The 72,089-nt window shown below is 45.0% G+C and overlaps 2 long non-coding RNA genes across 4 annotated transcripts; one reads left to right on the forward strand and one right to left on the reverse strand.

The window, feature by feature from the left end:
- Nucleotides 1–24,365: 24,365 nt before the first annotated feature.
- LOC135397864 (uncharacterized) lies at nt 24,366–58,384 on the reverse strand. 3 transcript variants are annotated; one of them, XR_010423817.1, is made up of 3 exons: nt 58,253–58,384; nt 25,807–25,993; nt 24,366–25,733 (listed from the first exon to the last, which is right to left on the reverse strand). It is a non-coding gene; the product is annotated as an uncharacterized LOC135397864 (long non-coding RNA). The 3 variants fall into 3 exon arrangements; XR_010423816.1 differs by having other exon boundaries at nt 24,366–24,538; nt 24,880–25,993; XR_010423815.1 differs by having other exon boundaries at nt 24,366–25,993.
- Nucleotides 53,281–54,930, forward strand: LOC135397863 (uncharacterized). The gene is made up of 3 exons (XR_010423814.1): nt 53,281–53,355; nt 54,220–54,313; nt 54,815–54,930. It is a non-coding gene; the product is annotated as an uncharacterized LOC135397863 (long non-coding RNA).
- Nucleotides 58,385–72,089: the final 13,705 nt, after the last annotated feature.

A 72,089-nucleotide genomic window follows, 5' to 3' on the forward strand; every position in this document is an offset into this window, starting at 1 on the left:
TGCAGCCAGCGATGCTGGAATGATTATTTTATTTGATTTTATTTGGAGTCATTATCGGCTCACCTATTTAGTGAAGACCTATGAACACGGTTTGGTTTAAAAATGATGAGAGCTACAGTGTGTAGCGAATGATGTTCACATTTACGCGTCTGTGTAATGATCGCTGCGTAGAAGCACGGCACCGTTTTCTTCGTAGCGAACATGCATTCCTTTCTTTCTTTATTGGTTCGCGCCGGCCGAGTGGCGATGTCCTATTACATCCGGAACGAGGACCCATTGTCTTGCGTAAGCATACATGTCTGTACACCTTTTTGCTCGCAATGCGCGAAAGGAACTTTGCCCCCCCCCCGGCTTCCGCGCCTTTTTGCTCGCAGGTGTAGCCTCAGACAACGAGTGTATGAGCATAGAAAGGGTCATGTATTACATAAGCCTGGAGGTGATGTTGAGTGGTCTCACTTATTATTTTAAGGAGCAGTGGTAGTTTACTGTAATTCTAATGACCATGATGAGCCTTTGGGGTGAAAATCGTTAATATGCATGGTGCTTTTTTGTTGAATTTTAATGAGAGAATGAATGTCATTAAGAGTAGGACAAAGGAAATAATCTTGCGATTCAATGAATGATAGGAGTCTTTGCCGCTGTCTTCTTCTTCAGACAGGATGTGATGACGTCACGCAGTCTGTAGCAATGCATTGACCGTCACTGGAAAAAAAGTGTAGCAATAGAAAAATGGTGTGTATTGCCCTGGACGGATTTATGATGAGCACTGTTTTTGAATAAGAGGAGTGCGTGTGCTTAGAAATAGTTTGATGCTGGTTTCCTTCTTTGTTTCTTTTCGCTTTTTCCCCCTTGTTGTCTGACAAACATGCACTGACATGCCTGGGCTTGTTCTGACATGCTTTCCTTCTACATGTAGCTTTTTTCTTTTTGTACAAGAAATATTCTTGACGATAGTGCTGCCTTGAATGGGAGTAGAGCTATTCTTAATAATTTTGCGATTCATTTAGTTCAGAGAGTAACCGCGAGGGGGACAGGTGTGTGACTTTATTCAGGAGGAACAAAGCATCATTATTCACTTAGCTGCATGGCTCTCGGCTGGGATGGACATGTCTTGCTGAACCGTTATTTTTTCCCTGTACAGTAAGACTTTGGGAATGAAATGCTACAATCGCCTCTTTTCTATGGTGCTCTTCTGCAATAGTTCCCTATGCAATCATTATAGTAGAATAAAGGAAATAATCTTGGGATAGTGATTCAATAAATAACAGGTCCCATGTCTAGAGCATACGCGTCCTTGAGCCACGCACCTGCATGATGACGTCATACCACGAGACCATTGTTTCAGGTTGACCTTGTCTAGAGGAGCATTAGTGGAAAAAAACAGGGTAGCCCTGAAACAATAGGATGACGTCACGACCAATGAGAACGGCCTGCAGGGGGCGCAAGGATTCACTTCTCTCTTGGACACTGACGGGTCTGGACACGCAAATTCTGCTCCTGGCGTTGACCGTCAGTGGAAGAGAGTAGCTTCGGTGGCGTTCTGTCTGCCTCTGATGGGGTGCGGATGTGTGGTTCGTCACTGGTGAATGGTGTTCGACGATGCAGGTGGATTTTGTGACGAGCGGATTTACAATGAGGGAATGCTGTGAACGGGAAAAATGATGGTGAGTGTCTTTTTCACTCTGTTCAAGTGTTTGTTTGTTTTCCTCTGTTGCCCAGCAGTCGTACAATTTGTCCTGACGTGTTCTGACATGCCCAGATATGCATGCTTTCCTGTGTTGACGTTTGTATTTTTTCTTTCTTTTTTGACAAGGAACATTGTTGTCTTGACGATAGTGCTGCCCTGAGTTTTGCGCTCCTGTTTACCCGTACTCTGTGTTGATTTGTTGAGTACCTAGTCCTCTTATTTGCCGTTGATGGAGTTACGTTTAGGATATTTTGTTCTTTTGCAAGTCTCATTTAGTAAGACTTTGGAATTCCTACGATCAGCTTTCATGCATGGTGCTCTTCTGCAATAGTTTCCTATTCAATCGTTATAGAAGAATAAAGGAAATATTCATGGAATAGTGATTCAATAAATAATAGGTCCCCTGTCTAGAGCGTACGCGTCCTTGAGCCACGCAGGTGCATGATGACGTCATACTGTGGCTTCATTGTAGATTGACCAAAGGAGCATTAGTGGAAAAAAACAGGGTAGCCCTGAGAGAATAGGATGGCGTCACGACCAATGAGAACGGCCAGCAGGGGGCGCAGGAATGCTCTTCTCTCTTAGCCTCATGACCAATGAGAATGGCCAGCAGGGGGTGCAGGAATGCTCTTCACTCTTAGCCTCTCGGAGGTGGTCGCCCCAGAGGGCGCTAGGAGCGCGTATGCGTAGCGGGCGCGGAGCGGCGCCCCAGTCAGTTGTGGTGGGATCATTTGTTGTGTAACTAATTCTATTTTCTTGTTAGCTATTGATGGTTTGCATGCTCTTGCTTTCCCAGCCTCTGTATTACGAGTGTTTTTCTACTTGCATGGCCAGAGCTGTCCTAACTTGCCCAGACATGCCATGATGACGTCACAGCTGACGTCACAGGATGTCCGAAACTGGTGGTCATAGCTGCGATGCTTTGCAACCTGCCTCTGTGCTCCATCGCCCGGCGATGGTCAGTGGCCTTTCCGGGCCACTTTCTTCAAGATGGCGTCGTTGATCTTCAACTAAACTCCTTCTCTCCACTCTCTTTCTATCTATTTTTTTATTTTTTATGACCACGTTTATCCGGAAACGCACAGGGTGGTCTGGACACTAGTTAGACGTACCCCAATTAGTGTGATGACTGATTGGATGATGCTCATTAATGTGGGGGGTCCCAATTAGCTCTAATTGCTAATTAATGGCGTCCAGAAGCCTTGTAGCGTTTCTGGATAAACGTGGTCAGTACTTACTACTGAGAGGCGCTAGGTTTTCACCCTTTCCTCAAAGCCTGGAGACCTTATCTCTCTACCTATACGACCAAAGCGAAGCAACTGCGTATGCTTTATCACTCCAAGGGGTGGGGTACACTCTAAGAAAAAAAAAGGAGTAAAATGGGGAGTAATTGCAGCTTCTAGTCCCCTAGGTTGCAATTACTTCCCATTTTAGTCCCATAACCACGCCATTTACTCCCCAGAACTGCAAGTTGTTACTGAACTTCGCAAATGGTCTTCGGAATGCAACAGTCTATGTAAGTATGTGCTCTTGGTCAATTCGATGGCATAAGCCTGTATAACTCAGCCAACTTAGCAAATTTCCACCCACACAGAGTAAGAAACAGTTAGCGCTCCTTTCTTCGCAAATTGTGCCATATTACGTATGTCGCAAGATTTTATATCACTCGATATATCACGGTTGACGGTTTGATTCAAAGTATTTTTATGCATGCACACGAATTATGTACCTGGGACTCTTAGAACAGAGTGTGAAATGCAGTCTCCAGTCTGTGACATTCATTTACTCCCGTGCATTTACTCCCGAAAGGGACTATTTTTTGTGGCAATGCAATCAGTCCCTAAAAGGAGTAAAACTATTCATTTTTTTCTTAGAGTGTACATCACTATTCCTTCTTTCAGCAAGCAGGATGCTCTCAAGGCCAGACAAGATAGCACAAAGGCGATATATTTTTTGGTATAATTATCGCAAATAGGTGTTAGCATTATTCGTTTCTGAGGAACACAACAAGAATTATATCAAAATAATCAATAGCCAACAAAAAACAAAGAACAGACATCAATATCAGAGCAAATTGATTTTAGGCAAGCATTTTCTAAGCAAACGAGAAATATTATGATAACATCAGCGAAACAATAACCAATCAAAACGAGAAACATTGCAAATTTAATTCAGTGCACTTCAAATTTTCCTAATATCTTGCAACAGAAAGTTCTTCATATAGATGAATCACACAGAAACATCATATCTGAAATGCAACCCAGAAATATGAGGCGTTCCCAATCGAGTGAACAACTGAAACTGATACATGACAATAATTATTTCAGGCAGTCATCTTCTAAGCAAACGAGAAATATTTAAAAGTTTCCTACAGAGGAAATTAACAGACACGACTAATACACCATGCATACATAATTCCCATGAGCATAGATATGCTTTTAATTAAGTGTAGAGACACACTTGAAAACAGAACAGACAATTGTTCCACATTGAAGAGATGGACAGATTTTGTACTTGTTACCATAAGTTATGGGAAGATGTGATAAAAAACCGCTTCAAAAAAAAAAAAAAGAGCAGCGAAACGATTCCATTATCACTGCATTTCAATACGTCCTAGACACGGTCGTATTCGGAGATATGGTACAAACTATAGAATTGAAGGTGCAAGAATTTGTATGCCGAATCTACAATAGTTATAAAACTATTTGCACGTCAACATCCCAAGGGCCACTGGGATTGATGGTGGAGTTTTTGAGTTTTGCTAACGAAGAATAGAAATACACTAGACCATATGTAATTGTAATCATTGCAATGGGCATTGCATTAATCAAGAAAGCAATGAGATCAAATTATCATAAACAAGCAGTCTATATCGCACGATTCATTACGGATTTGTTGAAATTGCACCTAACCATTGACATGGAAAGTACATAAAAAATATTATCACGTGATATGTTTCACTAGCGCGACTACACAATTATTTTCTTCTACCAGTTCTTGCAATGATGTCGAATGAGGAGAAGTTCAATATTGTTGTACAAGGTCTGATGTATCATCACTTATTGAAACTCAACGAACATATCAACAGTGGTGGACCACCGGATGATTTTCATCTGATACTGTCTTGTACGCCATTCAACAATCTTCATACAAAGAAAGGAAACATCAATATAACAGTGAAAGCTTCGCAGTCGGCGACCGAACGGCGCTAGTATCGATCACCAGCAAAGTAACCGCTATTGAACATGAAATCGCTAATGTACGCGCGATTGCCTCCGAGCTTACATCAGTCCGGTCTAGGGTGAATGATCTCTCTGGGTCAGTCAATAACTCGAACGTCCGCCTTAATGACCTTGAAAACCGCTCTCGTCGCAATAATTTGGTATTTTACGGCTTTCCTGACTCGCCTTCGGAGACTTGGGCTGAATCTGAGAATACAGTCGTCTCTGCTTGTAGCACGCACTTGAAAACGACTATTGCTTCATCTGACATTGAACGCGCCCACCGCATTGGTCAGCACAACAGCACTAAAAATCGTCCCATAATTGTTAAGATTACTTCAACTAAGATAAAGGACACAATCTTATCTCAGGGCTCTGCCCCCCAAGCAGCACAATGTACTGAAAGTCGAGTGCAATAGGGGTGGACGGGTAGGTGGAAGGCCTTGGACACGCTCTTGCAACTAAAGAACATTGATAAGACACATACCGTCCACCCCTATTGCACTCGACTTTCGGTACATTGTGCTGCTTGGGCCTGCGTGCGTCCAAGATTAGTGTCTCTCAGGATTTTTCTTCTTCTACCCGGTTGGCTAGGCGGAAACTTGTTGAACATGGTCGCTTACTCTGTGTTTCATTCAAACTGCGCTTCGACAAACTTGTAGCTTGTCTATGACCATGTGACGGACACTGTGCGTGAGGTACCATCGTAACTAGGCAATTTCTGTGGTCAGCCGCGTTCCCAGGTAACAGAGACCTCAATCTTATTCACCAACATTAGAAGCGTGTTACCTAAACGTGATGACTTGTATAGCCTTATCAATGACTGTTGTAGCGATATTTTTGTACTAACTGAAACTTGGCTGAATACTGATATTGATGACTCTGAAATCTTGCCTTCTTGTAACGATTTTGTTATTTATCGTTGTGATCGTACTAACCGTCGGGGTGGTGGTGGCGTACTTATTGGTATTAGAAACACATTCCAGTCAATTCGTGTTGACACAGGTCCCTCCCCACTTGAAATGTGTTGGATATCCACCAAGCTAGGGCTTAGTGATATATTGATAGGAGTGTTGTATCGGCCACCTGGTGTTTCTAGTTTTGTGACTCTTTTTTCTGAGGTGCTCGCATCACTTTCCGTGTGCTTTCCGCAACATAATATGATCATCTTGGGTGATTTTAATTACCCAGGAATAGGTTGGGCTATCCCCTGTGGTGGCACAAGGGAGGAAAGCAACTTTCTAGATATATGTCTAAAGTTTGGCCTCACCCAACTGGTTTCCGAACCGACACGAATAACCTCATCCACATCTAATATTATTGATCTTGTCCTCACAACAGACCCCGCGATTTTTGGTGATCTTCTGTATCCGATATTCCTGATCGATCATAGGGTTGTCATTGCTCCTCTCTGCTTTTCTTCTAAGCGTCCAAAGTGTAAAAGCAAAACCATTAAGCTGTATGACAAGGCCAACTTTGATAAAACCAACGAGGAGCTTGCATTGTTTTTCCCATCTTTCTCAGCATCTTTCAGCTGCTATTCTATTCATCATAACTGGGAAGTTTTCAAAAATAAAATTCTTCAGCTTATAGAGGATTTCGTCCCCTCTTGTACAGTAAGGGGTACTCGTACGCAGCCGCAGCCGTCGGAACTTAAAAAACTGAGTAACAAGAAAAAGCGGCGAAAGGCGAAACAGGCGAAAAGAAGCGGCTCTCTACCGCAACTGCCAACAACAACAACATATATATTGTGATGATGAAGTGGGGAGGTTTTCCACTCTAGGAGTGGAACGCTACCCCATAGCTAGGGGTCTAATATGAGTGGTGACAATCATGAGTGATGGCGATGAGAGATGACGGGAATGATCGAAGTGGCCAAGATACTCAGAGAGACAGCACAGAATGCGAAACGTAGCTTCTATGCAAAAGATATTCCTAACATGCTTACAATTAATCCAAAGAAATTTTTACGTGTTATTAACCCCAAATCAAACCAGGCGATTTCTCTGAAAGATGCTGATGGTTCAGTTGTTCCCGATTTGGTTTCCTGTAACATTTTTAACAATGCATTCGCTAGTGTTTTTGTTGATGATTCACGTTTTCAACCATCATTGTCGCGGCCATACCAATTTCCTCCTATGTGTCCAATTAATATCACACCTAATGGTATTGAGAATGTCATTGAAAATATGAAGCTGTCATCCGCCTGTGGCCTTGATTGCATCAATGTTAAGATGTTAAAGAATACAAAGGCAATCTCATCTCAATACTTATCTCTAATTTTTTCTCAATCTCTTGCCTCCGGTATTGTTCCTAGAGACTGGCGTTTGTCAAAGCTAGTTCCACTCTTTAAAAAAGGCGATACGCTGGATCCTCTGAATTATTGTCCGATAGCTTTAACTAGTGTCCCATGCAAAATCCTTGAACATACATATAATCTTCTCGCGTGTCTCCACTCACCTTGAGTAGAATAATTTTTTTCACCGTAACCAACACGGCTTTCGAAAGGACTACTCATGTGACACAAAATTAGCTTGCTTCATACATGACATTCAGTTTAACTTAGACAATAACATTCGCACGGACGCCATATTTTTAGATTTCTCCAAAGCATTCGATACTGTCATTCACCCAGGTCTTCTTTATAAGTTATCGCTACTTAACATACATCCCCTTGTTTTTAGCTGGTTGAAAAATTACCTCCATGACCGTTACCAAATAACGCTGATAAATGATGCCCTCTCTTCTCCATTACCTGTGTTATCCGGCGTACCCCAGGGGTCAGTACTTGGACCACTTCTCTTCCTAATCTTTATTAACGATCTTCCTAATTCCCTCTCTTCAAATATTCGCTTCTTCGCAGATGATTGTGTTCTCTACCGCAGCACATCTTCCGTTACTGATCAGCTAGCACTTCAACATGACCTTGATCTCATTTCCGCGTGGTGTTCTAACTGGAAGCCATAGGCGCCGACTACGGGGGGGGGGGGGGGGCGGGGGCCCTTGCCCCCCCGGAGCAGGAACTAGGGGGGGCGCCGCCTCCCCCGGGAAGTCCCGCTAAGAGACTGACAACTCCCGCTGCTCCATTTCATTGACCATATTCATTATATTGCGCGCATTTCGGGTCAAACACCGAGGATTCAATGCGTTTTGCTCCTTTTGCACTCAGTTTTCAAAGGCGTAATGCCTTCAGTTGTGCACATCTTCACTGTTTACGTTCTCTCTGTTTTTTCTTTTGTGTTGTTTTTTTCTGTTCTTCCTTCCTCTTATTTCTATACCAGTTCCGCATACACCATAGGATCCCGCCAGAGTGCGTGATTCTTCAGCTTTAGTTTTGTGTTCTTCATTTTTCTTTTCCTTTTCTTTCCTTTTTCTGTTTTCTTATTTTCTTTGCTTTTTTGACTTCTCCTTTTCACTTTTTTTGGAATAACAAGCCATCTGGCTTACCTTTCCTTTCTTTTTTTTTCTTAATAAACATATCCCCCCCCCCCGCCAGAGTACTTACTTCGCGGTGCGCCCTTGCCCCCTCCGGGAAAATGAAAACTCTCCGCCTCTGCTGGAAGCTTTCGTTTAATACGTCTAAATGCTCGCACGTTTCTTTCACGCGTTCTAGACAACCTTCTAACGCTCATTACACCTTAAATAATTTCCTATTTCTAAATCTGACTCATATAAATACCTAGGAATTCATCTAGTTTCGAATCTTAGTTGGACGACTCACGTTAATGCAGTTATCAAAGAAACTAACCGTAAACTTGGATTCCTACGCCGTAATTTAAAGCATGCGCCACCATCTGTTAAAAGACTAGCATACACTACCCTTATTCGTCCTAAATTAGAGTACGCTTCCTCTATTTGGGATCCGCATTTACTTACACTAAATAACTTACTAGAATATTTCCAAAACCGTGCCGCACGGTTCATATTTAATGTCTATTACTATCCTTCTAGAATTTCATCAATCAAGCTATCTCTAGACCTTCCTGATCTTGTACTACGCCGGAAGTTTCTACGACTTTGTCTTTTTCACAACACCTTTTTACGACCGAATTTCATCACAGCTGCTTCCTATACATCGCCGAGACATGACCACATCAGGCCTCCACAGCTCCCCGCATTTGCGGCAGTAGAAAAATAAAATCACGTCACAGTCACGTGGTATTACATCGTCAGGCATCATGACGGATGCCCATTGGCCAAAGGAGGATGCGTGCTCCGGGATTGGTTGATAAAGTTTCGAAATATCTGACAGCTCACTTTTCGCGGGCAGTCTAGGCAGTCGGCCAGGCATGCAGCTCCAAGCAAGGTCGCTGTGTCTCCGCGGCTCGCCTATGTCTGTTGACCACAACGACCAAAGAGGTCCCCCAGGATGGCTAACATTCCCTACCCTTAACAAACAAACAACAACAAGTGTACGCGCTGGTTTGTTCGTGAGCTATAGTGACTCTGGCCATGTAATGATCTCCGATAAAGTGTCAACCTACGGATATTCTTGCCATGTCGGAACTGGAATACTTGGTGAGCTGACGCCTGAGGAACACTTTCGAGCGCTGTCGCATTTTCAAATACAGTGACTAAGAAGAGAGTGTTCGTAACGACAAAAGTATTTCCCGTGACTGTGTGACCTACATTGCATCGCCAGAATGAGAAGATGCTCATCTGTGAAACGCACGCACTCGTGGACTTCGCTCGCCTCCAGAAGTAGACTGTATGTGTGCTTTGCAAGTTCGAACTTGGTTTGGTTGCTGTCTATTCAAGGAACGAAACGTCCTGTACGCACGGTGAATATATGAGTCAAGCATTTGAGTTTATACGTTGCATCAATAAATATGTATTTCGCCTATCAAAAATGTCTTAGTTGTTTTGGAACAACGGGCGCCAGGTATGAAAACCAGTAGAAGTCAATGGCAGCCAGGGCCGGCCGAAAGCCGAGCCAAACTGAGAGGTTGCTGATTGGTTGGCTGCTAGGCATCACGACGCATTTTCATTGGTCGTATGTCCAGTGTTGCCTGAATTATCTCAAACTATGGGCTCTATGGGGAGCTGTGGGCGCATGACCACATTCTTAAAGTTGAACGTTTTCTATGCAACACTGACCAATTTTCTCGTTCATTTTTTCCGTACACATCCAACGAGTGGAACTGTCTTCCTCGGAACATTGTCATAATTAACGATTTCATTGTATTCAAGCGAGAACTAGCCAATTTCCTGTGTATTTAATATTTCCGTGTTATTTATATTCTACTTGTGTTAACTTTTATCTTCGCTTATCCCCTCATGTAATGCCCGAATGGGGCGCCTTGAGGTACTACCATAAATAAATAAATATTGTGCAAGTTCGTCGCAACGAAGTGCAAGTTACTGAAGTTACAAATTACTTACAAAATACTGAAGTTACAAATATGGCGACAACGTATCGATTGCTACGGTCTCACGGTACCCATCTTGAATTTACTTACGGACTTCCTACGGCGGGGCGCCACCATCGCGGTTTCCGTGGATGACCCCGTTAGGGAGAAACGCGCGTGGGGACAGCTGCTGAATGGACCCTTTGACCTTGAGTCTCTTCTCTATGCTATTGTACCCGGTGTTTATACTTGTGTAGAAGGGACGATTGACTCGTAAAAGTCTTCTGAAACTGTCATGCAAGACGGCGAGTTATATTTTCGTGCTTTCGTGTTTTGAGTAGCACGGGGGTAGCTGTCGCGCGCGTAGCGTGTGACGAAGACTGTGCAAAATATAATATATTTGAGATATATAAAAATATATATCTCAAATGCAAAATGGTCAAACAACCGTAGAGATTTCTCAACTGACGTCCTGGACGTGTCCATCTGCTCAAAAGATGTTTCCAGGAGTCTCTCGTGGTCGACTGATGTCGATGGGAAAGGAAGTGACCATTTGCCCATCTACATTTCATGCGACAGGTATACTGGCCAACCCAGGACCAAATTTGTTAGGTTAATTAACTGGAAGGACTTTCGAACGTCTTGTACAGAATTGGCGCAGCCGAACATGTCAGCAGAGCAGCTAACCGAAACGCTGACTACTTCTCTTCGATGCTGTTCGCGAACCGTAAAGGTCGCTACAGGACATATGGGAACAAATCCTCGCGCGGAACAACTACGAGCGCAAAGGCGGAGAGCTGAACGACAGGCTAGACGATCGGGGCTGTTTCAAGACATCATAGAAGTCCGGCATGCTGCCAGGGTAGTACAGAAGGAACTAAAGAATGTTGACAGAGAGCGCTGGCGTCAATTCTGCGCAACGCTGTCGCCTTTTACTCGCGCTGCTAGAGTGTGGAGCGTGGCCCAGAGTCTGAGAGAGACCCTCCCGCCCAAAAATCCTTTGGGTGTGCTAGCGCTGTCTCTCATGCGGTCCGAGAACTCTGTTGCGCTGGACTTCAGCAAGATTGTATCCGCAAATTCGCAAGCTTCAAACACTGACGTATTCCGCGCTTCCACTTCCGAGATACAGGAGGCGATCTCACGAAGAGAACCAGTGGTGAACGAACAGATGGATATGGACTTCACATTGGGTGAATTCAGAGCCGCGGTGTGCCTGTCACGAGTACAATCGACGCCAGGTGGAAATGGAATCTACTATCGACCAATCCGAAACCTTACCGACGGCTGTGTTTCCTGTGTGATCCATGTCTTCAATACATCATGGAGATGCGGTGAAGTGCCGCAGTCTTGGAAAGATGCCGTAGTAGTCCCGCTGTTAAAGCCTGGAAAGCATCCATCTGACCTGTCATCCTTTCGTCCAGTTAGCCTGACGAGTTGTCTTGGTAAAGTCTTGGAGCGAATGGTCTTGCATAGACTGGAGTGGTGGCTTGAGGGTCATCGTACCTCCCCCGAAGAGATGGCAGGCTTCCGTCGGAGTCGTAGCTCCATAGACTCTGTTCTCGACCTCGTCACCACAGTCGAGCAAGCGAGGAGCCAGAAGAAAATAGTCATGGCAGTGTTCCTGGACGTCAAGAGAGCCTACGACACCGTCAGTCATGCTAATGTTCTGTATCTATTGTTGCAAGCAGGCGTTCCCGACAGAATGTTCTTGTGGCTGGCTGATTTTTTGCGCCACAGAACGTTCTCTGTTCGCACAAAAGAAGGAGTCACTTCGAAAGTTGTCTTGACTCAGGGCGTACCACAAGGCAGCGTTTTAAGTCCTATCCTTTTCAACCTTGTAATGGCAGGCCTAAAGTCCTGTATCGCCCCTAAAGTCAATATATCTATCTATGCTGATGACGTCTGCATTTGGACTGTTGGGAAATCGAGGCCTGCAATCCTACGCCGTCTTCAGCATTCCCTGGATAACATCTTGCGGTACCTAACGGAGGCAGGCATGGATATATCAACTGAGAAAACAGCAGTCATGGCTTTTACTCGGAAGCATATGCATCGGTATCTGCTCTTTCTTGGCGATACGCCTCTTAGGCAGGTAGCACACCATAGATTCCTGGGTGTCATCCTAGACTCCAACTTGTCCTGGAAGAAACACATCGATCACATGGACACAAAGGCGCACCGGTGGATTTCCGTCATTCGCCACTTTGCTGAGCCGTAGTGGGGAATGAATGAGAAGTCTCTTCTGGCTATCCACAAAGCCCTAGTCCGAGGGACTCTGCTATATAGCCTACCAGTCTTGCACGGAATTTCACAGACGCAAGAACAACGACTGCGGTGTATTCTAGCACGGAGCTTAAGGGTATGTCTTGGCCTCCCGAGAGCGGCGGAAACGCGGATGGTGATAGCAGAAGCCCGCGAAATACCCATTGAAGTCTTACGGCAGAGGGAGACCACTCGCCATTACTTGCGCCTCAGAGCACACCACCGCCGCCATCCACTAATAGCAAAAGTTTGTCGCCGGAAGCAATGTAACGTACACAACTGTTTCATGGAAGTGAAACCTAAGGTTCCCCCGTTTTCTGCAAGATCAGTGGTGTCCACGACGCCTCCGTGGTCGCACCCAGTACCACCGATCGCATTGTCAATTCCTGGTCTTAATGTCAAACGAAACCAAGTGCCTACATCAGTTCTGAAACAGCTTGCAGCGGATATGATGCACAGTCGATATTCTGACCACACTGCAGTTTTCACTGACGGATCCTCCAGTCATGAATGTTCATCGTCTGCATTTGTTATTCCAACTGACGGTGTGTCACATGGATACCGTCTCTCACACCGCACATCATCAATGTCGGCTGAGTTATATGCTATCCTGTTGTTTCTACGTAAGACGTCCTGTGACGATCCGCGGGCCTGGGTCATCTACTCAGATTCAAAGGCTGCTCTTCAATGTATAGCCAACATGGGAATACGTGGATCGCTCGCCCCAGTTGTCACTGATACCTCCATCAGGTTCAGCGTCTAAGCGATCACGGTCATCATATATCCCTGCAGTGGGTCCCGGGTCACTGTGGTTTGAGCGGAAACGAAGACGCCGACAGAGCGGCAACGGCTGCCCAACAGTCTCGGACTGTTGTACCAACGGTGTTATCAAGAGGAGACAGGAGATTACTTCTGAATGAGCTCATCCAGCCACTAGCTCGCCAGCAGTGGAGTCGGGACATCACTGACAGGTCTCTCATGTATTCGGTGGATCGATGTCCTTCTCAGTTCCTGACCATTTACTACGCTATTTTACGTCCCTCCTGCACAGGCTTCGTCTCAATGTAGCCTTCACTCCCCAATTCAAGTGCCGAATCGGATACTGTGACAGCTGCCTATGCTCCAAAAGTGGCGTCGTAGCGAACATTGAGCACGTCCTAATAGAATGTAAGCTCTACGAAACGGAGAGGCGGCAACTCTGTGCTCAGTTGAGTGGTGCTAGCCGACAGAAGTTCAAGCTGGCTGCAATTCTTGGCCCATGTCAGAGCCATGTCCAACACCGTCGCGGACTTCTGATGTTCTTGGAGTTCCTCTTGGCTACCGGCTTGCTCCAGACGCTGTAGGGGCCTCCCCTGCATCTCAAGGACCATTGGCGCTTCTTTCATGTGCTTCTTCCTTTTGTGTGACGTAGCGTTGCGCAACCAGAGGACGGGAGTTCAAGAGTTGTACTTGCACATAACTTCATTTTCATATTTCACATCTCACGCTTCTCGTGTAATGGGGTAGTGTACTGCTCTCAAGCGGTGAATCACCCCAGGCCATAGTCATGATTTAGTAGTAGTAGTAGTAGTGATCAAACAACCGTCATGACAACAACAACAATAAATGAAGAAGTGATGATGCAACCGTCATGAAAAATGGACGCAAATACTAAATAATTGCAGTCAGCTGTGAAGAGTCTGTTCACGTGCGGATCGGCAGCAGTTTTATCTCAATACAGCTTACAGAAACAGGATTTCTTGAAATGAATTATGAAATTACCAGTTCTGTTGAAACTAGAAGTTCAACTCACAGTGCGCACACAAAATGATAAGAATCAAGTAATGGCATAACCGAAGTAAAATAAGGAAGTCGACAATTATACGCTATGTAACCTGTCCGTATTCGGCATTGTAGCGGCTGTGACTAGCAGGCAGTGGCGTAGCCAGACCTCCAAGGTAGGGGGGGGGGGCGATACGAAAACTCGCCCCCCCGGCTGATCCTGTGTCGACGACACACACATACTTGTGCACACTGCGAACTGAGGATTAAAAAAAGGAACGAAAATAGTTGATTTAGACATTCACAGTACGATTACATGTATAGGTTGTCGTGACCAATGAGGTGGTGTCACTGAGGTGGTGCAAGGACTTTCGCGATCGTCACACTGGTCCCCCCCCCCACACATATATTATGTTCTCGGATTTGCACGATTTGTGTGGGTCGGTCCGTGGCAGGTAGGGGGGCTCGAGCCCCCCCCTAGGCCCCCCGTTCATCTACCAGCCACTGCTAGTAGATGAAGATAACTTTTTGTTTTCTATTTGGCTGCGATTTGTGTTATCGCTTTGTGAGAAGACGAGAGGTGTGACCTTTCGCCACGAAATGGGGTCATTTCATTAGTTTATTTCAGTCGTCTCCATCGCATTACGCGGCGCTGATTGCCCACAGTTTGTCGTGAGACGATCGTTGTACTTACGAGTAAACGGAGGATCCGTCTACAGACTTCAGAGTTCAATCCAAGAAATTGCATTTGCATTGCAAGATAGTTATCGTGCGACAAAAATTCCTCGTAGCGAAATGGATGCGACAGCACTCCTTCCCCTTGCCTACATAATAAACATTTACCGTGGTGTCCCCTCCTTCCATGCTCTGGTTCTTCGTTCAGTTCTCCCACACGTAGAAAACAAAGAAACTAGTTCGAAAGAAAAAGGAACGAGACAAAAACGCGCGTGCTCTGGGGAAGGGGATTGGCTTATATTCTTTTCTCTCTGGGCAATAGTATTCGCGCCTAGCACTGACAATTGTTTTGTAACAGCCTGCTTTCCGCCCTAACAGGCTTCGCTGTCATAGAAGTTGTCAGTGGCACTGGGAGACCGAAGTTGATTCGTCATGCGAAGCGAAGGGCGCAATTGTTATGATTCGAGCCTATTGTGATAATCGCAGTTTCATTGTGATAAGTATTATAATAATAACGAATACAGTTCTATATGCCATTTGACAGCAGGGCTGCTTGTCCGTCGCGTAGCGAAAAGATTGCAACGAAACAGCTGTTGTATGAAATGCCGCACACGCACGCATTGCTTACTAGGGGCAAAAATAGGATGCTACGATTTTTAGTTCTGTCCACAACAGTTGTTTCGATCCAAAGCCAATATGTTACTCTGTGGAAACGTTGCAAGAATGTCAGAAATACAAGCGAAGAGACACTCAAGAGCCAAGCTCTTTGTTGCGTTCCCCTGTGATTCTCTCTTACAATGAGAAATGAAATACAACAACCGAAGTAATGTCAACGCGTGCGCATTCTCGTTGTTTTTCCTCGGTCGTTCGTCCTGTGGCCATGTGTCACGTTGACCCGGTTGCAGCAGCACAGTGGATGCCAATCTCCCGTGAGGTGGTCTATTTCCAGGTCTCGCGTAACGGACTGTTACACTGGTTACACACTGGTCATTTCAGATCTATCCGCTGCGCCGTGGAGCACTACGTAGAAGGTAAAGAGCATGTTGGTTGGAACTCATCAAAGGAAGACGTCACCTTTGTCGAGAAAAACGCCCCCGGGTAGCTGTAGGGAGGATTTGTGTCAAATAAAGCTGGGTTGCTAGTTGAACGCCGTCCGTGTCTGTCGTGTTTGTGTTCGTCCACCACGATGCGTCGCCGCGAAAGCACGAATTCAGCTGAAATCGCCCGCAGAGCGCTGTCGTCACTTCCGCACTCCGTTCGCAGACCATGGCGCAGACGATATCCCCAGGGTTCAACTGATTTCGGTATTATCGCTGCTGAGTAGACTTTTCATGCTGCTCTCATTTGTTTTGAGCAACGGCCGCTCGTCAAAAACGCTTAGGAAACGTTCTTGGGTGGGTTTCCGCGAATCTGCAGTTGTGAATGTAGAAAGGCGCGTGTATTCCACGCCATTTCACTTCGACAAGGCAGTATCCGTGTCACAATCCGGCATGACCAAAGTGATATTTTCTAATTTCTGTACGCTCTTATTCTGCCTAGAATAAAGTTCAGAGCTGGTATCGACATTTTTCGTGCTTATTGTTCCTGCATAAAACACTATTTTATTGCCTAAGCGTTGTGTGGGCCTACTCATCATGGTTACATGTTCGTCAAAAAAATATCTTACGAGACGAAATGGCGTAAATGCAGGCTAGCTGGTGGATAAATTCCATGATAGGCAAGCCTGAGCGATGGGCAAGAACACTTAAACAAACACAAACACGAAGGCTAAAAAAAAATGTGGAACGCTTCACGATTTTGCGTGTCTTATTATCTTACGATGCAGCTTGGCAGTAGCGCCGGTACATAATTACTTCCGGTAGCGGTACCGCGCTACGTTTCGGAATGAGTAGCGGCGTTTCAGAGGAGTAGCGAATAGCGGTACTCCGCTACCTAACTGCCGACCGAAGGGACAGGACGCAGGCAAGCTGGTGCATAACCCGGTTCCTTCCGTTCGACTAGAAACAATGAAGCAAAAAATAAAAAAATAAATAAAGGAACAACATGAAGAAGCGTGTGTTTGGGAGACGGAAGAGAATTAGCTCGTAGCCTTTTCTGTGTTCACATTCATTGCCTAGTAGTGACAATTATTTTGTAGGAGCCTGCTTGTTGCCCCTAACAACTTTATCTAACACGCAGGATGTCAGTGACACTTGCAGTAACCGAATATGATTCAGCATGCGCGGCCAGGTGTGCAACTGTTCAAACGTATTGCGATAATTAGGTTCATTACGATAATTATGTTGATGATACCGATTACAGTTTTATATTCCCTTGAGACCATGCCTGCTTGCGCACCGAAGATAGTGCTGCACGAAATGCTACAGTCGTGCATTGTACCGCTAGATTTGGTCCACAGGCACAATACACGCACGTATTGCTCTCTAGGCGCAAACATAGGGTTCTACGATTTTTAGTTCGTTCACAACAACGATTATGAGCCAAGGCCAATATGTTAGGCCGAGGACACGTTGCGAGAATGCAAGAAAGACAAACAAGGAAGCACACAAGAGACACGTTTCGAATAACAGCCTTATGCGTTCCCCCAGATTTTCTTTTAGAATTAGACAGGTGGTACAACAACCGAAAGAATGTGAACGGGCGCGCTTTCTCATTATTTGTCTCGGTCATCTGTCCTCCTCTTGCCGTGTGCCATGCTAACCCGATTGCAGCAGGTCAGTGGTCCGAAATCTCGCGCAAGTTGGTCTATTTCCTGCTCTTGCATAACGTACTCAAAGTGTAAGAAGACTTTTGTGGGAGAAGAATCTATACGATAACTTTTCACTAGACCACAGGACGTTGGAGAAGGTAAAAAAAAAAAAAAGAAGAAGACGAGAACATATGGTGAGACTAAAGGAATGTACGGGTCAAATTTCAGGTATGTTAGTACTGCATTGTGATGTTGCTATGAACATGCCCATGCTGAGTTCATCGTACTGCGGAAGCGGCCATTCGCTTGGCGAGGGTAAAACAACGGGATGAGGCAGTGAGGCAACTGTAGCAAACATAGATGGAACACAGCTATTAGAAATTGGTAAATGCGTATATTGTTTATGATAACATCTGGGTCGACCTGAACCGCATCACATCGTACGCTCTTGGATAGCCGCAAGTGAAAGTTGGCACCACTGTGGTAATCTGAAAGTCAAAATGCACAAAAACTTGTCAATGCTCTCATGGGCAGAAATGAAATATCAAAGTGAGATACACAGCAGAAGACAGTTCCAAACCTAGAGAACGCTGTCCATCCTCACCCTTTTACTCCTGTGCTGCACCTCAGACTATCAAAAAAAAAAAAATCATCGTGGGAGAGTCGTAATACAGGTGCTTCTTAGTCCTGCTCCCAGAGTCAAGGCAATGACACTAGACTAAGACCACTGATGCCTAAGACCATACAAGGGGGGCAAAGGCCACAGTTTGGATTGCCTACGGGGAATAACAAATAAATAAGAGCAAGCGCACTGCACCAGTACAAAGTTACAATCACTTGGTTACAACTTACCGTTTCTCTCTCGCCAGCCGCCGACGCAGCTTGCGGACTGATTTCCGACCGCAACTCCGCGGTTTCCGAGGATTGTTGCACGGCCGTGTCATTGCCGCGCGTTTCCAGTTTGTGCGAAGGGGCAGCAGCAACGATACTATGAACGTGCAGCCTACCGCAGTATCAACAGTTCAAATGTCTTTTGGCAGTGCTGGCAGCCTCTCGCACGCTTCACGGCTAATTCTTCTGTGAACCATTGCAGGTTGGTAGCGCAAGCTTTTTTTTGCTGTTATCTTTGCTGCCAACACTGCCAACAAACTTGTGTGATACCATGTCTGTAACCGAAGAGGTTGCTAAACTACTTTCGGAATTCAAACAAGACCTGCGAAATGAGCTTAAAGAACTCCGTGACGGTATTGAAAGAGATTTCAGAAAAGAGGTCAGGGAAATAAATGCTAGCTTGACATTCATGAATAAGTCCTTTGAAGAATTCAAAGAAACAGTGGAAATAATGTCAAAGGAAAATGCAGTGTTAAAGAAAATGAACGAGAGCGTAATACAAGAATGCAACACCCTAAAGAAACAACTAAGGGAAAATGAATTGAGGATAATACAGCTTGAGCAGTACAGTAGGAACCGCAACCTCGAAATCAAGGGCATACCTATTCAAACAAATGAAAATGTGGCCGATATTGTCATGAAGGTCAGCGAAATAGTGGGGGAGAGCTTGAGCACTAATGATATCGAAATATGTCACAGAGTTCCTGTTGCTGGTAGCAGAGACATGGCAAATATAATAGTGCAATTTGTGCATCGCTCCAAAAGAGATGCAATTCTAGATAAAGCTAAGAAAAAGCGTATGACTACTGCTGACCTGTGTATTACTCCTACGGCTCCAGTCTTTATCATCGAACACCTTTGCCCTGCACTTAAACGAATACTTGGCGCTGCCATTGCACGTAAACGCGAATTTGGTTGGAACCCAAGCAGCACAATGTACTGAAAGTCGAGTGCAATAGGGGTGGTCGGTATTCGTCTTATCAGAGTACTTCAGTTTCACGAGCCTGTTCAAGGCCATCCACCTACCCGTCCACCCCTATTGCACTCGACTTTCAGTACATTTTGCTGCTTGGGAAGTATGTATGGGCAAAAAATGGAAGGCTGTTCGCGCGTAAATCAAAGGGTACACCGGTCCATCAGATCGCTGGTTATGATGACCTTTCTGTGATAAGCTAAGATTTCCTTTGTGTAGATAGTATTTTTATGTAGATAAAAATGCCTGTTGCCCCTAGCGAACTTTTGAAGATTGTACACGATGCGCAAACAAAAAACTTGTTATCGATCCTTCACCACAATGTAAGATCTGTTCGAAACAAGGAAGATGATATCTTCACCCTATTTACTTGTACCAGAATATCTTTTGATGTAATCATGTTTTCCGAAACATGGCTACAACGAGATGATGACATGTTTTTACTGCCAAATTATAGTAATTTTGGTCGACGCGATAGAAGAGGCGGTGGAGTTGCGATACTCACAAAAACGTCTATGAAGTGCGAAAAAGTTGCTTCGCTCACTGTATGTTTGAATGATTATGAAGTGTTATGTGTACAGTCAAACTTGTGTATTTACGCTGTGATTTACCGGCCACCCAGTGGAAATATTAATCACTTTGTGAACTATCTTGAACGACTCTTTCATTTTTGTACCGAGAATGGTTATAGATTATATTTGGGAGGCGATTTTAATATCAATTTGCTAGAAAGTTGTGGAGTTAGTTTAATGTTTCAGAATTTGATTAATTCTTTAGGGTTTCACAATGTTATTGAGAATCCGACTCGTATTACCACTGATTCTTTAGCGCTAATAGATTTGTTGATTACGAATGAACCTCAGTCCATTCATCGTGCTGATACTCTAGTAGCTGACTACAGCGATCACTTGCCTGTATTTCTACTTGCGGAAAATGACCTACCCATTGTTGTCACTAATGAGACATTGACGTACCAATGTGTTAGTGATCACGCGCTGAACAGTTTCCGCGAAGAAATTTCTAAAGTCATTTGGAACTTTGTTTATGCTGAAGATGATCCTGAAGAGGCATATAATATGTTTCTAGGCACGTTTATTTCTATTTATAAGCGGCATTTCGTTTACAAGGTGCTCAAAGCATCTAGACACATACGGAAACCATGGGTCACTAGTTCACACCTTCAGATGATACGAAAGAAAGGTCGCATGTACAAAAAATTCTTGAAAACGCGTGATCCCGAGAAGCTGCGTGACTTCAAGAGATACCGTAACATGTTAAATCTCGAGCTGCGGCAGGCCAAGCAAACTTACTATAGCAACATGTTTGACACTTCTTGCCTTAGCAACAGTCATACCCTGTGGAAGAGGATAGACATGGTGGTGCACCGTAAAAAGAACACACCACAGATAACAGACCTTTGTATTAACGGGAAGAATGTGTCGGGTTCAGCCCTAGCAGATCATTCCAATGATTATTTCGTGAACGCTGTAACTAGCAGAATGGTGAGACAGCCTCTCTGCTCACGGACTGTTGGACGAGTGAAAGATTCTTTTTTTCTCTGCCCAGTAAATGCAACCGATGTCTTATCTGCACCGTCTCAATTACGCAATAGTAAGAGTTGTGACATTTTTGGCATTCAGATAAGACCAGTTAAATACGTTGGCGATATAATCGCGCCTGTGCTGGCGGATATCGTTAATAAATGCTTCTCGAGTGCTGTCTTTCCACAAAGGATGCAAATAGCGAAGGTGATAGCCATTCACAACGGTGGAGAAAGGCAGCTATTAGGAAATTATCGGCCTATATCGCTTTTACCAGTTTTCTCCAAGCTAGTGGAAAAGCTGATATTTATTCAGTTGGATTCCTTCTTCATGAAACATTCGGTTATAGTTGACTCGCAGTACGGCTTTCGTAAAGTTCGATCCACAGAGCTCGCCTTACTAAGGCAAAAAGAAATTATTCTAACTGACTTCGAAAATAAGCGGTTAACATTAGGCGTATATGTAGATTTCAAAAAAGCTTTCGATTCTTTAAATCACAGTGTATTGTTAAAAAAAACTGCACTCTTATGGTGTACGTGGTACCCCACTCACTCTAATAGTCTCATCTTGGCAGTCGAAGGCAGTCAGTTGAAATTAATGGCCACTAATCTTCCGTTCTTGAGATCACTTCCGGCGTGCCTCATGGCAGTATATTGGGCCCATTGTTATTTAATATCTACATTAACGATATTGTAAACATCTGCCCTCGTGCACATTTTGTAATTTACGCCGATGACGCCAGTCTTTTCTTTTCTGGCATTGATGCAGATGAAATAACCCGCACTGCTAATATGATACTCAAGACACTAGATGAGTGGTCACGCAAGAACTGCCTACAGATTAATACAACAAAGGCAAAGGGCGTTTTGTTCAGACCAAAGAACAAACGTGTCATAGCAAATATTCCTTTGACTATATCTGGCGATGAGATAGAGCTAGTGAATAACATCAAGATACTCGGTGTCTTTTTTTCTTATGACTTGAGCTGGGATATCCACGTCGATAAATTATCTAGTAGACTGTCGCAGGTGTCTGGTACTTTGTGGAAGTGCAAGGCAATACTACCTACGCAAGTTAAGCTACGCCTTTATAACGCGCTCTTCTCTCCTTTGTTACGGGCACACACACACACACAAATAGAGATACGATGATGAGACGGGGCTGATGCCGGCCAGCAGGCTGGGCGCTGCCCCAGTGCCACTTGTACGTGATGAGAGATGATGATAGATATGATAAGGGGTCCGGTAATCAAATCAGGGTGGAGAGACCTGTTGATGACAGGAAGTCCCAAAGGTAACGCAGAACTTGGCGTGTATGAGCTGGACTGGACCATGGGCCCAGCACCTTGCCTATGGTAAATGGGCGATGATCGATCGCATGCAGTTCGTGCTGCAAGATCGCACGCTCCCGCTGGTAGTCCGGGCAGTCCATAAGTAGGTGGTGCAGGTCTGCACGCACACTGCATGCTGCACAAAGGTCCGAGGGCGCACGGCCAAGACGCTGCCTCATAACTGGTGTAAATGCAACATTCAGCCGCATGCGGTGAAGCAGGGATGCGTAGTGTCGCGGAAGGCGATGAGGAAGCGACAGTGAAAATGAAGGATCCACTGCGTGGAGGAGAGAGTAGGGTGTAATGTCATGCAGCCACTGTGATCTTGTCTTGTCTGCTGAGAGAGCACGGACGAGGGCCTGACGATCACCTTTGGGCAAGATGATAGAGTGGGCTGAAGCTATATGATGACCCCGCAGGGCCGCCCGGTCGGCCTCTTCATTGCCGGGTACGCCGACATGACCAAGTACCCACTGTAATACTATGCAGTGGCCCAGGTCCAGCAGCTCCTTGTAAGTTTCAAGCACGTCAGCAACAATGGACATGAGAGGACCTCGAATGCCCATTGTTGCGAGGCATTGGATAGCAGCTTTCGAGACTGTGTAGAAGACCCATGGCCGAGCTGAACACTGCAGGATCTTGCGCATGGCAAAGAGCAAAGCATGTAGCTCAGCACATGTTGACGACGTCAGATGCGAGAGACGGAAGATACCAGTTATGTCTTCGGACGGAATAATATAAGCGCATGCAGAGCTGGAGTTTGTGGACGAGCCATCCGTAAAAACAGGAGTAAAGCCTGCATACAGCTCGCTCATCATATCCAGTGTGAGCGCCTTGGACACACCTGCAGCGACATCATCCTTTCTCTGCAGCCCGGGAACGGATAGTGAAGCAGATGGCAGAGGGAGGGTCCAAGGTGGAGGTGGTGGTGGGGAACTACCACAAAGGCGAACCTCAATAAATTGACACTAATCCAAAAACGAGCAGCTCGTGCTATTTGTAACGAACACTTCCTTGCACATACCAAGCCCATTTTCCTTAAGCTGGGCATAATTTCAGTCACACATTTATATGAATACAGAGTCTTAGTAATGTCAAAATTTGGTCGTGCCGTTATTCACGAATTGCACACTTTGTCACACTTAACAAAGAATGACACAGTTGCTCGTACACGGGCCAGGGAAGTTTGGCTGACTCCGCGATGCCGGACCACATACGGAACACAAATGATACGCTACCAGTTACCAACGTCATTAAACAAATACTCTTACCTGTTCGAACTACCTTACTTCAAAAAGGTCTCGAAAAAAGCTCTCCGTGCACACTACCTAAATATCAATCACATTAGAATGTTTTTTCTTTTTATTACTCCTTTTCACTTTTGGATTATTACGAGGGCATTTCCTGCGCTCTTCTGTTTTTGCTGATCGATTATTAAGTAGCTGTGTTTTTTGTCGCGAGTTCAAATCGTTATTGATGATAGGAGAGACATGCGTGCGTGTAATTACGGCAAAGCTGTTACTGTCTGTGTTATTGTGGTGCTTTTTGCAAGATTGTTTATCTTTGAATTTATTGATGCTCGTAATCATCCCACATGCTTATTTCGTTGTTACTGAAGTGTCGCGTATGTGAATGCCAGTTCTTTTCCTTTGTTTGGTACGTGTCAGCACTGCTATTGACGTCGCGGTCCCCAGGTATTTTCAAGCTGCATCATGGCAGCTTTTTGTCTGGGACCACCGCATCTCTTGATGGAAACGGAAGTAGTATGGGATCAGCTCAAGTATCCGGAAACTCACACAGTCATCTGGACGCCATTAATTAGCAATTAGAGCAATTTGGAACCCCCCACAGTAATGAGGATCATTTAGGGAGTCATTACACTAATTGGGGAGCATCTAAGAAGTGTCCAGACCACTGTGTGAGTTGCCGGCTACTTGAGCTGATAAAAAATAAAAAATAGGTAGAAAATAAAATAAATAGATAGAAATAGAGTGGAGAGAAACAATTTATTTGAAAATCAACGATGCCGCGGCGAAGAAACCGCTCCGGGGGGACCAGCGCCCGCCATGTTGGTAGTTGGCACCCAGCAGTTCCAGAGATCGACGACAGGTGGCCACTTAGTTGCCAGGCACCACACCAGATGGCGCCACCATCATAGCTCTAGGCGAGAAAGACAGAACAAGACACTAACGGCAGGTAGAAAATGCCAACACTGCTAAACAAGTCTAGGCATGCAAGAGAAAAGGTCTAACCACTACTGCTAAACAGAAAACAGTACACATTGGGGAAAAGGCAATCGACTAGGCCTAACCACAGCGCCTCAACACTATACACCTAACATAAGGCGGGAACCGCTAAACAACAGGCTTGCTCTCCGCTAAACAACTCTAAACATGCGAGAAAAGGCTTAACACGAGCGCGGTCAAACATCGACAAATCACTCGTTGGTCACCGCTAAACACGGCAAACATGCGAGAAAAGGAGCGCGGCAAATCACTCACCTTTTCCCCCGCGGCGACTGCTCATCAGCCAGGCATAAACTGAGCGAGCGCGGGGACTGCTGAGCAACCGAGCACACATCTGCTCTCCACGACAGCCAGCGAGAAACTGGCTGAGGCGCCGCTCCGCGGCCGCTACGCATGCGCTCTTAGCGCCCTCTGCGGCGACCACCTGCGAGAGGCTAAGAGAGAAGAGCATTCCTGTGCCCCCTGCTGGCCGTTCACATTGGTCATGACATCATCCTCTTGTCTCAGGGCTACACTGTTTTTTTTCCACTAATGCTCCTTTGGACAAGGTCAATCTACAATGAAGTCATGGCATGACATCATCATGCACCTGCGTGGCTCAAGGACGCGTACGCTCTAGACAGAGGACCTATTTTATTGAATCACTATCTCAAGATTATTTCCTTTATTCTTCTATAACGATTGAATAGGAAACTATTGCAGAAGAGCACCATGCATGAAAACTGATCGTAGGAATTCCAAAGTCTTACTAAATGAGACTTGCAAAAGAACAAAATATCCTAACACGTTAACTCCATCAACGGCTAATAAGAGGACTAGGCACTCAACAAATCAACACAGAGTACGGGTAAACAGGAGCGCAAAACTCAGGGCAGCACTATCGTCAAGACAACAATGTTCCTTGTCAAAAAAGAAAAAAGAAAAACAAAACGTCAACACAGGAAAGCATGCATATCGGGGCATGTCAGAACATGTCAGGAGAAATTGTACGACTGCTGGGCAACAGAGGAAAACAAACAAACACTTGAACAGAGTGAAAAAGACACTCACCATCATTTTTCCCGTTCACAGCATTCCCTCATTGTAAATCCGCTCGTCACAAAATCCACCTGCATCGTCGAACACCGTTTACCAGTGACGAACCACACATCCGCACCCCATCAGAGGCAGACAGAACCCCACCGAAGCTACGCTCTTCCAGTGACGGTCAACGCCAGGAGCAGAATTTGCGTGTCCAGACCCGTCAGTGTCCAAGAGAGAAGTGAATCCTTGCGCCCCCTGCAGGCCGTTCTCATTGGTCGTGACGTCACCCTATTATCTCACGGCTACACTGTTTTTTTCCACTCATGCTCCTCTAGACAAGGTCAACCTGAAACAATAGTGTTGCGGTATGACATCATCATGCAGGTGTGTGGCTCAAGGACGCTTACGCTCTAGGCAGGAGACCTATTATTTATTGAATCACTATCCCTAGATTATTTCCTTTATTCTACTATAATGATTGTATAAGGAACTATTGCAGAAAAATGCCATAGATAAGAGGAGATTGTAGCATTTCATTCCCAAAGTCTTACTGTACAGGAAAAAACAAAATAGTGGTTCAGCAAGACATGTCCATCCTAGCCAAGAGCCATACACCTAACTGAATAATGACGCTTTGTTCCTCCTGAATAAAGTCACACACCTGTCCCCCTCGCGGTTACTCTCTGAACTAAATGAATCACAAAATTATTAAGAATAGCTCTACCCCCATTCAAGGCAGCACTATCGTCATCGTCAAGAATATTCGTTGTACAAAAAGAAAAAAAAACTACATGTAGAAAGAAAGCATGTCAGAACAGGTCAGAGCATGTCAGCGCATGTTTGTCAGACAACAAGGGGGAAAAAAGCGGAAAGAAACAAAGAAGAAAACCAGCATCAAACTATTTCTAAGCACACGCACTCCTCTTATTCAAAAACAGTGCTCATCATAAATCCGTCCAAGACAATACACACCATTTTTCTATTGCAACACTTTTTTCCATTAACGGTCACTGCATTGCTACAGACTGCGTGACGTCATCACATCCTGCCTGAAGAAGACAGCGGCAAAGACAAAGACTCCTATTAGTTATTGAATCGCAAGATTATTTCCTTTGTCCTACTCTTAATGACATTCATTCAATCATTAAAATTCAACAAAAAAGCACCGTGATTACTGACGATTTTCACCTCAAATCCTCATCATGGTCATTAGAATTACAGTAAATTACCACTGCTCTTTAAAATAATAAGTGAGTCCACTCAACATCACCTCCAGGCTTATGTAATACATGACCCTTTCTATGCTCATACATTCGTTGTCTGAGGCTACACCTGCGAGCAAAAAGGCGCGAAAGCCCGGGGCAAAGTTCCATTCGCGCATTGCGAGCAAAAAGGCGCCAAAGCCAGGGAGCAAAGTTCCATTCGCGCACGCCAAAGCACAAGACAGCACGCCTTTACGGGAACATGATGGCATTCCCACCATATTAATGATTTTCTACCTTGCATTGCAGTTTAGAAAAACTACTACAAAACTACAATTTTACGAGTCCATTAAAATTCTCCTTTATATGGAAACTATAATTGCCCTATTACTTGAATCGCTATTAATGAAGCGCTCCAATTTTTTCTCTCTTCTCATTTCAGCCTTGTCATGCAGTGAAGCAGACTCACATCCAAAATAATTAATTTACACTGAGGGTGCCGTGCTTCAAGAATTCCTATCCTGCGCTCAGATGCAAGCATTTCTTCACGGATACCTTTAACAGCTTATTACCTCAACATACCGAGCTCCTAACAACATCTAACAAACAATCAGAGAAACCCTCTTCTCAGCTGTACCATCCGACTTCCTTCTGCGTAAAATCGGTGATTTGAGGAAGAGAGCAGCAAAAAATTGCGCGCACTTGTGCTTGACTTCAAAAACCTGAAGCATATGCTAATAAACTAAGAAAAAGACACTCATGTCTGGTATCTGATAGTGCCACATACACAGACGCATTGCCCTTGCGTAAAGAAAGCACAGGACAGGGATACACAATTTTCCTTAGGTGAGCAGGGAAAAGGCTTAAGACCACAGGTCACCACACATCGCCACTCGGCTAGCACAAGATGACACCAACGAGATACTAAGCGCATTCTTTTCACCTGCACTGGACTGCACTACCTTGGACTCCACGCAAGACGGGTTTTCGGGAGCTGCACTTTCCAGCTGAAAGGAGCTTTATTAGTAATGCGTTTCTTTTCAACAGGAAAGTGCAGCACGCAAATAACCCAGTTCAGATCTGGTGCAGGAGATGCAAGCGAAAAGAATGCACCTACTAGCAGCGGGAAGAACTGCAACATTGCTAAACAAGTCCAGACATGCCATGATGACGTCACAAATCAGGAAAAAAGCACACGCATGCACGCACGCACAGAGGACAACGCATTAACACACGGAGCGCTCAGGAATAATCGTAGCGTTACCGCACATCGCTACGAAGCTCAACGTCTAACACAAGACGACAGCAACAAGATATTAGTGAAGGGTAAAAATTGCAATGCTACTGAACAAGTCCAGACATGCGACATCGCATACAAAACACTGCTCATCGGGGAAAAGGCCTAAGCCTGCGGCGGATCATCATAGAGCATACACAACTTCATTTTTCTATTTCGCGTAAACTAAACGCGGTCTGCTTGGAAAACGACGTACAAATTTTCTTAGGGAGCAGAGAAATATAGAAATTTTTACTCCGTGCTCAGATACCAGCATTTCTGCTCAAATACCTGCAAAATTAAGCACTGCTTACTTCGTCAAGATATCGAACACCCAAACGACGTACAAATTGTGTATGCTCTATGATGATCCGCCGCAGGCTTAGGCCTTTTCCCCGATGAGCAGTGTTTTATATGCGATGTCGCATGTCTGGACTTGTTCAGTAGTGTTGCAATTTTTACCCTTCGCTAATATCTTTTTGCTGTCGTCTTGTGTTAGACGTTGAGCTTCGTAGCGATGTGCGGTAACTGTCAGCTGTCCTTCCGTCTGATGCCACACAAAGGACAAACCTTAAACGGATTTATTGTCCGGATGATGGTCGATTACACACATGAGATACATCTCAAACGAAAAACATAACAATAGTGAACCGGAACAGGAAGAACTCCCCTCCCTCTCTCTGCCTGTCTCGCCTCCTCTCCCCAAGGTCTCAGCAAACACACATGATTCCCAGACCATCCCGTTTTCATCTCACGGCCTCATCGGGACGACTTGATCCATGCGTCGTCCCCCAGATCTCCGGGAGCGAGCAATGGGAAATCGTAGCATACTCATCCCTGTGAGAGCTGCCTGCGAGAATGCAGACGCCGCGAATCCTACGTGCCTCCAACTGCGGCTGCATTTCGTAACGTTACTACGTAACCCTTAATATGATCTTACCGAACACGATGTAAAATTTATCAATTTAATTCTTCATGTTTTCGCATAACAACATCCAGTATTTTGTGGTATTAACAAAGATACGCGACTTGCGCTGCTTCAGGCGACCAGTGGGAGCGAGGTTCAAACGTTCAAACCGTTAGCAAGCCCGTCCGGGTTGCAGGCTGGAGGTGTTCTGGTATGATTTTACAATTGTGAGCGAGTTTCGGAAGTCCATCACTTTCCACTGTGCGCAGCTAAGATGGCTACTAGCGACAAATGTTCACATGTTTTGCTGCTTGTGAGTGTAGCTGGGACAAAAGATACCACTCTGGAACGGGATTGTACGCGCCATAAAATTGTGGTGACATTATAGGTGCCAAAAAATGTGGATGCCATCATGCACACCTAGACGAAACGCCAGTGTGCTTGCAAGCAATACGTTCCGTAAGCTACAGCGGCGAAACTAACAATGTGATGGCAACGAGCGTAGCCTGTACCCTCAGTCAGGGCATGGTGATACGAGTAACAGCGGTCCAATGCTCTTGGAACACGGCGCGTTTCTATCCCGCAGTCCTCAAACAAGTGGTTCGCATGTCACGGACATTTATCAAGACGCTTCCGATGAAGATACAGAAAGAGAAATACATGTGTTACACCAGCGAGGTTCAGATACCGCTCAGCTCATTTGAGCAACGCTTGGACGAAACATGCGTTACCGATCGCAAAGTGCGGATGACCAAAGTACAGATGTTCAGTCAGATTGCAATTCTCAACGATGCTCTCCACTGTCATACATGGACTTGAGCAACGTTCAAGGTAAAGTAATGTGATCTTCATTACCATAATTTGGGAAGCGTTGAGTCAGTACACTGTTCTTTGTAGAAAATTCTGTCAAGCAAACTTCGGCAGCATGACTGTTTTCCCACACTGAAAGACCTGGCCCTTGTATGTCAAGTGAGACCTTGTTACGGAACACGATAACTCCTTGTTGAAAATAGGAGAAATGCTGTCACGCTGTCTCTGGTGCAGCATCGAAAAAAGCGCAGAACAATCCAGGATGTGGAGTACGCCTCCACCAATGTGGCAACCTTATTCTCACCCTGTGATTCATTCCATTGTTTCGTGGCCTTACAATGAATGAACGTGTTGTACTTTAACGCTGGTAAAATTAAGGCATTATCATGCAGTGAATGAAGCTGGGCATCCGGACCCTAAATTTCCCACCGGGGTACACAGAATTATGTATTTCCAGCCATACAAAACGCGTTTGACCATGCTTTCAGCATGGTCGGCAAAACAATCCAACCCACATTTCAGAACCGCTGGATGACTTTGACACTTTATGCGCTTCATATGGCTTTCGAGATTGTCACACAGAGTCCTACCCAGTCCGCCAAGTATACAACGATTCAGTGGCAGACGAGGGAAATGGATGAGCGTCTACTTCAGCCAGTGATGCAGACAGCCCAGCTGTCTCAGTTCCACCAATAAGGCAACCAGACGGACAAACTTCACAGTATGGTATGCCAATGCAGATGCTCCTAAACGATATTGTGATGCGTTGACTGTTGTATGGTGAACTAACTGCAAAGCAAACCGTTTCAGCTGTGCCTATCCCAAGCAGAAATCAACAAGATGAGCGGCCTCTCCCCCGTACTACTGCAGTGTATATCCTGTACATGGTAGGAACAGTTTCCTGTAGGTTAGAAGTGCATTGCATATCATAATTCCGTAGTCAGCATCATAAAAAAAAGGGCTATACCTACAATTCCCTCTGTCATTAATTTCTTTCTTTTTCTTTCTTCCAGATATTGTGCGTGAGTAGCTGGTGCTCTTAACGAGTGCCTACATCTCCATTTTTCTTCTTTTTCATTCCATTCATGTTGCACATATTTCCAGATCTATACACACATTCCTAACATTCTGTACTCATGAAACAATCATGGTGTTTGAAGTAAAAAATGTCATCTCCTGTTTAGATGCCAACGTCTCGCGCAAGTCAGCGGAGCTTGGCACATCGGTCACAGGTATGTAGCTTTCAATGGTTTCCTTGATTTTGTGGCAAATTGCAACTTTTGTACGTTGTTTCTTCTTCTAGGTCTTAGGGTGTTAATAGGTGCTTCTCGAGCTACGGCTCGAGCTCGAGATCTCAGGAGGTCTCCCCACATCGAAAGTAAATACCTCCACTTTGCTTCTTTGCTTCCAGCGAAAGGGCACAAAGCAATTTATATCATTTACTTTAGCCTTTACAGCTCAAGTGCTCAGAATGGTGCATACCATGAAGCTTATTCAGGAGCACCACAACGCGCGGCTTGGCCTCATATTAGCCAAGTAAACAACAGCACCAACGGAAGGACCTGCAGAAAATGACATCTTGAGGGAGCCATTCTAATATTGTCAAGAGCTTCTGCGATTCGATGTCTCTTACCATCACAAGGGCTATAAATTGGAACGTTCTGCACAATCCAACGCATACTTCAGGTGCATTGTGTACATGTATTTAGGATAAGGTTGTGCGCAAAGTTCTGTTTTCGTCAGTTGAGTAGCTCGTGGCTTTTCTTAATGTTGCGGGAGCACGTTCGTCTCAGATGCGGGGGCAGTGACGAAAGGGACACCACTCGACTGATCCTGTGTCAACTGATGCCAAATGATGTGGCACAGAAGTTCAGTTACAAGGATCGTAAAGAAGGGAAAAAATAGAACTTCAGCGCCCTCAATCTGGGGCAGATTGTCATTGGCATGTGCTTTGCTCTGCATACTAAAGAGCTTATAGCACTCACATCATCAATTTGCAGCCGTAAAACTGTCTTGTCATGTTCTCATGCATGCTCAAACGACTAGAATGTTGCCCGCTCGAAGGTTAATCCAGTGTATAAGTTTGTGGACGGATTATTTGCCTCCTGTAATCATGTTTTCTCTCATGGGGTTTAATATCCGCAGTGGTATGTAACACTTCCTCGAGTACTACAGTAATAATAAATTTGTAATAATAAAGTAGTTATTAATACAGTGCAAAGTAATTGCAGGTAATAAAGTGCTTGTTCTTGAGTACTCATCCACTGGAGCACGATTTTTTTCTTTGCTGTAGATCTCTATTGAAAAGAACATTTATGCAGGCGAGTCGCAATGCTATTCTTTTTCGCAGCCGAGTAGATTTGCTTGCCAAAGGTGCAGAGGGGAGTTATACTGTGATATTTTCTGGACCATAGTTTATCCAATTGAAGTACTGTACACAATATTTCCTTGTGATCTGACTTGAAACGTTGTTCCTTGAAACTCTATTATGCGAGGGAAAAATCGAAAACTTTTGTAGTATACAGTATGTCTCAGCTACATATGATGGAACGAGGGGGGGGGGGGAATATGTTTAATGCAAAGTAAGAAAAAAGAGAAGGGAAAGGTTAGCCACGGTGTGGGCTTGCTATTCCCTAATGCATGGAACGAGGAATGTAACAAGAAAAGGCGATAAGTGTTGTATATCAAAAACAGTTGTTAAATGTTCGAAAAGTAGTGTGCTTTGTTCACATGTATCTTTTCCTTGAGACAAATTAAGTGCGAGTAATTTGTACTATCTCGAATAATACACATCTCATGTGTTTGCCGCAATAGGTGCCTTGCGTAGACGATGTTCGCAGCAAAACGATCGTGAAATTACCACAATACGAAATAATATCAGAAGTGATAACCTGTTTCAGCGAGGTTTGTGCTTTTCGATAGAACAGCGTCCACGTGTATGTGAAAAAATGACCACCTTTGCTGTGGATTTCCAGGTTGTAACGCGGTGCATTTTTCTTGAAGAAACAAAAAAGCTGTACTTTGACTGAGTCACGAGGGTAGGTGTTCTCAACGCAGTAACCTTCTAGTTGACACATCGACCCTATATAATAAGTGAAAAAGCTTGCTTTGTTATCCCTAAGTTATTTATTGGCAGCATTGAGGGAAAAAACGGGTAGGCAGACCGCGCTGTTAACGAGGTTGAGCAGCTGCAGTTCGCGTAGAAGCTTCCCCTGTTTTAAAACCGTGGTTCACATTAGCTGGGACACCCTGTATACAAACATTTCTCAGTTTGCTGTTCAACCCATCCATTTAGTATTTTCTCTTCCGAGAGAGATGAGAGAAGTTTGTGGATGTCTTTGTGAAGCGAGAATTTTGCACCTCCACTGTGCTTCAGAGGTTTTTCCAACAGAGTGTTTATGTACTCTCGTTTGTAGTATGTGTTGTGTACAAGGCCAACACACACACAAATAGAGATACGATGATGAGATGGGGCTGATGCCGGTACAAGGCCAATAAATGTTTACTTATATTCGAAAGCAGCAGTTCCAGTGCTCTTCGCCATTCTGAGTCCCGGCAGTGGGCGGGTAGCGGGAGGAGGGGCTACAGCGATCTCTGGGCTGCATGCATGCTTCACTGCAATACCTCAAAAGACGCACGCAGTATCATCCGGCTTGATCGCTTGGGTGATCCGCGGGAGCTTGCAGGAACGTTACTCGGGTGGCCAAGTTGTGCGTTTTTCGGAGTTTTTTCGGGGATTGGCATTCATCCCGGGAACGAGCGCATCGCCCCAATGCGTGGTTCGGGGTTCATCATAGGTATGGATTTTGGTTTGCTGGGGTGGCGCTAGTTCCTCGTCTACCAACACGGCTGGCCTCCAAATCATTGCGCCCTCGCAATGTCGTCGTCGCACTTTGCGGTTGTCCCGCTCACAGCATAATGTAGTCTTGCATCCATATTGGGGCCCTTCTCCGACGGTGGTGGGATTCTTGCCCCGTTGGCGCAGGAGCTTCCTGTTGCTGGACGACCTCGGAAGCCGTTGCTTGTTCTGTGCTTTCTTCTGTCAATAAAGATTCTTCAGACTGCGGTATGGTGTTGCTGTCTGTTGGCTGAGCGTAGGCGTGCTTAAGTTGCCGCGCAGTGGCAAGTCTTATGTCCTCGACAGTATTGTCACTCCTCTCTATAGTATATGTGTCTTTGTCAGAGTCCACAATGGTATACGGTCCTTCGTACAATGGTCCGAGTTTGGTATCTCTAAATCCCTTGCTGTACCAAACTTTATCCCCAACACTGAATGGTGATGGACGATGCCTCAAGTCATGCCTCCGCTTCATGTTCTGAAGATAACTTGTCAGTGTTGCTTGCGCCTGTGCACGTTTAGCTTCAATATCATCTTCATCGTCTGATGGCACTGACAGTTCATTGTCCAGAGTTCTTCGTGGCACGTAGTTGAATAACAATTCAAATGGTGACGTGCGGAGTCCAATATGTGGCATATTGTTCACTTGGAACGTTGTTTCAGCAATGTAATCGCTCCAGTGGTCTATGTCGCCACTAATGTTTTTTCTCAACGTGGACAAAACTTTGCCGTTTGCACGTTCCACTAATCCGTTGGTTTGCGGTATGTAGGGCACAGTTAGTTTGTGAGTAATGCCTTTCTCATTAAAGTAGCGTGTGGCTGCCCGCGATGTGAACACCCGGTCGTTGTCTGTAATGACGAATCTTGGAGTTCCAAAAGTAAAAATGATGTCTTCATCGAGGAACTTCAGAACATGTTATGTAGACTTATCTGCGACAGCTCGCGTGATGATGAAACGCGTTGTCACATCGACTGCTGTTATGAAGTACTTATTGCAATCCTGTCAGTTAATTGGTCCCACATGGTCCATTGCAACAGTTTCGAATGGTGAGTCGGATGGCACACGAGGGTTCATGAAGCCTGCTTGTACACCTGTACTGGGATTGTACCGTTGGCACACTTCACATTGCTTAACGTGGTTCTCCACATCACGATGCATGTGTTCCCAGAAGTAGCGCCGTTGTATTTTTGACAATGTTCGAGTGGTGTCGCCATGTCCGTCATTTTCGTGGTATTCTTGAAGGACGCTTGCTTTGAGGCTGTCTGGTACAACGATTCGCAGTCTCTCCCGTTCCCGTTCCTGGGTGACGTGTACTAGGCAATTATTCACAATACGATAGTGTGAACTTGCATTTCCGGACTCTATCTCTTGGATAATTTATGCAGTGTGTGGGTCATTTCTCTGTGTGGAGCTCAGTCTGGAGTCCTCAGCTACGAGAACGAAAACCCTGTGAGTGGCCTCTGGCATTCGAGATAAAGCATCCGCGACACTGTTTGTACTCCCTGCCGTGTGTCGAATATTGAAGTTATAGCACATCAAGTCGAGAACGATACGGGCAAAGCGCCGATTGGGGTTTTTCTTTGACATTAGATGAGACACAGCCCAATTATCTGTGTAGATGTCAAAGTGCTCAAGTCCTTGTAAGTATGTGTGGAATCTGTCGGTGATGGCCCAATGCACTGCAATTGCCTCCAGGTCTGTGCTGTGCTTATGTCTATCGGAATCGGGCACCTTCCTGCTTGCGTACTCCACGACACGAACGTCATTCCCGTGCTTCTGTGATAGAACTGCTCCAAACGCAGTATGGGAGGCATCAACGTGGATTTGTGTTGGCAGTGATGGATCAAAGTTAGCCAGTACTGGGGCCTCTGCCAAGCTTTCCTTTAACGTGTCCATTGCCCTTTTGCATTCGCACGTCCATGTAAGCAATGTGTCCTTTTTTGTTAATTCCGTCAGCGGTCGTGCAATCTTGGCGTAATTTTTTCTATATTTCCGGTAGTGCGAAGTCAGGCCAAGGAACGATCTGACTTCAGTTTTTGACCGTGGCACTCCATACTTGGAAATCGCTGCCGTCCTCTGAGGATCGATGGCTACTCCCTCTTGAGATATGACCAAGCCTAGAAATGGAATGGATGATGCTCCAAAGATGCACTTCCCGTAGTCCACACGCAATCCCAATTCACGGAGAGCGTTCAGTACTCTGTCTACGGTTGCGATATGTGTCGCTGCATCATTTGTGAACACACAGATGTCGTCCATGTACACTGTTACATTGCCCTCATTAATTAATGTCTGCAGGCCTTTGTTCATGATGTTCTGCATCGTTGAAGGTCCATTACAAAGTCCAAATAACATGCGTGTTGGTTCATAATGGCCATCCTCTGTTACAAATGCTGCCTTGTGGATATCTTTCTCCCGAAGTGGCACATTTAAAAGGCCATCTTTACGTCGATTTTCGTGAGGTACCGTGATCCAGCAACCTTGCGGATCGTTGTGTCCACTCTTGCCATGGGGAATGTGTGTTTGGCAGTCTTTGCATTCAAAAAACGGTAATCGACGCATAGTCTCTTTGGTGTTGACACATGATTCGGCTGCTCGACAACAATCACGGGAGAGGCATACGATGATGTTGATTGTCGTATAATCCCCTTTTCCAACCAAGCCTCTATTTCTTTGCGTATGAAGTTCCTGTTTGCATCACTTGTGCTATAAGGTTGTATACGTATGGGCTTTTCGTCGATGAGGTCAATCGCATGTTCTACGTGTTTGCACAACCCAAGTTCGTTTTCAGGATTTGTAAACACCTCGATGTTGTCTTGAAGTGCCGATCTCAGCTGTTGCGTTTCGGAGTCGCTGAACTGTTCTGGCTTTGTCACAGAGATCATTTCCAACACCTCTGTCTGTGATGGGAGGTGTGCACTTCTTGTAGTGTCGTTTTCCGTACTGACAACTCCACACAAACCTGGGAATGATTCTTCGCTGGACCTCACGTCCTCGCAGCCAGCATCATCTTTCGTGCAGGGCTTCTTTATCTGCATCTTTGATACACACTCCTCTTTTATTGTATCCTCTGGGTGTGCCTTGTCTTGAGGATTTTCAAGCATTAGGCAGTTGTCCTTCTTTGGAATCCACTCCAGCGTGTGCAGCCCACTGGCACATCTTTAGATGTAGTCGTACGGAATACGTTCACGCCAGTCTGTCCCGATGATGGTTGGGTGTGGCAAGGTCTCAACCACTTTAACCTCTATAATTGCTGATGCAATCCCAATGGCGATATGTGCTTGTGTCATGCCTGTGGGTGCTGTGCACTCACCGAACGGTCCCTTTAGTAAGCAGTTTGTGTCTCTTGCTATCTCTAGGTTGTGGTCGTTTGCAAATGACAAAGACACTAGAGATGCTGTTGAACCCGTATCCCACAGTCCAACTGTCTCAATTCCATTGATCTTTACTGGCAGCAGTGTTACATTTCCCTGCGACTGTGCTGCTACAATGCAGCTCGTTTTTTCCTCTCTGGGCCCTCTTGAATACCTTCGTTTTAAAGCTGCTGCCTTTTCCTCTTCGCTTCGTGTGTCTGGTTTTGGACACTCCTTTGCACGGTGACCTGACGTTAGGCAACGTGCACACGTGTCTGCTGGTAGTCGTCTGTTTCGTGGTGCGTTGTTCTTTTCGTCCCTTGCTAGTTCATCTTCCGTGGCTTGTTTCTTGTCTGCACTCTTCTGCAGCGGCGTGTTACGTCTGTCGAATTGTCGAGCGTAGTTAAGGAATTCCGATATGCTTCTCTTTCTGAGGTCATGGAAGGCAGCCAACATTGGCTTCATATGTTCATGCCTCACACCTTGGATGAGCCAGTCAACGATGTCATCGTCACTGAAATCGTACTTTCCGTTTTTGATCCTTTGCAGACGTGCGTACATGTAGTCAGTCACTGTTTCATTGTCCCTCTGGTGTTTTGTGTTGACGTTCGCAACCCACTCGCAGAAAAGTGGCTGTCAGTCGAATTCATCCCGAAGCGCAGTCGTCCATGCTGCCCAATCCTTTTTCTTTATGCCCTCTGTGTGGTGCCAGGCTGCTGCTCGGCCTCGTAATCTCGAAACACCAGCGTTCAGCGTTGCCATATCGCTCCACGCTCACCTTTGGCGCATGCTTTCAACTGCGGCGATCCAATCATCGATACGTTAACTGTCATTTCCCGAGTACGTCGGCAATGTCCCCGTGAGATCAGGCATCGTCGTTATCTGTAGTGGAGAAGCCCCAACAGCTCTCCCTTGGCGTTCCGAACCTTCGTTGCACGTGGCGTTCGTTGACGAGTTCATTTGTTTTTTAAGTATTTGCGCCATCATTTGCATCGTCGTCGCGAGCATCGTTAGCTCCGGTGTGGCATCTCTTCTCGTGTCGTGTTCGATGGTCGACAGGTACGGTAAAAACTCGTGCGTACCTTGTTTTGGCGTTTGCATCAAGTCCTCGTTTTCGTGTTTGTTTGGCGTAGACTCTTTCGTTTCGGAGGTTGTTGTCGACATTTTTGAGCCTTCACGTGACCGTAGAACTGTGCTTTCGTTGTGCCGTGGACTGGACGCCGTTGACTTATCGTTCGAGGCTGGAAGCGGTTCGTATCGATGTCTCGTGGCCGTTCCTCGTTGTCTACCTCTCTGAGTCGTGTCCCTGATCCACTTCGTATCGCGTAGCACCTATTGTTCTCGTGTCCGTCCAGTTTTCGCTGCTCTCATGTCCGTGATCGACGTTCTCGGTGCACGTGTTTTAACGGTCGCTTCCTTCGTCATCAGTCCTGAACAGTTTTTTCGCTTTCATGCTGCGTGCGGCTCGTAATCTAAGTTCCTCGTCGCCATGTCAGCTGTCCTTCCGTCTGATGCCACACAAAGGACAAACCTTAAACGGATTTATTGTCCGGATGATGGTCGATTACACACATGACATACGTCTCAAACGAAAAACATAACAATAGTGAACCGGAACAGGAAGAACTCCCCTCCCTCTCTCTGCCTATCTCGCCTCCTCTCCCCAAGGTGGCGCTAGTTCCTCGTCTACCAACATAACGCTACGATTATTCCTGAGCACTCCGTGTGTTTAATGCGTTGTCCTCTGTGCGTGCGTGCATGCGTGTGCTTTTTTCCTGATTTGTGACGTCATCATGGCATGTCTGGACTTGTTTAGCAGTGTTGCAGTTCTTCCCGCTGCTCGTTGGTGTCATGTTGTGCTAGCTGCGTGGCGATGTGTGGTGACCTGTGGTCTTAAGCCTTTTCCCTGCTCCCCTGAGGAAATTTATGTATCCCTGTCCTGTGCTTTCTTTACGCAAGGGCAATGCGTCTGTGTATGTCGCACTATCAGATACCAGACATGAGTGTCTTTTCATTAGTTTATTAGCATATGCTTCAGGTTTTTTAAGTCAAGCACAAGTGCGCGCAATTTTTTGCTGCTCTCTTCCTCAAATCACCGATTTTACGCAGAAGAACATCGCATGGTACAGCTGAGAAGAGGGTTTCTCTGATTGTTTTTTTTTAAATTCCGTGTTAGCGCCGCGAAGCAACTGTGGCTATGAGCGGCGTATAGACGTGGACAGATGAAGAGAGGACAGCAGGAAGGAGTGGGGGACAGGGGGGTTAGTATGCGTCCTGGGCCGACTTCAAAGGGAACTGTGCCGACAATCGTCTAGAAAGTCTTCGGAAAACCCAGGGAAAACCTCAGACAGCACAGCCGGTGACAGGATTCGAACCCGTGTCACCTCCCAGGTGACACGGGTCTCGACGTGGAAAGCGATCACTCTAACCACTATGCCACGGGAGCTGGTCTCTCTGATTGTTTGTTAGATATTGTTGGGAGCTCGGTATGTTGAGGAAGTCAGCTGTTAATGGTATCCGTGAAGAAATGCTTGCATCTGAGCGCAGGATAGGAATTCCTGAAGCACGACACCCTCAGTGTAAATTAATTATTTTGGATGTGAGTCTGCTTCACTGCATGACAAGGCTGAAATGGGCAGAGAGAAAAAATTGGAGCGCTTCATTAATAGCGATCCAAGTAATAGGGCAATTATAGTTTTCATAGAAAGTAGAATTTTAATGGGCTCCTAAAATTATAGTTTTGTAGTAGTTTTTCTAAACTGCAATACAAGGTAGAAAATCATTAATATGGTGGGAATGCCATCATGCTCCCGTAAAGGCGTTCTGTCTTGTGCTTTGGCGTGCGCGCATAGAACTTTGCTCCCCGGCTTTGGCACCTTTTTGCTCGCAATGCGCGAATGGAACTCTGCCCCCGGCTTTCGCGCCTTTTTGCTCGCAGGTGTAGCCTCAGACAACGAATGTATGAGCATAGAAAGGGTCATGTATTACATAAGCCTGGAGGTGAGTTTGAGTGGACTCACTTATTATTTTAAAGAGCAGTGGTAGTTTACTGTAATTCTAATGACCATGATGAGCCTTTGGGGTGAAAGTCGTCAATATGCACGGTGCTTTTTTGTTGAATTTTAATGATTGAATGAATGTCATTAAGAGTAGGACAAAGGAAATAATCTTGCGATTCAATAAATCATAGGAGTCTTTGTCTTTGCCGCTGTGTTCTTCAGACAGGATGTGATGACGTCACGCAGTCTGTAGCAATGCATTGACCGTTACTGGAAAAAAGTGTAGCAATAGAAAAATGGTGTGTATTGTCCTGGACGGATTTATGATGAGCACTGTTTTTGAATAAGAGGAGTGCGTGTGCTTAGAAATAGTTTGATGCTGGTTTTCTTCTTTGTTTCTTTTCGCTTTTTTCCCCCTTGTTGTCTGACAAACATGCGCTGACATCCTCTGACCTGTTCTGACATGCTTTCTTTCTACATGTAGTTTTTTTTCTTTTTGTACAAGGAATATTCTTGACGATGACAATATTGCTGCCTTGAATGGGAGTAGAGCTATTCTTAATAATTTTGTGATTCATTTAGTTCTGAGAGTAACCGCGAGAGGGACAGGTGTGTGACTTTATTCAGGAGGAATAAAGCGTCATTATTCAGTTAGGTGCATGGCTCTTGGCTGGGATGGACATGTCTTACTGAACCACTATTTTGTTTTTTCCTGTACAGTAAGACTTTGGGAATGAAATGCTACAATCTCCTCTTATCTATGGCGTTTTTCTGCAATAGTTCTCTATGCAATCATTATAGTAGAATAAAGGAAATAATCTAGGGATAGTGATTCAATAAATAACAGGTCCCCTGTCTAGAGCGTAAGCGTCCTTGAGCCACGCACCTGCATGATGATGTCATACCGCAACACTATTGTTTCAGGTTGACCTTGTCTAGAGGAGCATTAGTGGAAAAAAACAGTGTAGCAGTGAGATAATAGGGTGACGTCACGACCAATGAGAACGGCCTGCAGGGAGCGCAAGGATTCACTTCTCTCTTGGACAGTGACGGGTCTGGACACGTTAATTGTTGATTCTGCTCCTAGCAATTGCGTTGGCCGTCAGTGGAAGAGCTTAGTTTCGCTGGGGTTCTGTCTGCCTCTGGTGGGGTGTGGATGCGTGGTTCGTCACTGGTGAATGGTGTTCGACGATGCAGGTGTATTTTGTGACGAGCGGATTTACAATGAGGGAATGTAGTGTACGTGTCCGATGATAGTGAGTGTCTTTTCACTCTGTTCAAATGTTTGTTTTCCTGTGTTGCCCAGCAGTCGTGCAATTTGTCCTGACATGTTCTGACATGCCCCAACATGGATGCTTTCCTTTGTTGACGCTTTGTATTTTTTCTTTTTTGACTTGTTAGCTGTACTCTATGTTGATTTGTTGAGTGCCTAGTCCTCTTATTAGCCGTTGATGGAGTTAACGTGTTAGGATATTTTGTTCTTTTGCAAGTCTCGGCCAGCAGGGGGCACAGGAATGCTCTTCTCTCTTAGCCTCTCGTAGGTCGTCGCCGCAAAGGCGCTAAGAGGGCATGCAGAGCGGCCGCGGAGCAGCGCCTCAGTCAGTCTCTCGCTGGCTGTCGCGGAGAGCAGATGTGTGCTCGGTTGCTCCGCAGTCCCCGCGTTCGCTCAGTTTCTGCCTGGCTGATGAGCAGTCGCCGCGGGGGAAAAGGTGAGTGATTTGCCGCGCTCCTTTTCTCGCCTGTTTGCCGTGTTTAGCGGTGACCAACGAGTGATTTGTCAATGTTTGACCGCGCTCATGTTAAGCCTTTTCTCGCATGTTTAGAGTTGTTTAGCGGAGAACAAGCCTGTTGTTTAGCGGTTCCCGCCTTGTGTTAGGTGTATAATGTTGAGGCGCTGTGGTTATGCCTAGTCGATTGCCTTTTCCCTGATGTGTACTGTTTTCTGTTTAGCAGTAGCGGTTAGACCTTTTCTCTTGCCTCATGCCTAGACTTGTTTAGCAGTGTTGGCTTTTCCTTACCTGCCGTTAATGTCTTGTTCTGTCTTTCTCGCCTAGAGCTATGATGGTGGCGCCATCTGGTGTGATGCCTGGCAACTAAGTGGCCACCTGTCATCGATCTCTGCAACTGCTGGGTGCCAACTACCAACATGGCGGGCACTGGTCACCCCGGAGCGGTTTCTTCGCCGCGGCATCGTTGATTTTCGAATAAATTGTTTCTCTCAACTCTATTTCTATCTATTTATTTTATTTTCTACTTTTAAAAAATTTTTTATCAGCCCAAGTAGCCGGTAACTCACACAGTGGTCTGGACACTTCTTAGATGCTCCCCAATTAGTGTAATGACTCCCTAAATGATCCTAATTACTGTGGGGGGTTCCAAATTGCTCTAATTGCCAATTAATGGCGTCCAGATGACTGTGTGAGTTTCCGGATACTTGAGCTGATCCCATACTACTAACGAAAAAAAAAGAAATCAGAGCACGACAGTCAGCACCTGTCAACATGGCGTGAATGAATGTGTCCCACAGCACAGCGGCTGCACAGCCAGAGCAGTACGCAACCAACGTGACGTAACGAACACAAGTGACGCAAGCGCCACCTTTCGCAGAATACTGGAGTTGATCACACGGTAGTTACATGCTCCGACACGATGTGGCCACCGAAAATCCTGTATAGTTTCGGTTTGGTCGGAACGTTTTGGAATGGCTTGGGAACGTAATAACCTGCGCTGTGCTCTTCCAATCATGCTGAAATTTTCAGCAATTGTTTTGCGCATAATTGCCCATCCACTGCCACTTCTAGGCTGGTGTGGTGACATTAGAACACCTCGAAACAGGAAGCCAAAGAAATGCATTTTTTTCATGTTTTTCTGAAGGCGCTTCCGGATTATCGGCGTCATATATCAATAAGAGCAAAACGGTCCACCCTCCACGTATCATAGAAGAACACAACGCAACAAATTGTGTGCCGCTATCTGCCCTCCCTTTTGCGCCAGTTTCGTACAAAGACCACCCATAATCGGAGGTATTGGCATGTTCCAGGCCTTATGGCGCCGCAACCGCATGGCTTGCCGAAAATCGGAAGACGGTCCCCCGGAGTCAAGAATCATAGCTTCCGAATGGCACCAGTTTCACCACCAACAGATGAAACTGAGAGCTACAGGTCTGGTACAAAGTTGCCTCTTTTTAAGAGGGGAGTGAGACCATAGCCTTTCAAGCGACCCATAATAAGACATCAGTATATGATGCATTGTCAATTCATCAATCAAGACAGCAAACGAAAACTTCAGAGTTTGGAATAGTACAATTTATCACAATAGGACAATAATTTATCGAAATAAAGTGTATAACTGAAATGATAAATGTAATATTTGTCATCACTATAATGCATCGCAACGAAAACTGGTTGTATTTAGCATGGTTAGATTGAGAACATGCTACGGGAGATGCTACGGGAGATGGCTACAGGAAACCTCGGGTACATTCTGTGAATCGGATCTACGTTTATGTGTGACCTGTGCTGCTTATAATGATTAGGTTTACAAAAGAAATATTTGCTTATTATAATTAAGATTACATATCTTCCATTGTGTTTATGCATAGTGCTCATCCTCATTGTATATTGTTTAAACATTTCTGATGACAGTTGTGTGATTCGCTTCTCCCAAATTCTGCTTGTCACTTAGAATTTATCTCATATGCGTTTGTGTGCCGTGTGTTACGAGGATTATGTGATTACAAATGTAGACTGCGCCAGCGCAACATGCTTGTAAAACCCTCCATTTGCATCGCAGCCTTTGATAATAGATTCATTTCAACATATATTGCCAAAAGATGTTATAGACGTACTTTCAATTATACATTTGTCGTTGCTCATGAATAAGAGAGCTAGTCCAGCTGTTTGAGAAATATGCACGCTGTGCAATTTAATTCACAAAATATGATAAGCTTTTGCAAAAGATTAGTGATCCTGTTTTGTAAACAAAGATTGATGCATCATGCCTCTAAATTTCAATGAGCGATTCTTCTCCTGCAATTCTATCCTTTGGATGTTGAAGTTGTACAGAGTGTAGTCAGGTAAAACCTATTTGATTGACAGCGTTGATTCCGTGTGAGGATCCTTGTACATAGTGTGGAATATTCGTTTCCTTAGCAATCACTGTTCTCAATCTAACCATGCTAAATACAACCTGTTTTCGTTGCGATGCATTATAGTGATGACAAATATTACATTTATCATTTCAGTTGTACACTTGTTTATTTCGATAAATTACAATTGTCCTATCCAAACTCTGAAGTTTTCGTTTGCTGTCTTGATTGATGAATTGAGAATGCATCATATAGTGATGTCTTATTATGGGTCGCTTGAATCCAGCGTTGATTAATGCAATCGATACGTTGTCGCCGTATTTGTATCGCTTCAGTAGCTTGCACTTCGTTGCGACGAACTTTCACAATCTCTTATTGATGTTTCCTTTCTTGGTATGAAGAGTCTTGAATGACGTACAAGAGAGTATTAGATGAAAATCGTCCGGTGGTCCACCGCAGTTGATATGTTCGTTGAGTTTCAATAAGTTATGATACATCAGACCTTGTACAACAATATTGAACTTCTGCTCATTCGACATCATTGCAAGAACTGGTAGAAGAAAATAATTGTGTAGTCGCGCTAGTGGGACATATCACGTGATAAGATTTTTTATGTACTTTCCATGTCAATGGTTAGGTGTAATTTGAACAAATCCGTAATGAATCGTGCGATATAGACTGCTTGTATATGATAACTTGAGTTGGAAGTTATTATATTTGTAATGTTTCTCGTTTTGATAGATTGTTTCGCTATTATTTTGCTGCATGTTTCTGCTGTTTGTCTGTTGAATGATGTGCGGGTTTGGCTCTCTATTAGTGGTAGCTGTTGATCGTGTTGTTTCTTTGAGCCTTGAGCCACCCCATCAGCCACCCCATCGTCCCCTGCCACTTTTCCTTTTCCTTTTTTGCTTCTTTTTGTCTTTTGGGAATAGCAAGTCGGCCTTGGCCTGTCTGACCTTTCCCCCTTTCTTTATCTCTAATAAACATATTCACCCCGTGTTGTTTCTCATCATTTCCTTACGTCTGTGTATTTCACTTAATAAGAAATTGATTAATTAACAGTTATGTAATGTTGGAACAAAACATATGCAACTTAGATTCCACGTTGTGCTCGAAATTCCTTAAAACACTTAATAAGAAACATGATAATGAGGAAATTGTTAGTGTTGCAATAATAGTGATCGTGACTCAGACTTGTTATAATAAAACTTGTAAATTGATTGTAATTGTATTGATTAAGATTGTCTTCTTTAACTAAGTGTAGTGTCCTTTGTTATAATTTTATCTCCTCTTGTGTTCTTGTCATCCCTCTATTTGTCCCATGGTCTTCCAGGGTCTCTCTTGTGCACAGTTAATTACTGACATCTATCGGCACTTGTAATTGAAATTAAAACCCAACTATTGCAATGATGGTGCTCATGTATAGGAATATTTGACTTTTTATAAAAAACTTTTAATTTTGATTGTAATCATATTGATTAAGAATATCTTCTTTGATTAAATGTGGTGTCCATTTCTCGTTTTGATATAGTATTGTTTCGGTATTATTTCCCGACAGGTAACTGTTGTTTGCGTGTTTGTTGGAGGATGTGTCCGTTTTGTTTCTCATATAGTGCTAGCTACTGATTGTGTTGTGTTGATTCGAATTATTTCCTTACGTCTATGCTATTCACTTCATAAGAAACTGATTAATTAAATTTGTGTCGTGTTGGAATATTCAACTTAGCTTCCCTATTGTGCTTGAAATTACTTACATCTATCAGAACTTGTAATTGAAATTAAAACTCCACTATTGCAATGACGGTGCTCACGTATAGGAATGTCAGACTTTTTATAATAAAACTTGTAATTTTGATTGTTGTCGTATTGATTAAGAATATCATCTTTGATTAAATGCGCTGTTCCATTTTAATTCTAATTCATTGAAAACTTGTGTGTATGATTACCGTTAGTACAAATATTGTGTTTGATTCTGTCTATGTGATACCTCTTTCAAATGCTATTGCTTCATATTTGTAATAAGTAAGTATATTCTTTATTATGTTTTTTGACTGGGTTATTCTCCTTCACGCAGAGTCACAACATAATTCCTGCCACTATTGGCTTTAATAAATATATTTCAACTTGTACTTTTGTGTACGATTGTCCATTGCATGTCTATACTTGCATGTAAACCGCCCACCACACGGCTGTTGTAACGAAAAAAATTGCCTATGAAGCTGGCCCAGACTGAAAAATCACGAATGAAGTCGGCCCATGTGCGATGGTGGTTGTGTTGGCAGCGTGCATGACTATATACTTGCATGTAAACCACTCACGCGCCAGCGAAAAAAAATGCGAATGAAGTCTGCCCATGCTGAAAAATCACGAATGAAGGCGGCCCAGGTGCGATGGCGGCATCGCATGGCGGGATTGGCAACGTGTATGTCCCTATTTACATGTAAACCGCCCACGCGCCACCTGAAAAAAATTGCAGACGAAGTCGGCCCAGTCAAAAAAATCGCCAAAGAAGTCGGCCCAGGGTGAAAAATGAGCAACGATAAGTGCGCGCACCGCCCTCCGGCCCGCCGGGAGGCACTTGGACAGCCCCTCACCCACGCGCCACCCGCCGCGCGCTGGAAAGAATTCGCGAGTGAAGTCGGCCCAGGCAAATGTGTCATGTTGGAATAAGGCACATTCAACTTGGGTTACCTATTGTGCTCGAAATTACTTACTTCTATCAGAACTTGTAATTGAAATTAAAGCTCCACTATTGCAATGACGTTGCTGACGTATAGGAATATTAGACTTTTTATAATAAAACTTGTAATTTTGCTTGTAATCATACTGATTAAGGATACCCTCTTTGATTATCATTAATAAAAAATATTGTGTTTGATTCTTTCTGTGTGATCTTCAATGCTATTGTATCGTACCTGTAATAAGTATATTCTTTATTATGTGAATTGTATTGTGTTTGTTCTGTTTCAGGTTTTTTTTGGCTAGATTTTTTCCCTTCACAGATTGGCATTACACGATTTGCATTAATAAATATATGTCCACTTGTACTTTTGTGTATGGCTGTCCTTTGCATATCTATACTTGCATGTAAACCACCCTCCGCATAGTTGATGTAGCAGAAAAAAATTTGTGATTGAAGTCGGCCCAGGCTGAAAAATGCACGACGATAAGTGTATGAGTAGCCCTCCGGCAGGGTTGTTAAGTAACTTAGTAAAAGTATCTGAGTACGTGTACTTAGATACTTTTTGTGTACCTTGAGGAAATATTAAATACATTTTCAAACACTCACTTCTAACTGTAACTTAATTACTTTTTCAGTAACTTGTATCTGTCTTTTTGAGTATTTTTTGAGTAAAAACGACGAAACACCGTCGCCGAGCAGGAGGTGGCGCGAAGGGCGCACCGACACTAGGGATCCTCCATGTGCGTGAGAAGCAGCAGTAACCCGTGGAGCCTCCCTAGCCAACACCAGGCACGAGGTCCACTCCTCCTCGCCCTTGCTGCACGTGCTCACGCCCTCGCACTCGCACGTGACATTCCTTGTTCCTCGCCACTCTCTTGGCGAAAAAATTCGCGAAAAAAGTCGGCCCAGGGGTCAATAAACGGGCCTAGCATTCTCATCGCTTTTCCCTCCCACCCTAACAATACTACTAATAACTTTTGGCACTGCAGCACCAAGGCCACAGTACCATGAAAGGATAAAGGTTACGCCTGAACAAGAGGATGACTTCGGACGACGAGTGGAAAACCACGACTTGACAGATGAAACATACGAGAAACGGTCAACCCTCCTGACAAGAAATTGAAAAAACGAGATAAAAGAGCCCAGCAAGAGAAGGAAGTAAAAATTGGCATTCAGAAGAGAAAGGAAGCACTGGCCCAGCATGGAAAGGCAGTTAAAAACCACAAGGATGGGGCAACAGTGGAAAAGACATGGCAAGAATATCGCAAATGCAAACAAGAAGCAGCTGACATAGTCCAAGAAAAAATTGGACAGGCAGACTCAGAATTCCTCCACTTATTGAAAATGGCTGGAAAAAAGGCACCCACAAAATTTTGAAGATACGTCAAATCACTCAAAAAGAAAACGCAGAAATAGAGCATGAACCCCCAGTTATACCAAAGCTTAGAGAAGGAAATTGAGAACCTCCAAATTTGGATGGCCAAACAAATGTCGAGTGAGACAGCAACCCCTGAAATAGAGATGGAACTGTACGCAAGAACATAAGCCAGGAAGAATGAGGGAGAAGACGTCACGGAACATGAAGTAGAACATGCACTTCGCAGAATGGACGGCCGCAGCAGCGCAGGCCTAGGTGGGGTGTCCCCTAGAGCACTCAAGGGATTGGGACCGAAAGGCAAAAAGTGCCTCAGAAGGCTATTGAACGAAGTGTACCACACAGGTGACACGCCAGAGGCATCGAAACGAGCACATGTTACCCTGATATACAAAGGAAAGGGCTCGCAAAAGGATTTCAACAACTACAGACCCATAGCTGGCTAGTTCCATCTAAAATCGAACAAGGCGCCAAATCTTGGGTCTAGGATGAACTTAAAAAAATATATGTTATAATTACGGGTCTGCAATGAAAAATAAATGGTTTTTAAAAATATTGCGTCACGCGGTTCGGGAGCTAGGAGAGGAGGAAGAAAATGCCTCTCGGAGGTCATGGTCGTCACGTGCTAGTTTGAAGACCTCTTGCAGCGGCGTTTTTTTTGGCGCAGGATACTGATATTTGTTCTGACCCCAGTAGACATGGCATATTAGTAATGACATGGTAGTAGGCATGGTAATGCCACTGCATTTTCCGCGTTGCAGTGATTTTCGTTGATCCGGGGAAAAAATTCCAACGTTGAGCCGTAGCATCAAAAAGCATAAAATTTGTGACCACATAGTGGGTGATCTACACAAGCGACAAAGTTGAGCCTTATACCGCTGCATTGCTTGTTTATAGGGCTATCGAATGGTACTCACCTCGCCGTTGCATATTGCTGGCAACACAGGCTACGCTGGCTCGAATGAGACAACATCTCGGAAAATGGCAAATTTCCGAACGCTTAACCTAAAAAACCCCACTAAAAATTTGCCCCAAAATTGGTCCTGTCGTTATGATATCCTCCTTAGACCATGAGTCCTCCTATGAGTCCATTGACGGGTGTACCCTGTTGCCCACTCTTAATAATAAAACTTTTGAAATCCACGCTAAGAAATCCACCCTTCAAATTCCAATCCTTTGAAATCCAAGCTGCCAAAATAAATCACAATGGGTCTATGCAGTCCAGTGTTAAGCATGGTTTTACGTGAGAAAATTGGTGTTTAAGTGGATGGCGTCGTTTGGATGGCAACGTTTGAGTGGATGGCGTCAGAAGGTCACGTAACACGTGATTCCTCCCGTCAGGGTGAGATAACTCACTCACTGAAAGCCCAGTGCAAAGCCAGTGAAGTGTAAAATGAAAAAAATAGCCGGAGCTCTTTGGCTGCACGTATAGCATATGTTTGTAACTCAAACGTCGCCATGCCAGTCCTGGACAGCTGTTTCGGCCTTGTTGGGCCTCATCAACAGGACGCGGGCAGGCAACGTTTGAGTGGATGGCGTCAGAAGGTCACGTAACACGTGATTCCTCCCGTCAGGGTGAGATAACTCACTCACTGAAAGCCCAGTGCAAAGCCAGTGAAGTGTAAAATGAAAAAAATAGCCGGAGCTCTTTGGCTGCACGTATAGCATATGTTTGTAACTCAAACGTCGCCATGCCAGTCCTGGACAGCTGTTTCGGCCTTGTTGGGCCTCATCAACAGGACGCGGGCAGGCAACGTTTGAGTGGATGGCGTCAGAAGGTCACGTAACACGTGATTCCTCCCGTCAGGGTGAGATAACTCACTCACTGAAAGCCCAGTGCAAAGCCAGTGAAGTGTAAAATGAAAAAAATAGCCGGAGCTCTTTGGCTGCACGTATAGCATATGTTTGTAACTCAAACGTCGCCATGCCAGTCCTGGACAGCTGTTTCGGCCTTGTTGGGCCTCATCAACAGGACGCGGGCAGGCAACGTTTGAGTGGATGGCGTCAGAAGGTCACGTAACACGTGATTCCTCCCGTCAGGGTGAGATAACTCACTCACTGAAAGCCCAGTGCAAAGCCAGTGAAGTGTAAAATGAAAAAAATAGCTGGAGCTCTTTGGCTGCACGTATAGCATATGTTTGTAACTCAAACGTCGCCATGCCAGTCCTGGACAGCTGTTTCGGCCTTGTTGGGCCTCATCAACAGGACGCGGGCAGGCAACGTTTGAGTGGATGGCGTCAGAAGGTCACGTAACACGTGATTCCTCCCGTCAGGGTGAGATAACTCACTCACTGAAAGCCCAGTGCAAAGCCAGTGAAGTGTAAAATGAAAAAAATAGCCGGAGCTCTTTGGCTGCACGTATAGCATATGTTTGTAACTCAAACGTCGCCATGCCAGTCCTGGACAGCTGTTTCGGCCTTGTTGGGCCTCACCAACAGGACGCGGGCAGGCAACGTTTGAGTGGATGGCGTCAGAAGGTCACGTAACACGTGATTCCTCCCGTCAGGGTGAGATAACTCACTCACTGAAAGCCCAGTGCAAAGCCAGTGAAGTGTAAAATGAAAAAAATAGCCGGAGCTCTTTGGCTGCACGTATAGCATATGTTTGTAACTCAAACGTCGCCATGCCAGTCCTGGACAGCTGTTTCGGCCTTGTTGGGCCTCATCAACAGGACGCGGGCAGGCAACGTTTGAGTGGATGGCGTCAGAAGGTCACGTAACACGTGATTCCTCCCGTCAGGGTGAGATAACTCACTCACTGAAAGCCCAGTGCAAAGCCAGTGAAGTGTAAAATGAAAAAAATAGCCGGAGCTCTTTGGCTGCACGTATAGCATATGTTTGTAACTCAAATGTCGCCATGCCAGTCCTGGACAGCTGTTTCGGCCTTGTTGGGCCTCATCAACAGGACGCGGGCAGGCAACGTTTGAGTGGATGGCGTCAGAAGGTCACGTAACACGTGATTCCTCCCGTCAGGGTGAGATAACTCACTCACTGAAAGCCCAGTGCAAAGCCAGTGAAGTGTAAAATGAAAAAAATAGCCGGAGCTCTTTGGCTGCACGTATAGCATATGTTTGTAACTCAAACGTCGCCATGCCAGTCCTGGACAGCTGTTTCGGCCTTGTTGGGCCTCATCAACAGGACGCGGGCAGGCAACGTTTGAGTGGATGGCGTCAGAAGGTCACGTAACACGTGATTCCTCCCGTCAGGGTGAGATAACTCACTCACTGAAAGCCCAGTGCAAAGCCAGTGAAGTGTAAAATGAAAAAAATAGCCGGAGCTCTTTGGCTGCACGTATAGCATATGTTTGTAACTCAAACGTCGCCATGCCAGTCCTGGACAGCTGTTTCGGCCTTGTTGGGCCTCATCAACAGGACGCGGGCAGGCAACGTTTGAGTGGATGGCGTCAGAAGGTCACGTAACACGTGATTCCTCCCGTCAGGGTGAGATAACTCACTCACTGAAAGCCCAGTGCAAAGCCAGTGAAGTGTAAAATGAAAAAAATAGCCGGAGCTCTTTGGCTGCACGTATAGCATATGTTTGTAACTCAAACGTCGCCATGCCGCCATTTCAGGTGTTTATCAGGCTTTAGAGCAATAGTGCTCATATGCCTACACTCATCATTAATGGGGGGGCCCGGGTGACGTTGGGCCACAGGTCTCTTTTCATTCCTGGAAAATAGAACTCGAGGAAGAGGCTTTAGTGACCGTCGTGCGCTCCAGAAAAACATGTCATTCAACCACGCATTTACACAATGGGCAAAGCCACATTTTCCATGCATACTTCATTCATTCACACATTCATTCATGGCTATTTGGTTTTGTTATCGCCCCTGGAAAAAAAATAGAATGAACTAAAAAGAAAAAAAAAACAATTCTCATTCGCTGGCTGGCTGTGTGCTTTACGCCGCGACAGTCGCCCCTCATTCACTGGCTTGCGAAGCGTTATGCCTCCGCAGCGGCCACTCTTTCATGCCAGAAAAATTATAAAAGAATAAAAAAAGCACACATTTGCTGGCTTATGTGAATTATTCCGCAACAGGGGCCACTCTTTCATGCTTCTACAGGGGCTTAAAAACCATTGCCTAGTACGCATTCATGGTGGCTTTTCAGCCACCTTTCTCATTTGCTGGCTTGCGTGCTTTATGCCGCGGTAGGGGCCACTCTTTCATACATGCATCCGCGCATCATTCATGCTGGAGTGATATACGACATAGTTCACCAGTTTTCCTGTTGTTTTGACCTGTTTTTGTGTACGTTTTCTTTTTTCAAGTTATTTCTTTTTGGCTACCCACTGCGTAATTTCAGCAGTGGGTTGTGATTATGGTGTGATGAGTATTGATTTCATGAGAGGTGATTAATGACTTGTGACGGTGATGGGTTAAAAGTGCGTAAAGATGAGATAATTAAAATATAAAGGTTATGAGTATAGTGGTGTGACAATGATATGTGAAAGCATGAGAGATGGAGGTGAATGATTATGTCCGCGAAAAAAAGGGGTAAGAAGCCGTTGCCCGAGGGAAGCCAAAATAACCAAAAAAGAAATGGCCGGCATAACGGAAAAATAGAAAAGAAAAAGAGAAGAAAAAGAGGAGAACACGCTGCCCAAAAAGTGCCAAAATAACCATAAAGTAAACGGCGGGCGTAGCGTGTGACGGACCCTTTGAGTTGCCAAAAGGACTAAAAATAATGTGGCAGGGTACGTAAACTTTTGTAAAAGAACGCGATGTGGTGGTAGTTAAAAAGTTAAATAACAAAAGTTAAATTAAAACTTGATAAAAATTTCGTCATTGCGCAGGTCCAATAGAAGTGCTGGGTTCATCCATTTATTTGTAAATTCTGAACCTTGCATTTTTCTTTTTTCTCTTTTCAGCACCCATTTAATTGACCTGCTGATCATGGCAAGAAATCCGGCTGTATCTGGTGGGCTGCCTCCGTGCGCAACACTACATCTCATCAACCATGTCTGGTATGATATTTCCATTCCACCAAGAGCAATATAATTTGCCTCTTTTTACAGGCGCTGCCTGGTACATCATCGAGGTAGCGTATCATTCCGTAATCCAAGTTTCCGATACTTAGTGTGTTTTTAACTTTTTCTTTTATAGGTCTCATGAAGGAGCACGTTGAGAAGAAATGCTGGAGAGACTCCTTTCCTCCACAGAGGTTACATCTGTTTACGGTATGTTTCACGTTACGATGGTAGTTTAAACGTGGCAAGATACCGTGGGCGAAACGCCATGCAAACGTTTTCCTATTTCCGTCCAGGAATTCGGCGTTTATGTTAAGCCAGTTAGGACTTCTTCCAAATATCGGTTCTCTAACCTGGAAGTCCTTTTTAGCTTCGAGAATCTTTAATATCTCCTTTGATGTCAGATTTCTAACGTCTTCTCCGGATTTACTTTTCTTCAGCTGCTTACATACCTTTACCACATCACTGTAAAATTGCCTTACACTCACTGCTCGTGGCTTCGTGTTATCTACTTTTCCTTCTATTGTGATTAATCCGGCGCCAAAGGAATATCGCGAAAAATTTCTTATCATAGGGCTGTCGCATTCGATGGCCTTGAGGGCCCATTTAACATGTTTGGTTAGCGTTAGGAGTTCAAGTTCACCTATGTTGTAACCTCCGTTCTCTTTACTTTTTTTCATCCAGTCTCTGGCTACTGGTTCGACGCGGCTTCCCCAAATGTATGGGAAGATCAGTTTGTCGATTCTTTTGATATCATCTTTATCTGGTTTCAGTACACCGGCAACATACTGCAGTTTTGATAAGAGATGCACTCGAGCCATCTGTATTCTTGCAAACATTGAATACTTTATCTTCTCTAGCCGGTCAATCGTTGTTTTCATCTTATTTATTTTCGTGCTCCAGTTTTGTTTGGAAGGGCCTTCGCCATTGAAAGTTATTCCCAACACTTTGACCTCCTTTTTTACCGGCAAACCGTATATACTATTTTGGTTGACGCGCTTCGAACCAAACAGAAGAATTTCGCTCTTATCTTTATTTATTCGTGCACCACTTATCTGTTGGTACATTTCGCAGGCGTGCAAGATTTTTGCGACGTGCTCAACATTGTCAACAAGCACCGTTACATCATCGGCAAACGCCAGCACTGGTGTTATCATACCTACTGAAGGTAAGTGTATCCCAGGTGTTAATCTTTTTATTAGTTGTATAAAGGGTTCCATAGAGATGATAAATAATGCTGCTGATAAAGGGCAACCCTGCCTCACTCCTCTTTTTATTCCAAACGGTTTCGTGTTAAACCCGTTAACTGTTACTACGCCTTCACAGCCTTCATACAAGGTGCACACCTTTTCAACCAGGTGATTATCGAAGTTCGCTTCTTTTAGACAATGAAACAAGTAAGAGTGATCAACTCTGTCGAACGCCTTCTCGCTATCAATGGTGACTAATGCACCCGGATTGTTTGACTTGTTTACCCAGTGCATAATATCTGTTAATGTTATTAGGTTTAACTGCGCAGAGCGAAATTGTATATTGGCACCCTGCGTGTCGCTAACTACGTCTACCAAAGAGTCCTGTATCCTATTTGCTAAGGCTTTTGTTATTATTTTATAGTCTGTGTTCAGTAGGGACACTGGTCTCCAAGCTCTGATATCTGTTTTCTTTTCAGTGTTCTTACATATTAGCGTGATACGGCTTCTTTTGAAAGAGTCCGGTAAGTGTTTTTTGTCAAACGCTTCATTTATCATTTTTGTGAATGGTTTCGAAATTAAGTTCCAAAATCGTTTATAGAAGATCGGGGTCAATCCGTCTTCACCGGGTGTCTTTTTTTCGTTTAACTGCATTAGTGCATTTTTTAATTCCTCTTCTGAAAAACGACCCCCATCTGTGCTCTTTGCCTTCCCCGCGAAGGTAATATGTTCGTCGATTAATCGTGTACTTTCCTTTCCGTAAAGTGATGCATAGAATTTCTCCACGTAGTCTTCTATTCTCTCCTGGGTTTTATATTCGTCTCCATTACGGTGGTCAGTAAGGCTAAGTATTTCTTCCTTACATTCCCCTAGGCTTTTATTTACCAGCCATTTACTTGCCCAGTTCTCGAATTCCCACTTTTCTGCTTTCAGCCGTAGTCTTACACTGTCCCATCTCTTTTTTATCAGGCCTCTATGTTTTAATTTTAACCGTTGTATTGCTTCTTCAAGTCCCGGACCAGTGTTCTGTGACATACTTAATAGCGCTATTGCGTCGGCAACCCTTCTAATTTCCAGCCTTCTCTCCTTTGCTAATGCCTTGCCCCATTTTTTACAGATTTTTGCCACCTCTTGTTTTAAGTCGTCCCAGCTTCGTGGCGACAAGTCCTCCCTTAATCTTTCTGACAAGAGGATCTTAATCTCACCACTTACTCTTTCCTCTTGTAGCAATGTGGGGTTCAGCTTCCATGTGCCTTTCCCGCGTATCTGTCTGCCATCTTTTAAGCAGCACGAGACTATAGCATGGTCTGATAGGGGTGTAAATTCCACTTTCATAGATTTAAGGTTTTCAAGAACGTTCTCGCTAACGTATATTTTGTCTAATCGTGCCTGGTAGCTTGAGCTTCTCCAGGTCATTTTGGGTCTGCCTGGGTGAGTCTTATGCCAGCCATCAATGAGATTACATCTGTTTTTAAATTCTATGAACCTCCTTGCCCCGTATGTGATCTGTCTATCTCTAGGTGGATTTCTGTCTGCGATTTCGTTCTCCACACAATTAAAATCGCCTAATACTATTAACTTCCGGGTATCATTGACGTAGTCATCTAGGTTTTCAAAGAAATCTGTTTGCTCGTGGCTTCTCACTGGGGCGTATACATTCATAACCTTAATGCCCGTTTTAAGTTTTACTGATAGGATTCTTCCACTGTAGTCTCTTTCCATTCCTATCATCAACTGCTTAGTACTTCCGAACAGTAATATGGCTGTCCCACCTTGTTTGCCGTTCGAGAAACTCCATGCGCTCTTAACGTTAAAAGTCTCATCGAAGTTTTTTATATATTCTACGCTATTTACATACGTTTCCTGAAGCGCCAAGATATCAATTTTGTTTTCTTTCGCTATTTCTATCACCTCGTTTTGTTTTTCCTTTTGGCGAAAACCCCTAACGTTCCACGTAGCTATTTTCAAAGAGCTGTCGTTCAGCACCATGAAAAAGAGTAAAAGAATTCTAATCATAGGCGTGACTGACATGTTAAAGTAAAGAAGTTTTGTCCTTTTTTTTCCTTATAAGGTATCTTGTAAGTAATCACCTTCATTGTCTCCAACCAGCGTATCAGCTGACGTGTCCCACGCCAGGCTTTGGTAGCTATCATCGTTTGAATCGCTCGTGTTTGCTTCCATCTGTTCCCGCGCTGTTTGTGTAATCTCCTCGTTATCAGTAGATTGGTCTGAACTTCCTCCTGCCTTTTCTGCTTTTTTCTTAAACTGTTTAGCTGCCGGTGACTTATCATCACTTTCTGATTCTGTTTCGCTTGATAGCCGGGGCATGTTTTGATGACTTTTAATTAAAGCAATTGTTGCTTATATTGATGACTTTTGTTTTGTTCCCTTTTGTTTCTTTCTGCGTACTCTTTTCCTCTTGGGTTTTGGTGCCTCCTGATTATTAGCTTGTTCCCCCGGGGCAGTTTCGCTCTCTTCATTTGTTATACCTCTAATTGGCTCAACCTCACGCTCTACCCTTGTAGTTAGGGCATTGCTCGCATATGCTGCATCGCCTGCAGTACCCAGAGATGCTTTCTCAAAAGTAAACTGCACTGTAGGTAAGTCAAGCGGTTCTTCAGTGCTTACTGACCCACTTCGGGGTTCTTTCACTGGTAGCTGTCCCTCTTGTATATCAAGTGGTATAACAGGTATTTCTCTCTTTTTCCTATTCATCTTTGTTGAACAATTCGCCGACACCTCATCATCATCTCGTGATCTAAGTAGGGGCCATGAATTTTTGTCGAGATGTGGTTCCTCGCTAGTGGGTTTTTCGTTTGTCTGTTCGTCGCTCCCGCCATTGATTGGCACATCCCTGTGTTGTTCGTTATTGTCGATTTCATTTACGCTTTTCTTTCCGACTTCAGGCGATGCCGCGACTTCGTCCTCGAGATCTGTAGTGTCCGGAATGACGTCGAGTGCAGGCACCAGTCCCTTCGAGTAGCCCAAGGCCGCTGCGAAGGTCCTTTGCCTACACTCGGTTACTGGGTGATCGCCTCGACATCTCGGGCAGGGGTCATTGCATGACGCGTGGCCGAATATCCCACAACGTGTGCATTTTGGAGTATTGCAATTACTGTTTAGATGACCCTGCCGTCCGCACTTCCGGCACACTCGAGTGACTCCCTGGTACTCGCACTGGACAATGAAGCTACGATTCCCAGCATTTACCTTGAGGTAATTCGGGACGCTTTTCTCCATTTCCATGTATACTTGAAAGACGCCACTCCCCCATTGTTTATGCTTTTTGTACATGGCCTCTTGTACTTTCACAATTTTTCCATACTGGGCCAACGCACTTTCCAAAAAGCTACTGTGTTCATCTACAGGATAATAAAACACCGATATTCTGGTAGTTCGGTATCCCAAATAGTTAAGTTTATACTCTGTCCCTTTGACTACAATGGTCGACTCTTTTGCTAAGTCCTCTGCAATCTTTTCAGTCTTCGTTTTAATTTCATACCGACCGAAACCGTAGTGTGACACCCTTTCAAAATCTTCATATCTCCTCTTTGCTACCAAAGCTTCTGCTAGGTCGTCGAGCGCTACTCCACGTGGTAAAGCGATAGTAAAAACCAGCGGCCTGACCGCCCTAATCTGGTTCATTTTAGTCTACAAAGAACTTTTTTTTCAATTTTCCTGTTATTTTATTCTAGAAAACTTTAGTCAAAAGCAAAAAGAAAAGGAAAGAAAAAAAAAGAAAAAAAATGAGAAAAAAAAGGAACCTGCCCTGCCGGGGATCGAACCCACGGCGGGACGGGACCGTCTTTCGGCGGTGGCCGAGCTGCCTCTGTTTACTACCTTAGTAGGCCTAACACGGTTAACAAAAACTCAAGTTCTGACATTATTGTAGCCGTGCGAACGGAAATTTTGCTTACCTTACATGCCTGAAGTATTCATAGATGTCCACGCACAAAGGAAAGAGCTCCACACACAGAAGAAACGCCACAGACTTCGCTGGAACACGGAGCAAGGTACATATAAATGGTAGCGAAGCTTGCATTGGCCACCACGTCTTCAAGGGCGGCCATGATAAGACCGTCAGCGCCATCCATCCGTTGCGGGGCATACTACAAATTTCGTCGTAATGACGTCACCTGAACGTCACGTGGTACGTCACCGTTACGTATAGCACGGGGCGGGCCAGGCGCTCGCGCTGCGCGTTCCTTCCACCGCGATGCCGAGCCGCAGAATGTCACAATCGCTGTTGATAGCTAATCCAAGAGCAAAAGCTCATGAACAATTTGTAAACAGAGATGAATTAACACTAGCGACATGCGTGCAACAAAGGACACAGGAGACCAGGTGGGGGCTTGCTTTCTTTTATCACGGGTAAATTCGCCATGGCATTGTAAACAGTATAAATACAGTATAAACAGTATTATGTCGTCCGTCCAACTCCAGTATAAACACCCACGACAGAATAATGTGCAATAACCAGTATGACAGTCTATGTAGTGAATAAGCACAAAAGGATAATGTACAAATTCCAGCAAACACAGATATGGCCCAGGACTATTGCTGTCCCCATGCACATCTGGAGCTTTCCACATATCTCTCGTACCAAGCAGGTGGAAGTGAACATATTTGCACTTTTGGGTCACATTATATGATACTTGCATGCTGTGTGGTGCTATGTCTCCCAACAGTTTTTGGCATTCGTAATGAATGCTATGGAGGAATTAGAAGGCACAAGTCCATTAGCTCAGTTTAGAAGTCTGTGATACTTTATCTTGCAAAACAGCCAAAATAATATCAGCTTCCAGCAATGACAACCTTGTTCAGAGCATACACACTGTTCATGAGTACTACTTTGATTACAACAGCATTTTTGTATTAAAGGCATGTCAAAGCATTGACAATGTTCTCTGCTTCTGCTATTTTGTGCACATTTTGCCACGTGGTGTAGGTTTTCAAGCTGCACAAAGTGCTTAGCCCTGCACATAACTGCACGTACATACTGGCAGTTGTGCACACAACTACTGAACTCAGCACAGGATCCAAAATATAAAATTACATACTAGGGATCTATGTAGACAGGTATACACTAAATGCATATCAAAGAGAGGTCAAACTGCTGATGATCCAAAATAGAAAATCCATGCTAGGAATCTATATACAAGGGGAAGCAAACAACAACTTTATTATGGGATGATGGCTGGGGCTTCCACAGGGATACACCTAATACGTATCAAAGAATAGCAAACTGCTGAAGATTCAAAATAGAAAATGTATGCTAGGTATCTATGTACACAGGTGTACATACACTAAACATATAAATAGGCACACACTACTGAACTCTGCATGGCTGTCAAAATACAAACAACACAGTAAGGAACCATGTGTAAAAGTGCACTATGACAATCGTACGCTACACAGGAATGAAAGAATCACAAGAGATCATGTGCAATCTAGGTTACAACTGAAAGCACTGGATAGACAACAGAACCATGCATATGCTTTTGCATGGAAAGAAAATAACTTCTGGTTACATCAAAACAACGTGCACAGATTATGAACTTAGTCTCACTGCCTGCTGCAGTGCCTTTTGACGTAACGTACTATTTCGTACTTCCTCATTCCTATGTCGTGCAAACCAGAACAGTCGCACCCTGAGAAAAAAGTGAAATAAATCATCATACACTGATGAAGAACATAAACTCAATGTCTTTGGCACAAGTGTGTCCAACACTTCACACAGCTTGGACCTGACCCCTTGGGAGGTGAAGAATGTCTTGACATTTGCTTTGAAGGCCTCCTCGCACGCACCCACAAACGTCGCAAAGGCAGGAAGAGGAACTGACAGCTTTCCAAAGTCAGTACTGTCCACATTCTTTACACTCAAATAAAGTAATAGCTGGCTACTGTCCTGAAATGTGGCATTGTCTTCCAGCAGTTTGCATTTCTGCTCAGAGGGGCAAGTGTGAGCACCGAGAAATTTTGCACCAAGCCACCCTGCGAAGAATGTTGTGCTGTTGGACCCTAGCGGTGATGGCGACTCACTCGGTGCCACGATGACATCGTCAGTAATGTGCGTGGCAGCAGAACATCCAAGTCTGCTCATGTAGTTAGGACCAATAGGTATTGCCGCCAGGAGGGAGTCCACGTCTTCAGCACAGTTTGAGCCCTGCGTAGTCTTAAAAAGTTGTCCGAGTAGCAGATGCCTTACTGCTGCCTGGAACTGAATGCAGCTGGAGTCAGGGTTGCTTCCACACTTTGTCCTAATTATGCAGAAGGTGTTTTCGAGTGCATCCTGGTTCAGCCTTCGAGTGAGGAGGTACTGTATGCCAGAGTTTCGCAGGTCTTCGCTGAGCTGAAGCACGGAAGTCATGGTCAAGCAGAAGCCACGGATACACGGGGGTGGTCTCTTGCATCCAAGAACTGTAATCTTCTCAAACTCGGACAAGCACTCCAGCAAGAAGTCCTTGTGAGCAGACCCCTGTTGTATTGCCGAAGAATATTTTGTCTTGCCATGCAGGTGGCTACTGTTAAGAGTGTCGAAGAGACGGTCGACGCGCTCAACAAATCTGGCTGTGTGGATGGCATCAGGTGGTAGCTGGTGGAAAGTGGATAAGGTGAACATTGAGGCTGCAACATGGTTGCTGAAGATATGTGCAGCCAGTTTGACTTTCATTTTTGAGCTGAACGTTAAATTGAAGTGCCCATCAGTTAGCCGTGGCATGGACCGTATTTCAAGCTGTTTGTCAATGGCAAAAGCATCCCGGATATGCTGTGCCCTTATGATGTGGTTGCCAACTTGGAAGTCATACTTTAACAGCATGTTGCGAAGGCATTTCAGCAGGTGGGGTGGATCAAATATGAAGAACAGCTTCTCATCACCAATAGTGAGATACGGCTTTGCAGTTGTAACCAGCTTCCCCAGTAGAGAGATATTCTGGCTTCCTTGGTCACATGTCACAACTTTTGGCCTCAATCCTCCACTCAGGAGGCGGTGGTAGCATTCAAGCAGTTTCTCTTCCAAGTCTGAAGCAGATGCTGCTCTGTGAGTGAAGAAGTAGCCTAAGACCTGCTTCCATGGGGTACAAATGCCTCTAGCCATGAAGAGAAGTGCTTTATTTGCCAACTCGGAGTGAGCATAGTTGCCACAGCTCGGAAATCCTTCAAAACAGTCTTCTGCTGCATTGTAGTGCAGTTCCCTCTTGATGTGCATCTCGTCGAAGATTATCACACAGAGCTTGTCCATTTCAGAGAAGTTTGTCACCTTTCGCTTCACAACATCAAAGACTTCATCTGAAAATCCAGGTCGTAGTGGGATACGTTTCATCCACAGCTGTAGTGACCTCACTGACGGCAAGTGGAACAGCTTTCGGCAGTACCTGTAGCCACGGGGGCTGTGAAAGTACAAGTTCAGCGCGAATGTCTTGTTTGGTGGTGACCAACGGCGCCCAAATTTGCACACACCTCCCATCTTTATCTGTGCCTCAATGAAGTCTGCGACAGTTCCAGAGACGTGACACCTCACATGCTCCATCAGGTCACGGATGGTCCTCGTTCGTCTACGCCTTTCAAGGTCTCTCTGAAGCTTCTTGTTGCGGGCTTGCAACTGGTGCACTTTCTTGCGGAGGTTATCCAGCTTGCCTTTTGTTGGCTGTGCTGGAGCTGCCAGACTACTGGGCGATGGGCAATCTTTGGGGGGATGCCAGCCACTTCCACCTGCAAATGGTGATCAAAAAGCATTCACAAGTCTGCGGACTTCATGGCGGTAGAGTATTCGTCACATACCTCCTAAGTGCTGAGGTGACGAGACTGCACGCAGTACACCAGACGACGTTCCTGGCAGAGGAGTGACAACTGCAGCTAGTGGGGAGCCAACAGTGCTCTGTGTTGACAAGGCTGGTGCGTGTCGTGCGTAGCTATGGTCCTGATGAGACAGATCACGCTGTTGCTGACTTTCTTCGGTACCACACTCTGATGAAGCAGATGATGTCGTACAGTTAGCCAACCCAACAACTACGTTACTCAAGTATACCTTCAGCATGGCAAGGATGACTCATCTGGTGAAGGTGTATTGCTCCTGTGCTGTCGTCATCGCAGGCTGCCACAGCTTGCACACGTTCCTCCGTTGAAGGCCCACTGCTTTCAAGTCTGCTCTGATTGGCGTAGGCACTACTTCCTCCTGTAAACCACCAGTAGCACTCGCAATAATTGCCTCTAGAGTTACAACATTTTCATGTGATAACTTGAGCATACTGACTTGTATTATGCTTACCAACGCCATGCAGTGTGCGCTTCAATGTAGGAACTGCATCCCACCGAAGCCTTCCTGTGCGCAAATAAGCAACTGGTGCGAAGTGCTGGGAGCACAGGACCTTAGAGCGAATGGAAATTAGACTCGTATCCGCCTCCAGGTTGCAAAACTCCAGCCACGCCTTGTACCTGCGAAGCAGTTTTATTGTTAAAGAATTATGCAAAGCTGTGCCACGAAAACATGCACTAGCTACAGCAGCCTAACCCTGTATGCCCTACATTCAGAGCTAAAAAAAAAAATCAGCAAGCAAAGCAAGCCATCAACATGCTAGCATTGGGTACATGTGAGCACATGCAGCACAGCCCTTTGTGTCCTGTACATGCAAACCGTTGCAAAACTCCTCGTTCAAAGCAGCCCAGCAGCCACATGCTTAAATATTTACATGTTTACCACCTCACTGTGGAAGGATGACCTATCCAGGGAGTGTCCATACAGTCTGAAAGCTGGAAAACAGGTGATACCATTGAAACGCTATTAATCTTATGTAACTTGCACTATGTTCACTTCACCGCCCTCAATAAAACTCGGGGGGAGAGGTACGCATTGTACATCAGCAAACACTGCACGTCCTCAACCAAGTGACTCAGCTCCGTTCTCGACCGTAAACACTTATAATATATAGGAACTCACCTCAAGGGGTCCCGAGGAAAACGGTGGAAACTTATACCGCCCATAGTGTCATCGGCGTCACAGTTTCCTTTCTCCTTCAGGAGGCACCGCTTATGTACGCGCCTCGACATGGTGCGTCTCCCGGTAGAGCCTGCAGGAACAGGTTTACCGGCGTTCTGTTGTGTTTTACCATTGTTCGTGTGTGCCTGCCTTACCTTAGTTCTCCGAGAAGTGTCCCCTGTTCAACTTGGTGGTTTGAAATTGAAAAGACGACGATGAAGAAGAAAACGGCTATGAACAGTCACAAAATGCGCAGTCAACGTACGGCAAACTCGTAGCTAACAACATGCTGAGGGACAGGAACCGGAAGCGTACTCGGCTCTGTCTATAATCATACGTATTACTGGCAGAACGGGCGAATTGCTATATTAAAAATATGCATATTGGATTAATACACACATTATTCGCGCCTCCGATCAAATTATTTTTGTTTACCTTCGTAGTTTGCCCCTCAACAACCACGCTCGCATGTGTATCATGAAGAGCGCAGGGTTGCTAACACAGATTTGGTATTTTTTCTCGCCTTCGCTACCATTTATATGTACCTTGCACGGAGCTCAGAACAACGTGACCCGCCGTGACGCCACCACTTCTGCCTCAACACAAACGTCGCCATGCCAGTCCTGGACAGCTGTTTCGGCCTTGTTGGGCCTCATCAACAGGACGCGGGCAGGCAACGTTTGAGTGGATGGCGTCAGAAGGTCACGTAACACGTGATTCCTCCCGTCAGGGTGAGATAACTCACTCACTGAAAGCCCAGTGCAAAGCCAGTGAAGTGTAAAATGAAAAAAATAGCCGGAGCTCTTTGGCTGCACGTATAGCATATGTTTGTAACTCAAACGTCGCCATGCCAGTCCTGGACAGCTGTGTCGGCCTTGTTGGGCCTCATCAACAGGACGCGGGCAGGCAACGTTTGAGTGGATGGCGTCAGAAGGTCACGTAACACGTGATTCCTCCCGTCAGGGTGAGATAACTCACTCACTGAAAGCCCAGTGCAAAGCCAGTGAAGTGTAAAATGAAAAAAATAGCCGGAGCTCTTTGGCTGCACGTATAGCATATGTTTGTAACTCAAACGTCGCCATGCCAGTCCTGGACAGCTGTTTCGGCCTTGTTGGGCCTCTTCAACAGGACGCGGGCAGGCAACGTTTGAGTGGATGGCGTCAGAAGGTCACGTAACACGTGATTCCTCCCGTCAGGGTGAGATAACTCACTCACTGAAAGCCCAGTGCAAAGCCAGTGAAGTGTAAAATGAAAAAAATAGCCGGAGCTCTTTGGCTGCACGTATAGCATATGTTTGTAACGCTATGTTTGTAATGTGTTTTGTGTGTTTTGTGTAATGTGTTTTGTGTTTGTAATATGTTTGTAATGCTATACGTGCAGCCAAAGAGCTCCGGCTATTTTTTTCATTTTACACTTCACTGGCTTTGCACTGGGCTTTCAGTGAGTGAGTTATCTCACCCTGACGGGAGGAATCACGTGTTACGTGACCTTCTGACGCCATCCACTCAAACGTTGCCTGCCCGCGTCCTGTTGATGAGGCCCAACAAGGCCGAAACAGCTGTCCAGGACTGGCATGGCGACGTTTGAGTTACAAACATATGCTATACGTGCAGCCAAAGAGCTCCGGCTATTTTTTTCATTTTACACTTCACTGGCTTTGCACTGGGCTTTCAGTGAGTGAGTTATCTCACCCTGACGGGAGGAATCACGTGTTACGTGACCTTCTGACGCCATCCACTCAAACGTTGCCTGCCCGCGTCCTGTTGATGAGGCCCAACAAGGCCGAAACAGCTGTCCAGGACTGGCATGGCGACGTTTGAGTTACAAACATATATATATATATATATATATATATATATAGATAGGGGAGAAAAGACACCAGAGACTGAAGTAGGGAGTAGGGGGAAGTTATTTATTAAGCTGGCATTTAAACTAAGGGTCTGGGGAAGTCTACGTTTCGGCGGAAGCTCCGCCTTCTTCGGGACTGAGACGAAAATCTATGTACAAGGTCTTTTAAAAGGTTACAAAAATGTCGTCACAGTTGGTACAATTCCACTGCGAGGCAGTCGTCAGTGAGTCATGTTCTGGAAGATTCCGGAAGGTTCCTGGGTCATCGGCCGGGGAGATTACGTGTCAGAGTCTTGGGTCGCGCTCGTTGAAAACCTGTTGTCCGGGGTGTTCTTAGAGTCATTGTGTCCAACTGTAAAGAAAAGAAGAAAAGAGGCAGCGGGCACTCCGAGGACATACAGAAAAAAAGTTATCCGGATATGCTTCTTACAGTTGATAGCACTCCTTTATCCTCATTTATTAGAGATTGGAATTTGTAGATCAAGTACGATTCGCGTTGCTCTCTGCAGCGATCGGATGTGAAATTTGACTCTAAAATAAAAAGTGCGACGTTATTAATGGAATGACCGGGTCGACTAAAATGGCGAGAAACCGGGAGGCTACCTTTTTTCGAAACATCTGATCGGTGGTTATTGAATCGAATCCTGAATGAATTTTTACTTTGACCTACATATTGCGCGGAGCATGTTGTACATTGAATGATATAAATAATGTTACTGGAGTTACAGTCAAAGTCGCCATTGATTTTAAGGGAGAAGTCGGAGTTTGTACTCTTGACCGCTGCCGTGCTTTGCATTGATTTGCATATTTGGCATCTTTTACCATTGCATGGATGGTATCCCGCCGTAGGTGTTAATGGTTTGGGAACTTTGGAGTTGACTAGTCTATCTTGGAGGTTGCGGGCACGTCTGTAGGTAACTCGTGGCTTCTCGGCAAATGGGTTTTCCACTGACCTGTACCGAAAGCCAACTGATGCTCAGCAGTACCTTTCCTTTAACAGTTGCCACCCGCGCCATACTAAACTCGCCATTCCTTATAGCCAGGCACTCCGATACAGGAGGATCTGCTCGGACGACGATGTTCTAAACAAAAACCTCGCGGAATTAGAGCAGACCTTCGTTAATCGTAATTTTCCACCCAGTCTAGTAAGAGACGCCCTGTCCAAAGCACGACAAACAGACCGGAGGAACTTATTCGGTAAACGCAACGACGAACCCAAGGGCGACCGCGTAAACCTTGTTCTTACCTTTGGTGCAGGCGCGGGTAATATTAACAGTATCCTCCACCGCCACCATAGCATCCTTCTGCAATCTGAACGGACACGACAAATATTTGCCGAGAAGCCACGAGTTACCTACAGACGTGCCCGCAACCTCCAAGATAGACTAGTCAACTCCAAAGTTCCCAAACCATTGACACCTACGGCGGGATGCCATCCATGCAATGGTAAAAGATGCCAAATATGCAAATCAATGCAAAGCACGGCAGCGGTCAAGAGTACAAACTCCGACTTCTCCCTTAAAATCAATGGCGACTTTGACTGTAACTCCAGTAACATTATTTATATCATTCAATGTACAACATGCTCCGCGCAATATGTAGGTCAAAGTAAAAATTCATTCAGGATTCGATTCAATAACCACCGATCAGATGTTTCGAAAAAAGGTAGCCTCCCGGTTTCTCGCCATTTTAGTCGACCCGGTCATTCCATTAATAACGTCGCACTTTTTATTTTAGAGTCAAATTTCACATCCGATCGCTGCAGAGAGCAACGCGAATCGTACTTGATCTACAAATTCCAATCTCTAATAAATGAGGATAAAGGAGTGCTATCAACTGTAAGAAGCATATCCGGATAACTTTTTTTCTGTATGTCCTCGGAGTGCCCGCTGCCTCTTTTCTTCTTTTCTTTACAGTTGGACACAATGACTCTAAGAACACCCCGGACAACAGGTTTTCAACGAGCGCGACCCAAGACTCTGACACGTAATCTCCCCGGCCGATGACCCAGGAACCTTCCGGAATCTTCCAGAACATGACTCACTGACGACTGCCTCGCAGTGGAATTGTACCAACTGTGACGACATTTTTGTAACCTTTTAAAAGACCTTGTACATAGATTTTCGTCTCAGTCCCGAAGAAGGCGGAGCTTCCGCCGAAACGTAGACTTCCCCAGACCCTTAGTTTAAATGCCAGCTTAATAAATAACTTCCCCCTACTCCCTACTTCAGTCTCTGGTGTCTTTTCTCCCCTATCTATATTCAACATCCTGGTCGTTCGAACCTAAATTTTGTAGTATATATATATATATAGGGTGAGGTAAAAGGATTGATGTATATATATATGTTTATAAGTCCCAAACGTCGCCACACCAGCATTGGACAGCCTTTTCGGCCTTATTGGGCCTTCATCAGCAATGCGTAGGTGGGCGACGTTTGAGCGAGTGGCGTCTGAAGGTCACGTGGAACGTGATGTCCTCCCGTCAGGGTGAGAAACTCACCTCTGAAAGCCCAGTGCGAAGCCAGTAAAGTATTAAGTGAAAAAAAAAAATAGCATAGGCTCTTTGGCTGCACGTTGAACATATGTTTATAAGTCCCAAACGTCGCCACACCAGCATTGGACAGCTGTTTCGGCCTTATTGGGCCTTCATCAGCAATGCGTAGGTGGGCGACGTTTGAGCGAGTGGCGTCGGAGGGTCACGTGGAACGTGATGTCCTCCCGTCAGGGTGAGAAACTCACCTCTGAAAGCCCAGTGCGAAGCCAGTAAAGTATTAAGTGAAAAAGAAAAATAGCATAGGCTCTTTGGCTGCACGTTTAACATATGTTTATAAGTCCCAAACGTCGCCACACCAGCATTGGACAGCTGTTTCGGCCTTATTGGGCCTTCATCAGCAATGCGTAGGTGGGCGACGTTTGAGCGAGTGGCGTCGGAGGGTCACGTGGAACGTGATGTCCTCCCGTCAGGGTGAGAAACTCACCTCTGAAAGCCCAGTGCGAAGCCAGTAAATATATATATATATATATATATATATATATATATATATATATATATATATGTGCTACAAAATTGAGGTTCGAACGACCAGGATGTTGAATATAGATAGGTCCTCCTTTTCTCCCTTATCTATCTATATATATATATATATATATATATATATATATATATAGTTGAAATAAATGGGAGACAGAAGACGAAAGTAGGGGAAGTAACAAAAAAGGGGTTTATTAAAACTTAAAAATCATAAAAGTTAGGGAGGATGTCTACGTTACGGCGGAAGCTCCGCCTTCTTCGGGACAAAAGAGCTAAATGTGGCCACGAGGCTGATAAGGGGCTTGAGAATGACGTGGTCGGTTGGGGGAAATTCCCGCCACCTGGCGGTTGTCAATTGGGCCCTCCGGCGGGCTGTCATCCATGTAATGGCAAGAGATGCCAGATTTGCAAGTTAATGCAGACCGCACAAACGGTCAGAAGTACGAATTCCAACTTTACCGTCAAGATCAACGCAGACGTAGACTGTAACTCATGCAACGTTATCTATCTAATCCAATGCAACACATGCCGGGCCCAATACGTGGGTCAGACAAAAACTTCTTTCCGAATTAGATTCAACAATCACCGATCGGATGTTACCAAGAAACCTAATCTCCCAGTCTCACGCCATTTCAAACAACCAGAACATTCAATCAACGAAGCCTCAGTTTTTATTCTCCAGTCGAACTTTACCTCCGACCGCTCCCGGGAACAACGGGAATCTTACCTAATTTACAAATTCCGATCGGCCATTAACGAGGACCCTGGCATGCTGTCAACAATAAGAAGTCCAACAACCTAGATAAGACCCTGTTGCCTTTTCTCGTTTCAGCCAGATCAAAATCCCCACTGACCCACAAGGACGATGACCCCACTCCTGGACCTGACACAAAAACGCTCTGGAATTTCCCCAATTGACAACCGCCAGGTGGCGGGAATTTCCCCCAACCGACCACGTCATTCTCAAGCCCCTTATCAGCCTCGTGGCCACATTTAGCTCTTTTGTCCCGAAGAAGGCGGAGCTTCCGCCGTAACGTAGACATCCTCCCTAACTTTTATGATTTTTAAGTTTTAATAAACCCCTTTTTTGTTACTTCCCCTACTTTCGTCTTCTGTCTCCCATTTATTTCAACTATAATTACGTAGCCGTCCGATCCAACTCCAACTTTTCAATATATATATATATAATATTATAATATATATAATATATAATATAAAGGGGGGGGAAGCCATTTAAAAAATAGGTAAATGATGCTAGACGTGTTTGAAATTCAAACTTACAGTTAAGATGGCTTCTATGGCTGCACGTAGAGAAACAGATACTCATTGAACGATGCGACAGCACCAGAGGACACGTGTTTCGCCGTGTTTGCGGCTCGTCGGCCCTGGGTAGCTGCGCATCGTTCGGGGTTGGCAAACCAGGGGTCACTCAGCGAGCGATATACACCTGGGAGGGTGACAGAGCACTCCTCAATGCCACAGTGCAAGCCAGTGCATTATAAAGAGGGGGGAAAAAGCCATTTAAAAAATAGGTAAATGATGCTAGACGTGTTTGAAATTCAAACTTACAGTTAAGATGGCTTCTATGGCTGCACGTAGAGAAACAGATACTCATTGAACGATGCGACAGCACCAGAGGACACGTGTTTCGCCGTGTTTGCGGCTCGTCGGCCCTGGGTAGCTGCGCATCGTTCGGGGTTGGCAAACCAGGGGTCACTCAGCGAGCGATATACACCTGGGAGGGTGACAGAGCACTCCTCAATGCCACAGTGCAAGCCAGTGCATTATAAAGAGGGGGAAAAAAGCCATTTAAAAAATAGGTAAATGATGCTAGACGTGTTTGAAATTCAAACTTACACTTAAGATGGCTTCTATGGCTGCACGTAGAGAAACAGATACTCATTGAACGATGCGACAGCACCAGAGGACACGTGTTTCGCCGTGTTTGCGGCTCGTCGGCCCTGGGTAGCTGCGCATCGTTCGGGGTTGGCAAACCAGGGGTCACTCAGCGAGCGATATACACCTGGGAGGGTGACAGAGCACTCCTCAATGCCACAGTGCAAGCCAGTGCATTATAAAGAGGGGGAAAAAAGCCATTTAAAAAATAGGTAAATGATGCTAGACGTGTTTGAAATTCAAACTTACAGTTAAGATGGCTTCTATGGCTGCACGTAGAGAAACAGATACTCATTGAACGATGCGACAGCACCAGAGGACACGTGTTTCGCCGTGTTTGCGGCTCGTCGGCCCTGGGTAGCTGCGCATCGTTCGGGGTTGGCAAACCAGGGGTCACTCAGCGAGCGATATACACCTGGGAGGGTGACAGAGCACTCCTCAATGCCACAGTGCAAGCCAGTGCATTATAAAGAGGGGGAAAAAAGCCATTTAAAAAATAGGTAAATGATGCTAGACGTGTTTGAAATTCAAACTTACGGTTAAGATGGCTTCTATGGCTGCACGTAGAGAAACAGATACTCATTGAACGATGCGACAGCACCAGAGGACACGTGTTTCGCCGTGTTTGCGGCTCGTCGGCCCTGGGTAGCTGCGCATCGTTCGGGGTTGGCAAACCAGGGGTCACTCAGCGAGCGATATACACCTGGGAGGGTGACAGAGCACTCCTCAATGCCACAGTGCAAGCCAGTGCATTATAAAGAGGGCATTATATATAATATATAATATATATATATATAATATTATAATATATATAATATATAATATATATATATATATATATATAATACATATAATATATATTATAATTCACTGGCTTGTACTGTGGCATTGAGGAGTGCTCGGTCACCCTCCGAGGTGTATATCGCTCGCTGAGTGACCCCTGGTTTGCCAATCCCGAAAGATGCGCAGCTACCCAGGGCCGACGAGCCGCAAACACGGCGAAACACGTGTCCTCTGGTGCTGTCGCATCGTTCAATGAGTATCTGTTTCTCTACGTGCAGCCATAGAGGCCATCTTAACTGTAAGTTTGAATTTCAAACACGTCTAGCATCATTTACCTATTTTTTTAATGGCTTTTCCCCCCTCTTTATAATTCACTGGCTTGCACTGTGGCATTGAGGAGTGCTTGGTCACCCTCCCAGGTGTATATCGCTCGCTGAGTGACCCCTGGTTTGCCACTCCCGAACGATGCGCAGCTACCCAGGGCCGACGAGCCGCAAACACGGCGAAACACGTGTCCTCTGGTGCTGTCGCATCGTTCAATGAGTATCTGTTTCTCTACGTGCAGCCATAGAAGCCATCTTAACTGTAAGTTTGAATTTCAAACACGTCTAGCATCATTTACCTATTTTTTTAATGGCTTTTCCCCTCTCTTTATATATATATAAGTTGAAATAAACGAATGCGGTTGACCACGAAAAATAAAGGTATTCAATAAAGATCAGAAGTGGAGACGGTGCTTCTACAGGACAAGGAATAAAAGGGGAACTTTATTAAAAACTAAGAGAGAGTATTCGACGTTTCGACAGCTGCGCTGTCTTCAACAGGAGTGGTTATATAATGGTTATATATATATATATATAGATATAGAACAAATAGGTTAATATATCAGACGGCTACGAAGTTGAATAAAAGTGAAGTAATAAGACTTGGACTACAGATTACAGGAACGTTAACTAAAGCTAATTTATTTAATGGGCAATTTAACACATAGATTAAAAAAAGAATGGTCGACGTTTCGACAGTGGCACTGTCTTCGTCAGGACAAAAGAGGTACAAGGGTTGCATATTGCTTAAATAGGTTTCCTGGGTGACGTCACAATCGGTGCAAGTATGCCACGTGGCAGTTGTCTGAGTCATATTCTGGAACATTCCGCAAGGTCAAGTCCGGGTGGTGATGTCATCTTTCTTGGGGAGCCAGCTCAGGGTGAGCTGTACTGAG

The sequence above is a fragment of the Ornithodoros turicata genome, chromosome 6 (assembly GCF_037126465.1).
Source record: "Ornithodoros turicata isolate Travis chromosome 6, ASM3712646v1, whole genome shotgun sequence".
NCBI lineage: Eukaryota > Metazoa > Arthropoda > Arachnida > Ixodida > Argasidae > Ornithodoros > Ornithodoros turicata.